At 44.1% G+C, this 72,089-nt stretch overlaps 1 protein-coding gene across 1 annotated transcript; it reads right to left on the bottom strand.

Moving 5' to 3' along the window:
* Positions 1-330: 330 nt before the first annotated feature.
* LOC126095426 (uncharacterized) lies at positions 331-975 on the bottom strand. The gene has a single exon (XM_049910222.1). The coding sequence runs from the start codon at positions 973-975 to the stop codon at positions 331-333; it is 645 nt and encodes a 214-aa protein (XP_049766179.1).
* Positions 976-72,089: the final 71,114 nt, after the last annotated feature.

Here is a 72,089-nt window from a genome sequence, read left to right as displayed (position 1 = left end):
TTACGCTCTGCAGATCAAGCTTGTTTTCTGCTGCCAGCATCACATGGTCAGCATAAAGTAGGGTCCATGTTAATGGCCGATGCAGGTCAGCTGTCACAGTGTCCACTACAAGAATGAACAGAAGTGGTGATAATGCACAATCTCGATGGACGCCGACTGTAACGGGGAAGTCCTTGGATAGTCCTGAGGTTATACGGACATAACTTCTTGGCTGTGCGTAAAGTAACTGCACCCATTTAATAACCTGCTACGGCACATCATGCTGTCGAAGTGCTAGCCAGATGAGACTGTGTGGCACCAAGTCAAAAGCCTTTTCGAGATCCAGGAATGCTAGATGCAGTGGCTTGGCTTTCTCAAGATGCAGAGTTTTGCAGCATGAATCGCATCAACTGTGCCGCAGTTCTTCACCAATCCAGCTTGGTTTCTGGAAATCTGTGTGATCTCATGGATCCTTTGGTCCAGAAAACGCTCAAAGATTTTCATGACGTGGCAGAGAATTTGAATTGGATGGTAGTTGGTGCACTCAGCGCGATTTTCCTTTTTCTTAAACGTAGGCACTGTGACGCTCTGCTGCCAATCAGTTGGTGTTTGTCCCTCGTCAGTGATCTTGTTGAAGAGTTCCGTTAACCATTCAGCTGCCTTCCAATGATGGGAACACCATAACTGTGCTGGAAGATCATCTGTGCCGGTGGCTTTCCCAGGCTTCGTTTTCCTCAAATCAGTCTTGACCTCTTCGACTGCAACTTCGGTTACGGGCCATTCAACAGCGTGGCCGATGAGTATTGGTGGATGGGATAACTCTTCTGTTGAGATCTTCTTGAAGTGGCTGCCCCATCTTTCTCTGATCTTCTTCCAGTCAACTAGCAGATTACCGGCCTCGTCATTGACTCTGTAGAACCAATGAACAATTCCGATGTCTTGCTTTGGCGAGTCGATATAAGTCCCGCTCTCCTTCACGTGTGTATACATCAGCATAACGTGAGGATTTGGTTGCTGCTATAGCGTATTTTGCATCTCTTCGAGCTGTTCTGTACGCATTCCATCGCTCCGGTGTTTTATCGACAAGAAACTCTTGATACAATCGTTTCTTTTTGTGTACCGCGTCTTTGACGGTGTCGTTCCAAAGCCACGCATCTCTATCGATCCTCCGTCGTCCTGGTTTTGTTGCCCCAAGAATTGCATGTGCAGCTTCGTGAACAGACTCTTTCAGTTTCTCCCAGCTTTCTTCAACTGTGGTAAACGGTGGCAAAGTAATTAGAGCTATGATGTCGGTTTCCTTATCCTTGAATTTCCATCATTTGACTCTCGCAGGTCCTCATAGTAATACCACGATATATCCGCTCTAGCCTTGATAATGTATTCAGTCCGGTATGGAAGAAAGTCCGCGAGCTACTTCATGTAAGCTCTAGGCACGCAATGACAGATCTCGTGGAGCTGCAAAATTATGGGACTGTTGATTGCCATATTTAACCCACTGCTACGCATTTCCTCAATTTTTTTAATATCTGGTAATTCAGCAGGCTAGTACACGTTCGATATGATCCGTCAGTGTTCGTCAAACCAGGAACGTAAACGTTTCGAACATAGCTATTCTTATTAACGGTCTTCCCGGATTTGTCCCAGGATAACTTGTGCAATTTCCACAAATTTCCTCGGAACAACTGTCCGATGCCTTCAGTTGGTTAAACCTTGCTGGTGACTAGGTACGGTTGCAGGTATCCGCAGGTCGACGTACCTGTATATAATAAACGTGCCTGAAGAATGTGCAGTTGCGGAAATCGCGCATGCGCAATGATTTGCAGACAGATAGCGCCGTACTCAAATGCTCTTTGCCGAAAATCGCAGAGTGGCACTCCTGCGGGTGCGCTGTACGCCATGTGCGGCAAGACGTTACTCACGAAAAAAAAGACATACTAGACCAGTTTTATGCCGGGTCGGTTATCGAAAATTCTTGATTTTTCTCGTCGTGATTGAACAGCAGCCAATGCAGGATTCCAAGCTCTGCTCAGTTGAAATCCCGCATCCCTGTTGATGAAATAATGAGCTGCACGAATATGTATTCCTTCCTTAGTGACGCAATCCCAGAAAGATGATACGGGGGATAAAACTTCCATTTCATAAATCGTGCGATGCCCTACATCCGTCAGTGTTCGGCAATTTCCGACTTCTCCGGTTGTCGGGAACGGTCGTCTTAGCATTTGGGTATCCATACACGACGCACCGCCAGATCCAAACTTCCATATATCATCAACCACGCTTCAACAACCTACACTCGTGCATCCATTATGTGTGCTCTCGTACAGAGTAGACACTTCACTTGAAAGTCGCTTGCCCGGTGTCCGCGGATATATAGGATATTGCAATGCGTGTGTTATTCAAAATTACTATGCAAAGTGCCTTTGGACAAGCATGCATTTGTAAAGGAACTTTACATCCTAATTCAGAATAGCACAGGCTCTAGAATATCGTAAGCTCCACTGACGCCATAGTGCCGTATAACTCTATATCATAATTCGTTAACTGTTACGGAAGGCGCACTTTGAGAAACCTATCAAGGAGAAGAGCTAAACCACTGAGGCCATTCCCTTGCTGGGATCCATCCGTATAAACACCGGTAAAAGTGTGCTATTTACGTTAACAAAAAAAAAAAAAAAAAAACTTGCGGAAACGTAGTCTGCAGTACCAGTTTTCTTATACTGTGTCAAGCTTAAAATTACTCTTGGCCTCTGAAGGTGCCAAGACGGTTTATTTCGATCCTGGCTGTTTGTTCAGAGTTCCTATATATCCAGATCCTGGAGATAGTCAGTAGCACATGAGGCCGATTCCTGAACAGCCGCTCAAAGTTGGGATGAACTGCCACACAAGATGCCAATGACTGAGGCAACGCTGAGATTTTCAGAGCGTTTCGAGCCAGATGGAGGTGCTGCCGAAACCAGTGGTGATGCGCCACTCTCTGTACACGATTCTGCACACGTTCTCTGCACTGGGCTGTTCCGAAAGGCTCCAGTCGACATCTGAATGCCGTCATGGTGGACAGCGTGATGGGCTCAAGGCGTAGTACGAAGAGTACCCACTAAGCATCAGGTAAACATCTTCGACCAGAACTCACCCCTCGCACGCTAAGATTAAACGCTGGATTGGACTGTCGATGCAATCGAAGCGTTACATTATTTGAAAACGAATAAAAACTTCCTGGATCACATTTCATGCTTCTAGTCAGCTAGCGTTCAGTTTATCAGTAGTGTTATGTGATGTTGCGAGCAACACTGTTTCACCTAGCGGAGTAGACGGAACTAACAGCTAGCCAATCGTAATTATTTCTCGAGCTCCATAAATTTGCTGTGTTGCCTATTTTGTTGATGACTGTGCTGTTGGATGCGCGCCAATCATAAAGATATTTTATTTGAGCTATAGGGAAATAGCCATATTATGGGTTTGTGTTTATCACAGTATAAAACTCACCACACTCCCTACGGGTACAGGATATCACTCAAATGATAAATTCGAGGCTGCGATGACACCAACACCCCATTTTATAAATTATTTCAGGAGTATCACACCATCGCAGTTAGATGGGTTTATCCGTTTCATTATTATGAAAGAGGAGTGGCAAGTTGAATAACTTTGTTGTTCTCAGGCAAATATCCCAGTACGCCAGGGTGGAGATAATTCCAATGTTGATCATTATCCAAGACAAAAATTGAATTGTATGTATAAAAATTCAGGAGAGTCTCTGCATATATTTCCAGGAAATTACGGAGGATGCAGTAGGTTAAAGCTGTGAATGGTTAGACTAGTCAGAAAGCTCAACAGAAGTAGAGCATCTTGCAGTAGATAGCAACCCGGAATACCACGAACGTCATGAAATGCATCGCTTGAAGCTTGAACAGTGAACCGGACCATTTGAGTCTTCTATTTAAATAATGGAGGTAGATGAATGTGTGACGTTCCTTACACCATTTGCGAAAGCGCGGTCTGGTGTTCACTATATTAGAATAAGCCTCACAACAGTCTGTTCAGGCCGAACTAAAGCAGTTCTGTAGGATCGTGGAAGAGTCATGCTGATGTTAAAGACGAAATACTAAGTACAGTATATTGCGACAGCAACAACAATTTTTTTAAAATCTTCTTCCTAAGACTGGCTGATTATGCTCTTCATAGTACCAGACAGGAAAATACTTTATTACAAATGTCTTGATGCATGTAACTCACGTTGTAATCACAAAAAAATGGTTCAAATGGCTCTGAGCACTATGCGACTTAACTTCTGAGGTCATCAGTCGCCTAGAACTTAGAACTAATCAAACCTAACTAACCTAAGGACATCACACACATCCATGCCCGAGGCAGGATTCGAACCTGCGACCGTAGCGGTCGCTCGGTTCCAGACTGTAACGCCTAGAACCGCACGGCCACTCCGGCCGGCGTTGTAATCTCAAGCACGAAAAAATAGCGCAGGGAATTAAGGTTGGAGATCACCAGTCGGCCAATTTAACACAAGAAAAATTTATTCCAGGTTCTCAAGAAGACAATGAACCACTCTCTTCTCCGTGTCGTCACCTGATCTATAATCTTGATTGTTCTTAGCCATTGTAGTACTTCTCAGCTCTATACTTTGGACAAAAGGGTTCCAGTTAAGCCGTGCCTTGTTATCGTGAGACCTTATCTAAAGACGTAGACGACTGACAGGTGTGGCTTACAGGTGCTATTCTCCGCTCTGAAAGAGGTGTCCTGTTTAACTGATCGCTGAGGGATGTTGCCAAGGTATCGAGGACCTGAGACACTTGATTGGGAAGTTCTAGGCGACTGATGACCTCAGAAGTTAAGTCGCATAGTGCTCAGAGCCATTTGAACCATTTTTTTGTGATTACAACGTGAGTTACATCCATCAAGACATTTGTAATAAAGTATTTTCCTGTCTGGTACTATGAAGAGTGCTCTTTGTGCAGCACTAATCCGATATTCCTCGCAGACACGTAACTACGCATTTCAACAAAATTTACTTAATCATAAAATATGAGAGTGACCCATTACACCTACACAGATCCTCTGTTAAGGTGCAGCCTTCTCGGCCACCTACAAAAACATAGAAACACCTGAATAAGGGCACTGCCAAGCGCCTAGACAGGAAACTGAGAGGGAACGCTGGATGTAATGCCGCGTGAATCACTTGCTGCACGCCGGACCTTATCCAGAGGTTTTTCACAGCAAAATCTAAAAGGTTGGAACCCTAAAACGAAAAGTGGCATAGTGGAGCCATCCGAAATCGATATTTAATTGCGTCACATTGCAAAACGATCCAGCCAGAGGCAAGACAGTTCGTTGGGAAATCAAGTGCCCTGAAAGATAAGGCTGGAGGAAGAAGAACAAAACTCTCAAGCAGGCGAATTCAGCGGATCACTCATTCAGAGAGCGTTCTATAGAGGTCTTCAGTGAGGCAGGTAATCCGGAGGATTTAGATCGTTGACTTCGAATGGGTTGTGAAAGCGAAGTGTTCTTCCTGTTACCGTCTTGCCTGCCATCAGATTAAAATGACCTCAACTGACCTCTCCTGCTTTCTGGACCGTGGTGACGTCAGGCTGGTTCATGTCTAACAGAGATTTCAACTGCCGTTTAAAATCAATTGATTAATGAAGGACACAGAGGGAGACTTTAGACCACAAGAATCCGACAGTTCAAGTAAAAGTGGATATGCTACTGAAAAGATATAGAAATGTGAGGCAGTGTTTTTACAGAAAAAACTGGGAACTTAACATTACGTAAATTTGGACCACACGCACGATCCGCAAGCTGGTTGTGGGCAAAGCCAAAAGAACATGAAAAAAAACACAAGGGAATTAACGTTATTTTGCTTATAGTAACTCTTCTTATTTTCGTGCTTGCTAAGCAGAAACTGGAGAGGAATTCAGCCTTTTGAAAGAAATCGTTTAATAGTTTTGTTGTACCCAGGCATGTTTCAGAACTTTATCTGCTATCTTCAGTAGGATTTTTCGTTACGTATCTTCTGAAAAATTATTGGTACATGTTAACCTCTTGAGTAGGTTATATGAATTTTGGCTGAAACGTATTTACATTCACAAAAAGTAGCGATCATCAGGTGCAAAACATTTTGCATAATCTTACATATAGTATACAGTTAAGACACAAGTCACTTCATGGAGGCACTGTATGAGTCGATATCTGTAGTAAGGAAAAATGTCAAAAATTGTCTTGTTGCGTCATTTAAGTCCAGATGGGTAGGCGCATCGTTTACTGCAGATACGGTACTCTCCCACAGTCAATAAATCGCTTCTGGCAACAGATATAACTCACCGCTTGCTGCAGGAAGGGAACATGTGTTCCATTTTTGCTCTGAACAATATTTCACGAAGGTAGCGCTAGTGTGTCAACACCCCTGGTCGGATGGCTCTGGAAATACGTGATTCGGCAGCATTTGATACAGCTGCAATGTTTGCAGACGATGTCAATGACAACGTAAACTAGTACATTAGAATAGCGTTTTTTTATTAATTTGCTCCGTGAATCATTCTTTTCAACAGTAAGTAATTACTGTTCGTAATGACTTCAACGGAGGAGGAAGGAACTGAGGTCAAAAAAGCGAAGAAGACAATCATTAGTGCTGACAAATACAAGAGATACACCATGCGGGCTCACTGCAAAATAAACGTCAGTGGCCTGCGAGCTGATAATTTTTACTTAAGGAATACTCAGACGAATCTAGAACTTCTCAAGGAACCTACCTACAAAGCCAAACTACCCATAAATATCCTAAAAATGGATAATATTAAAAGAAGTGTAATTTACATTCCATAAGAAAAGATGCAATTTTGCAATGAAATTTTCACGTATCTAACAACAAAGCGAGATTGAACTGAAGAGGATGTTTAACCCTTTGAACTTATTTTGATGTACGAGTAATAACGTTTAAAATGTATTTCTTTTGAGGAAAGTATGAAAAATGAACTTTTATCCACGAAATACACTCCTGGAAATGGAAATAAGAACACCGTGAATTCATTGTCCCAGGACAGGGAAACTTTATTGACACATTCCTGGGGTCAGATACATCACATGATCACACTGACAGAACCACAGGCACATAGACACAGGCAACAGAGCATGCACAATGTCGGCACTAGTACAGTGTATATCCACCTTTCGCAGCAATGCAGGCTGCTATTCTCCCATGGAGACGATCGTAGAGATGCTGGATGTAGTCCTGTGGAACGGCTTGCCATGCCATTTCCACCTGGCGCCTCAGTTGGACCAGCGTTCGTGCTGGACGTGCAGACCGCGTGAGACGACGCTTCATCCAGTCCCAAACATGCTCAATGGGGGACAGATCCGGAGATCTTGCTGGCCAGGGTAGTTGACTTACACCTTCTAGAGCACGTTGGGTGGCACGGGATACATGCGGACGTGCATTGTCCTGTTGGAACAGCAAGTTCCCTTGCCGGTCTAGGAATGGTAGAACGATGGGTTCGATGACGGTTTGGATGTACCGTGCACTATTCAGTGTCCCTCGACGATCACCAGTGGTGTACGGCCAGTGTAGGAGATCGCTCCCCACACCATGATGCCGGGTGTTGGCTCTGTGTGCCTCGGTCGTATGCAGTCCTGATTGTGGCGCTCACCTGCACGGCGCCAAACACGCATACGACCATCATTGGCACCAAGGCAGAAGCGACTCTCATCGCTGAAGACGACACGTCTCCATTCGTCCCTCCATTCACGCCTGTCGCGACACCACTGGAGGCGGGCTGCACGATGTTGGGGCGTGAGCGGAAGACGGCCTAACGGTGTGCGGGACCGTAGCCCAGCTTCATGGAGACGGTTGCGAATGGTCCTCGCCGATACCCCAGGAGCAACAGTGTCCCTAATTTGCTGGGAAGTAGCGGTGCGGTCCCCTACGGCACTGCGTAGGATCCTACGGTCTTGGCGTGCATCCGTGCGTCGCTGCGGTCCGGTGCCAGGTCGACGGGCACGTGCACCTTCCGCCGACCACTGGCGACAACATCGATGTACTGTGGAGACCTCACGCCCCACGTGTTGAGCAATTCGGCGGTACGTCCACCCGGCCTCCCGCATGCCCACTATACGCCCTCGCTCAAAGTCCGTCAACTGCACATACGGTTCACGTCCACGCTGTCGCGGCATGCTACCAGTGTTAAAGACTGCGATGGAGCTCCGTATGCCACGGCAAACTGGCTGACACTGACGGCGGCGGTGCACAAATGCTGCGCAGCTAGCGCCATTCGACGGCCAACACCGCGGTTCCTGGTGTGTCCGCTGTGCCGTGCGTGTGATAATTGCTTGTACAGCCCTCTCGCAGTGTCCGGAGCAAGTATGGTGGGTCTGACACACCGGTGTCAATGTGTTCTTTTTTCCATTTCCAGGAGTGTATATGGCTTTTAACTCATATTCCACATATCATTCTGCAAAAAGGAATGCGTCCATTTACAAAACACATAAATAAATAAATAATAGCTGTTTTTAGTCTCTCCTGTAAAATTTTTAAAAGTGCATGTATTCCCTGCAGTTAGCAGTTCATTTGTTGTTCTTAATATGTTTAAAGGTATTAGTTTTACATTAGATTTTGAAAATCTGTATAGATATGTATACTCTATAGTTAGTCATCTGCATACAACGAAACATTTTCTACTTTTTTTGCGTCGTTCACATCCGCTGTATATCTCACTATTTAGAGTGCTACTGTCGTTTTTTTGTGTTTGTGATAATGTTTCACTTGTTTGTAACAAAGCAGAGAAATAGTCGCTAGTCCAGTCCCTAGAGAACGTATTGCTGCAATAAATTAGGAATGTCTTCGTGAATCACACGACAAAGATTAACGCTCCAGCATTCTAATTAGCGTGAACCTAATTTCTCGTTGTGCAAAGCGCCGTAGTTGCAGAGATATTCTGAGACGTTTAGAGCACGTAGCGAAGTCTCTATGGCTGCACAGCCTAGTCTCGTTACAGAGAGAGAGAGAGAGAGAAAGAGAGAGAGAGTAAAATAAAATTAAAATGGCGTTTTACACCACAGGATTGTTTATCCATTTAAGAATTCAGTGGTAGGGGTCACGTGGCTGTACACCCTCTAATAAAAAATCATAATCCGCCAACGGTCTTACCGCAGTGGTAACACCAGTTCACGTCAGATCACCGAAGTTAAGCGCTGTTGGGCGTGCACTCAGCCCTTGTGAGGTAAACTGAGGAGCTACTTGAGAAGTAGCGGCTCCGGTCTCGTAAACTGACATACAGCCGGGAGAGTGGTATGCTTGCCACATGCCCCTACATATCCGCATCCAGTGACGCTTGTGGGCTGAGGATGACACGGCGGCCAGTAGTACCGTTTGGCTTTCCAAGACCTGTTCGGACGGAGTTTAGTTTAGTTTACTAACTTAAGCTGCTTCTTTTGTGCATTAAAAGTAGTTTATACAAGCTATCTGAAGCCACCGACAGCTTGCCTGAGTAGACGAGTATCAAATGGTGGAGGCGGAGCAATTTTCGTGCGCACCAAACACTCCCTTTCTCAGAAAAGATCCAAGATAGTTTAAAAAAAAAAAAAAACAGAAAGTTGCACTTACCGAATAAGCTCCTTGAGCCGTGTATCGACTCGTGCTACACCTTGTATTTAGATTGCATTGGTTTTCCTTTTCTTACCCTGATATGTTTGTTTGATGTGTTGTCTGTCATTAAGTGGCTACTTGGTTGTCTTTTCCCGCTGCTTCGATATCTGCGTTTTTGTTTCCGGGAAACTGCTATGGAGGAAGTGAGATCTTTGACCGATGGTAACTTCGTGTGGTGGCGCGGAAGTAGGGGCGTGTGCTCAGAGAGTGTGGTGGACACGGGAGGGCAGTGTGGCTCGCCAGGCGTGGTCGGTTGTTCCGAGTCGCCACGTGATGTATGTCGGTTGTGTGTAACGAGCGGGGCGAGTTGACGGAAGAGCTCCCCGCGGGTTGGTTGTATACGGAATCGCCCCACGAGTAGTTGCTGTTCATTTCACCTTGGTGGGACGTTAACAAGCTCCTTTAAGTCCTCCGTTTCAACACTGGAGTTTAAAAAGGAGACACCTAACATGAGTGGTCACTACCCGTCAACGTTGCAGAGAAGACGTGAACTCCGGTGACAGAGCGTGTTGCCACGTGACCGTGGCGTGTTGGGTACACTGGCGACGCGTGCGCGGTCGGATGTGTGGATCCTTGCCATCGGAGGTCGTGTACTGCCTGTTCGATCATAATTGCAAGTTAAGTTAGTGGAAGGTTTAATCATTAAGTAATAAGTTTGCGTCACCAGTGTCACTTCTGCCTTGTGGCCTCCGGCATTCGGGTTTCCTGTCCCCGGCACCGGTGTAATTGAAGACAGTGATCTTTCCTCTTCCTCTCTTGACTGCCCGATGGGAGGTGTAGTTTTGGTAGTTTAATTGTTTTGCTATTCTGTCGTGTGTTATGAGTAAATTCATGCTTCTTGTTGGTAGATCATGTGGTCGCTAATTCAGCACTGTGTGGTGTAATGTTTCCTTGCACGAGGTTAGCTCTAATTCTATCAGCAAGTTAAGCCATCTTATTACAAGTTTTCGCTGGCTAAAAGTCGGTGCAGTGACCAGCCTGAGAGTGGCAATTGTGTTTACGGGCGTATTTAAATTGGTCAGGATTCTGCCTAGCCTGAGCATCCCTGAGTGGGTGATTTGTGGCCGCCTTACACGGGTCCGTCATATCTGTTATGTTCTAATGATATTCCAGGACACTTTTGTTTAAAAACCTTTTTAAATTCCTCCTTTCCTTTATTGCCATTAATCGTGTGTATGCTGAGACCTTTGATTTTTTTAATGGCGGTTGTGTTGGTAGCTTCACTACTTGACCGTACTTTATTAACAAAGTTCTGTATTTACTTTAGTAGCCTGTTTACAAATGTTCTTTAAATTTTTTTAAAATTGTGTTATTGCTATAAATTACTTGATTGCCGTTAGCGGCTTAAAAGGCTATTTATTGCCGTACTGCTAGTTTCTGTAAGATATGAATAAAACATTTGTGTGTGTAAATCTCAACTCGACACTAAACTTCTACGAAATTTGGCCCCGTTTCCCAACTTGTGGTGTAGTAGTAACCGTAACCACTGTGTGTGTCACTCCTCTTTCCTATCGAAGCTCCTAGCTCCTATCGAAGTAGTCCCCTTGGCTATCTATACGCAGTTACCAACGTTTCTGAAGGTATTGGAAGCAAACACTGTAATTTTCGATAGAGATGCTTCCAAGCTCATTTGTCACAGCCCGTTGGATGTCTGCAATATTTCAATCATCTTTTCTCCCGCGAGAACAAGAAAAACTCACAAGCCGAGAGGTCGGACGAATATGGTGGATGTGGGACGGCGATGACAGTATGTCTGACCAGATACTCGGTAACGGATAAAGCAGTATGGGGTCTTGCATTGTCACGCAGTAAGAACCAGTCCTGAGAACGCAACAAATCAAGACGGCGTCGTCGAATTGCTTGTCGCGAACGTTTCAAGACTTCGATGTAAAAAGTTTGATTCAGTATTTGACTTGCAGGCATATACTCATTGTGAGCTAATCTTTTACTATCAGAGAATGAGATCGACATTGTATTTATTCTCGGAGGTTATCGTTTGACTTTTTTCGAGGCTGGTGATCCAGGACTCCGCCATTCAGCGCTTTGACGCTTCGTGTTGGAGTCATACTGGCAGCATCAACGTTCGTCCCCAGAAATAATATTTGACAGAAATGTGGAATCACGTCAGGTTCAGTCCAGTGGTTCATAAGAAGCTCCTCGTCTTTTCTCTTTCTGTTCGTCCGTAAGTGTGAGCGACGAGTTTGGCATGAAGTTTCCGTTTTCCTAAATCTTCGTGTAAAATCTTATGACAGTATTCAGATTAAGTTTCTGATATCGGACGCACAGTTATATGTTAGTCTTCTTGCAATAACTGCCTTACACGCTCCACGCTTGCATCAGTATGTGCTGTAGACGGGCGACCAGCTTTGAGATCGTTTTGCACTGAATCTCTGCGTTCACGAAACCCATTATTTGACCCCCCGAAAAAACACGACTTTTTGTAAATGCCTCACCTCCATATGCTTGCTTAATCACTGTACAGGTTTCCCTACGATTTTCCTCGAGCTTAATGCTGAACTTGTTCACTCTTTGCTCAGAATGAGCATCCATTGTGTCACCGTAGCTAATGCGCAAAGAACCCACTTGTTCTTTGAGTTTTTTTTCTTTATTTTTTTCTAGAACTGTAATTTTTATTTTAGGTATTTATTGTTTGATAATTGATTATAGAGTTTTTGTTGAATGAACAGTGTGTCGCTAAGCACAGCACTGTCACCTAGTAAGTTTGCGCGGAAACATGGTCAAGGTCATTTCAAGGACAAAAACATACCATGTAACATAAAAACATCAACTGTTCCTTTTTAGTATTGCAAACTCAGAAATAAAAAAAACACCAGTCCTGGAACTTTTCTGACAAAGCGAGTATTTAACTCATAAAACGCATAAGACGGCGTAAATCTACGGAAATTGGACGTACTATGAGCTTTCTGCCGCGCACATCTCGGCTAAAGCTAAACGTAAAAATGCATGGTTCCTTCCAAGAAGATTGAAACAGACACATGCATCGAGGATATGGCGGCAACTACAGCGTTACTGCTGGTGGCGAAGTGAAGCCTACCGAGAACTGTGACAATCTGAAGCCAAGTGGGCGTCTCTCAGCCATTTTGTTACCTCGGTCCTCGAACACTCTGTGCTTCGTCCCAGAGCTGAAGGTGTACTGCCGCCTACTTCACTAGGGGCCGTTTGCCTTGTTAGTCTTTCTGCCGAGGGTCGTTTCGGCCCGCTCGCGGACGGGTTGGCATTCCTGAGGCGGCGCCAACTATTTGACCCCGGGACGGGTTGATACCCCTATGCGGAACCGTTGCCACGGCTTGAATTTGAACCAACGGCCATTGGAATGTCTGTAGATTTACGCAGTCTTGTGCGTTTTATGAATAAATATTTGTTGAATACGAAAACTGCTCCGCCACGGCATTCGATACTCGTCTACTCAGGAAAGCTGTTGGTGGCAGATTGCTCGGGAAAGCTACTTTAAATATGTAAAAAGAACATTTTTTATTAAGGGGTTCAAATGGTTCAAATGGCTCTGAGCACTATGGTACTTAACATCTGAGGTCATCAGTCCCCTAGAACTTAGAACTACTTAAACCTAACTAACCTAAGGACATCACACACATCCATGCCCGCGGCAGGATTCGAACCTGCGGCCGTAGCAGTTGCACGGTCCCGGACTGAAGCGCCTAGAACCGCTCAGCCACCGCGGCCGGCTTATTAAGGGGTGTACAGCCACGTACCCCCTACCAGTGAACTCTTTAACTGTATAAACAGTCCGAAACTTTGGTGGAAAAAGCCGTTTTAATTTTGTTTTACGAAGTATTTGGATGTTCATTTTGAGCGTCATGCCGGAGATTCTTACAGAGATTTGCATGTGAGGTCACAGTAAATGATTTGTACTCTGTTTCAAATAGTGTATTCTTTGTTTCCATTCTGGTGGAACGTCATTCTGTTTTATACTCAGTTTCCAGATCATGAGTCTGGTTTCTGCATTATTCACGATGTCTATTGACATTTTGTAAAATCCTCAGTTTATATTCATTGATGGTTAGTCTTTCTTTCAGTGCTACGTCTGCTGAATACATAAACACCTGGATGTTCCCGCCACCTGGCATCCATCTCCAAATATAACTGGGACGCCGCCTCTGCACTCACTGGCGCAGACAACAGACGTCGCATACGCATCAGGAACAATCGAGGGACTGCTCCAGCCAGGATAAAAAACAGCGTCGACCTGAAGAGAGATTAGGCAGAAAGCAGTGGACAGGAAGTGGGTTATTATGTTCTGAGCGTCGTCCATAAAGTTGTGGGGCACGGAGACGCAGAGATAAGAGCTGCCAGGTGGCAATCAGGGAAGTGTAGCAGGACCGGTCCTGTTTATTACAAACATATATGATCTGATGGACACAGTGAGCAGCAATCGACTACTGTGTCGTGCATCTCCGTGATGCTATTGAGTTGATCGCACCGGATTCGATCCGAGGCTGGTGCGCCTACCTGAGTTCAGGAAGCAGCGCATTAGCGCTCTAGTCTAACCTGGAGGGTGAATTTCTAGTTATTAAAATAATCTTAGAAACTTATAACACATTTGATGACGCAAAATTAATAAGAAAATAGTTATTATGATATTGGGTTCATTAATTTTGGATTAAGCAACAAACTTTCAGTTGTAGTGGATTGGAAATAGAAGCTATGCTCATTAAAAGAACAGTCTTTATAAATAGTTAAACTACGTTCTTCGCAAATATTTTGTGTACATTTGCGGCATGGTTGACCGCTTTTCTGACTAATCGATGTGGGTTCATGAAACATCTCCTCTCTGATGATCTCCCTGTATGAGAAGATGTAGGACACATGGGGACTGATGGAAAACTGCCTAGCAAATTTTTAGACACATGTGTGAAAACTGATGACTTACGGAAGTGGAAGAGAATCACGAATAAACTGGGAGGAATTAAGAAATATGAAAGGTCAATAAGAGTCTCCAGCACTGGAGATACACTTAAGAAAATAAGTATTGCAGAACAGTCGGAAAAAGCAGTGGCAGAACACTGTAAAAGGGTCACACTCATAAGAAAAGAAATAATCGGTCTGTGGTCACTCATTGCTGACCTGCAGTCTTCTGTTACCTAGTCGACCAAGATGTCTGCGTTCATGGTCACCCACTGACGGTCCTTGCTAGCTCATCAGCCGGCCGCGGTGGTCTAGCGGTTCCGGCGCTGCAGTCCGGAACCGCGGGACTGCTACGGTCGCAGGTTCGAATCCTGCCTCGGGCATGGGTGTGTGTCATGTCCTTAGGTTAGTTAGGTTTAAGTAGTTCTAAGTTCTAGGGTACTTATGACCTAAGATGTTGAGTCCCATAGTGCTCAGAGCCACTTGAACCACTTGCTAGCTCAAGATGTCTATCAGCGGGCAGCCACTGACGGCAAGTTTACGAGCCAGTGAGACTTCGCCTACAGGCATCTGGTCGTCGACCCTGAAGAGGCAGACAGTGAATGCTACCTGCCTACACTACGACGGAGGAACAACACGACACGTCGCTCAGCAGATAGACGGCCGTTTGTGAAGTACAACGCAACTGCTCTCAAAGACCCACGTAGGATAAATAATATACACTCCAAGCAATCACTCTGAGATATACTGCACCTTACTTCATTAAAAATACACTGATGAGCCAAAATGTTATGAGCACCTGCTTAATAGCTTCTTCGTCCGTTTTTGGAATGAATACACCACTGATTTCAGATGTCAGGAATCCGACAGTTTGTTGGTAGCTTTGTGGAGGAATGTGGCAGGAGGTATCTACGCACAGGTCATGTAGTTCGCGTGAATAATGGACCGCTAATTTGCGGACGCGGTGATGGCACCCGATAGAGACACAGATGGGTTCCACAGGAATTACATGAGGCGAATGTGGTCACCAAGACATCAACGTGAGTTCCTTACAATGCTCCTCAAACCATTGTAGCACGGTTCTGCCTCATAGACACGAATAATTTAACTGCTGAAAGATGATACCGCCGTCGGGGAAGACATGAAGGGATGCAGATGGTTCGCAACTGTCAGCGTGTCTTCGATTACTACCACAGGTCCCATGCATAGCGCTGTGTCCACTGTAATTGTAACTGGCGATGTCGTCGTGCAAACATCTGAACACGTAGAGTTGGTCTGCTGCGGAGCTCCATATTCAACAGCGTACGATGAACTGTGTGCTCCAAAACACTTTTACATGCACCAGCATTGTGCTCTTTCGGCAGAGACGCTACAGATAACTGTCTATTCTACTGTACTGAGAAGACAAGCCTTCGAACCCCACGTTCTGCGTAGAGTCGCGAAAATCCAACCAACTGGCCGCCTAGTGGTTTATTTCACTGTCTTTCTACCCCTTTCTGTAAATGCTTACGACCGTAGCTGTTGTGTACATAATTCCATATAGTCAGTGCGTACACAACTTTCCCACTAGAGCGCGCCCCGCTAAGCACAACAGCGCAGGCGCAGTGCTCGTCTGTCTCCGCACTACGAGATGGCGCTGCCATAGAGACGGACCAAATTCTGCTTCGGCCGATCCGTGTATTAATATGTAACGCAGCCAATGAGATTGCTGCTAACGTAGAACCTTTTCTCCTCGCAGATCACACTCACGCGGTGATACATGAACGCGTGAGGTATTATAACGAGTGTACAGACCTCCGATTAATCAGTCTGCATTTGTCTGCACCTGTCTGTACCAGGCTGCATTAGTCTGTACCAGTCTGTACGAGTTCTACATTTGTCTGTACCAGTCTATAGTCAAGTTTCAGTCTGTGCCTAATAAGATTAACATATTCCTGTACATAGCCATGAAGATAAATGTATAGACACTTTTGTGAAGTATCAGAGATTATGTGAGAATAAGATTAACGTACCAATACCAAAGGAACTTCAGATTGTCAATTGTAAATAGCATTCAGAACCAAGTTAAGCAATTTTTATGCTTTTTATTATTTTAATAAATGTGTGTGAAAATTAATCAAGTCCTGTTTAAAGTTGGTCCCCGTCAATCTGCTACTCTAAGCGTGCAAGTGGCATTTCTATCGTCTGACCTAACGCCAGAAGATAAACACGCCACGATAAGACCACGAGACATATTGCTGACACTCGCCTACTTCGTTAGAGCGACAAGTCAAATAATCTGATGGGGTGTGTACTGAAGGTCTTACAGTGCGCACACCACAGTAGCACATGACATTCGACCAGCTTCACCGTATTCGAGATACTCGTTCACCGGCTCTGCGTAATACCAATCTGCCGTTTGTCAAAGTCGCTTATTTCACTGGATTTCCCTATTTGCAGCCTGTAACTTCACTAGGATGATCCCCCCCTCCATGTCTGTTCTCCTTAGATACTTTCGCTACCGCTTCATGCGTCGACAACGCCACCAGACGGCATCCAATCTCGTGGTTGGAAGTGGTCATAAAGTTTTGGCTGCTCAGTGTATAGATTAATAAAAAGTTTGAGCTTCACTCACGGGTTGGGCCTTGGGACTGTTCCGACTAGCCGGTTATTGCCTAGGAAGCAGTACGAGCTACGATCTGTAATGTGATCAGAATGTTGCCAGTACCTCCAGCCCTTATTGCTGGTAGACATATCCTGATGGCGCTGCTGCTTCTTTGTTCAAGCAGCTTCTCATCTGGTCACTCCAGGCTGAATGTCGTTCGTCCCATACCACTCTACTTCAGACAAAACCGAGGAAGTATCAGGAATCAAACTCGGGTCCTTCCTCGCCGGTCAGCAAACTTAACCATTCGGCTTTGGCGGTAATATGAGTATAGCTTTACAACTTATTTATTTTTTTAATTGATTGGTTTCCTATTAATCGCTTCATTCTTTCATACCCACAGTACAGGAAGCAAAGAGTATCCTTATATGGGTCAAGTGATTTAAATAAGTTTGCCATTTCATCTAACTGGGGTGAAATTACATTAGGTGTTCCACATGGTTTAATCATGGGTCCCCTTCTGTTCTTAATATATGTGAACGACCACCCTATCTGAAACAGGAAGCTGAACTGACACTGCTTGCTGATGATACAAGCATCATTATTAATCCAGTAAAAGAAACTCCAATTGAAAACGATACAAATAAGGTATTTAGAAAAATCATTAATTGGTCTTCTGCAAATGGGCTTGCTCCAAACTAAGAAAAAACACAGTACATCCAATTCTCTGCTGCAAAAAGTACAGTTTCTTCAATAAATATAACACATCAACAGAAGTCAGTAGACAGGGTAGAGCATACTAAGTTTTTGAGTGTACATATAGATGAGAATCGTAATTGGAAAATCCATATTTTGGATCTTCTAAAGCGACTAAGTTCAGTAACTTTTCAAATCAGAATAATTGCCAATTTTGAGGATATAGCAATTAGTAAGCTAACATACTTTGCATACTTTCACTCTCTGATGTCATACGGAATAATATTTTGGGGTAACTCAACATTCAGACAAAAAGTATTCACAGCTCAAAAGAAAGTGGTTAGAATAATGTGTGGGGTTCATAGTCGCACATCTTGTAGGCATCTTTTTAAAAGATTGGGAATTCTTACAACAGCATCACAGTACATTTACTCATTAATGAAATTTGTTCTCAACAACATTGACCCGTTTGGAAACAACAGTGACATTCATGATTATAATACCAGAAAAAAGAAAGACTTGCACTGTGTTTGGCACAGAAAGGGGTAAAATATGCTGCTATAAAAATTATACGACAAATTACGAGATGAAATAAAATGTCTGACAGACAGCAGTAATAGCTTCAAAAATAAATTGAAATCATATCTCCTTGACAATTCCTTCTGTACCATAGATAGGATGAATAGGAATAAATAAATCTATAAACATAGTATATGCATTTTGTGCCATTCAAGGGGGAATGGGGTGAATAATAGAAATATTAATCTTTAACTCGGTATTGTAATATATATATATTATTATTATTGTTGGCGGATTTTCCCTAATAGGAAATCGTTAAGCTTATGACTTTGAAGGCTTGTTCTTCTTGTCCTTCCAGTACTCCTTCATTCTCTTGGAGAGGGCCTCTTTTCTCTCCTCAGACCATTCTTGTTTGGTCCGCTGTTTTAGCGCTTCTGACTTTACTTCCCAATTGTCTATGTGTTTTCGGAAGGTGCTTCTGTCTGTGGTGTTTGTGGTGCCAATTGCTTGTAGGTCTTTTCGGACTCCTTCCATCCAGGGTGTCGAGACTTTAAGTGTCTTGATGTGTTCTATTTTCTTGGTGAGTCTTGTTTCAGGGAGTCTATCTAAATGTCCGTAGAATTTAAGGCGCCTTTTTCTCATATCGTTCTCGATGTTCGAATATGCTTCTACTGTTGAGTTTTTCTGTAGTCTGTAGCCATCTGGTGTGGGTCTTCCTCCTAAAATTTTATATATATATATATATATATATATATATATATATATATATATATATATATATATTAAAAAATCTTGTTTTCATATGTGCATTGCTTGTGCACTTGACACGTCCACATCAAAACGGCTACCGTACCGTGCGGTTGATCAATGAAACACGCAACCAACTAATTACAGCCTGTTCCCAACTCCATAAACATGGTAGCTGTTTAACTTCTACATCTACATCTGCGTACATACTCCGCAAGCCACCTACGGTACGAGGCGCCGTATCACTAGCTATCGTTTTCTTTCCCATTCCACTCGCACGTTGTCCGAGGGAAAAACTACTGTCTATACTCCTCCGTCTGAATCCCTAATTTCTCGTGTCCTATCTTCGTGGCCCTCATGCAACATGCATGTTGGTGGCAGTAGGATCGTTCGGCAGTCAGCTTCAAATACCGGTTCTCTAAAGTTTCTCAGTGACGTTCCTCGAAAAGTACGTCGCCTCCCTTCCAGGCGTTCTCATTTAAATTCCCGAAGCATCTCGATAACACTTGTGTGTTGTTCGAACCTACCGGTAACAAATCTAGCCGTTCGTCTCTGACTTTTCTCGATGTCTTTTTTTTAATCCAACCTGGTGCGTATCCCGAACACTCAAGTAGTACTCAAGAATAGGTAGCACCAGCGTCCTGTATGTGGTCTCCTTTAAGGGTGAGCCACACTTTCGTAAAATTCTCCTAATAAAACGAAGTCGACCATTAGCCTTCCCTATCTCAACCCACACATGTTCGTTCCATTTCATATCGCTATGCAACGTTACGCCCAGATGCTTGAACCACGTGCCTTTTTTCAAGCACGAAACTGCTAAACGTCCGAACGTTAAGGGTTCGTTTTTCCTGCACTTCCGCAGTAACGTTGGTTGTCTGCTGCACAGCGACCACAAGAAAAAAACAGTAAAAAATTATTTTTTAAAGCATATGATATTCTTTTAACGATGTTATAGACCATTTGTATTCTACCTTTAGAAAAAGAATTGGAAGTTATTAAGGGGGAAAAATGTTTTAAAAAACGTTACACTTATTGCGTTTGAAAAATAGTTGCAAAATCGGGGCTTTTTAAAAAAAATTAAAATAGCAGTAATCAAAAGTAGAAAAGACATTAAATCACAGAAAATATATTCTAATTTTAAAATAAGTGTAGTATAACATTTGCAGGTTATAGAGTTTGTTGTTATGGAGAACGTCGTGATAAATAAATTATTTTTCTTCTTTTGTTTAACAAACTGGCATGATTCACTAAATTGGCAGCTTCTGCGGTAACTTTCAAACATTCTCAGATATTTACACAGAAACCAAGCGAAACAAGCAGTGTAATATAACATTATCTTATCCTTCTGTAACATTTAAGTTTTTTTTTATTTTAGCTTACCTTTTTCTTGTTTATGGACCTGATGATGGAGTAAGATTGCAGCTGAACCCGATATTTGAGTAAGTAAAAGTAGCGACTGTCTTCCGGCTAAGTGACAGAAGTGCAAAGACTACTTTTCAAACCGTATCTGTCTTTGAGATCTGAAGCGTTTCTTTCATTGTTCCTGTACATAATTGTATTTGCTCTACGTGTTCACTTTTCTCGGTGGGTTCGAGGAATAGATCTATGGCACAATTTTTGACTTTCTGAAAGATATTTAAATTCCTCCATTGCCATCCTGTAGAACGAGTTACAGAAATGTATTGCGATTGTGGTTTTATTTATCTTCTGATCCCTCAAAACTGTTTCCTGCAGGACTTAGAAAATGCTTTTGACGAAGATTTTTCATGAACTTTCCAGCTTAGTGTCAGAGAAATTTACGCTTCCGCGGGAGCACCATTAACAAGTTTTATGTGACGTTAGGATGTGCCCCGCCCCCACCGTTAAAAATATATTCCCACTTCTCCCTCTTTGGGACGGTGTTTAACGATCCTCCGCAGCAAGGACATTACGTAACAGTTAAGCTAATGATAATTTATAGCTTTGACCAAGATATTAACCCAGTCTACTTGCGACTAGTATAATCTCTGTTTTTAAACTTTGCGAGAGCAGGAAAGGAAAGTGGGAAAATCTGCGGCCCAAATGGGAGCTGATTGCCTTTGACTAATTCCTTCTGATTGCTATAATGAATATAAGTTATCTGTAGCACGTGGCTTGATTGTTTATTCAGCTTAAGGAATTGTAGTCCTAGTGGCGTTGCATTGACGGAAAAATATGGTATCAATATTCCATCAAGCTTGTTAACACCATTCAAGTACTTATAGACAGAAATGACATGTTGTCCTTAGGTTCAATATGTGCTCCAGTGTGCGTTGGCGTATATGTGAAACCTCTTCTTGAAGCAACGGAGTTCGAAGGAATCACAGGAAATCTATTGTTATTAATTCAGAAAATTAACAGAAATGGATTGAAGATATGTAGGTGATCGGGGCTTAAGAAATTTATAGATTATCGAAATGTGTGTGAACTAAAACTCCGCTAAGGGATCACGTGAGAAATGGTGCAGGAATCTGGCCGTAATAAAATTCCATTTAGGCGCTGTAATGAAGTTAGGAATTTGGCGACATACAGACTTCGACGAGCGCTCGAGCTTCTCAGGACACGTCGAGGATGTGAGAGAGAAAACCGCAAATATAATTAGCAGATTTTTCAGTATAGGACAGAGAATTGTCTGTGTAACCTCCTGTAAACGAAAATTTACCGAAACCCCTTATTGGGTTTGCTAATGTACCGTAGATCCTTCGTTAGCAAAATCAAAAGGAGTTCGATTAGTTTCAGCCAAAAAAGAAGTAAAACAAGCTGAAGCTAAAGGAAAATAAATAATGATAAACTAACAATAAAGTTGATAGTTTGTAAAATCAAACACGTTAAATCTACCAATCAGAATAATTAAAGACAATAAAATCAAAGCTAATCTAACTTCATACTAAATTGTTTGAGCAACAAATTTATTGCATGTGGTCCGATTCACTAGGCACATGAAATTTGCCGGTGTATGTTATACGAGGTGTGTTTTTAAGTAACTACCTGTTTTTTTTTAAATGTAAACAAATAAACTTTTCTTAGCAGTTCTATTTATCCATGGAGGCCCGTACACAGTCTACTTTTCTACATAATACCCACCAGTAGTAAGGCACTCATCGTATTGTACAGCCAGCTTTGAGTACCATCCTCGTAGAAATCTGCCGCCTGAGCATAACTTTCGATAAGTTAAACGTTCTGTAATAATTGCGTAAAGCACACTTCTTGACACTTACGGGCGATGGGTGAGAGCTTTTACAGCACGCCGTACGAATGCGCACTGTACCACACAAGCGGATCGTAATGAAATTGCGTGCTTATGGAATATCGTCTCAGTTATGTGACTGGATTTGTGATTTCTATTCAAAGAGGTCACAGTTCGTAGTAATCGACGGAAAGTCATCGAGTAAAACAGAAGTCATTTCTGGCGTTCCCCAAGGTAGTGTTATAGGCCCTTTGCTGTTCCTTATCTATATAAACGATTTGGGAGACAATCTGAGTAGCCGTCTTCGGTTGTTTGCAGATGACGCTGTCGTTTATCGACTAATAAAGTCATCAGAAGATCAAAACAAACTGCAAAACGGTTTATAAAAGATATCTGAATGGTGCGAAAAGTGGGAGTTGACCTTAAGTAACGAAAAGTGTGAGGTCATACAATATGAGTGCTAAAAGGAACTCCTTAAACTTCGGTTAGACTTTAAATCAGTCTAATCTAAAAGCCGCAAATTCAACTAAATACCTACGTATTACAATTACGAACAACTTAAATTGGAAGGAACACATAGAAAATATTGTGGGGGGAAGGCTAACCAAAGACTGCGTTTTATTGTCAGGATACTTAGAAAATGTAACAGACCTACTAAGGAGACTGCCTACATTACGCTTGTCCGTCCTCTTTTGGAATACTGCTGCACGGTGTGGGATCCTTACCAGGTGGGACTGACGGAGTACATCGCAAAAGTTCAAAGAAAGGCAGCACGTTTTGTATTATCGCGAAATGTGGGAGAGAGTGCCAGAGAAATGATTCAGGATTTGGTCTGAACATCATTAAAAAAAAGGCGTTTTTCGTTGCGATGGAATCTTCTCTCGAAATTCAAATCACCAATTTTCTCCTCCGAATGCGAAAATATTTTGTTGACACCGACCTACATAGGGAGGAACGATCACCACGATAAAATAAGGGAAATCAGAGCTCGTACGGAAAGATATAGGTGTTCATTCTTTCCGCGGGCTATACGAGATTGGAATAATAGAGAATTGTGAAGGTGGTTCGATGAACCCTGTGCCAGACACTTAAATGTGATTTGCAGAGTATCCATGTAGATGTAGATGTAGAGGTAGATGAATGAAGTGGGCGACCTTCAGGCATTACTGATGATTTAGTGGAGGACGTTGATGGAAAAGTGAGAGACAACAGAGGCTTTATGATTTCGACATTGTATCATGAGTTTTCTCCATTTTCAAGAAGTGCTGTTTATGCAGAACGTTTAAATTATCGAAAATTATCTTGAGGCGGTAGATATCTACGAGGATGATAATCAAAGTTGACTGTACGGTACGGTGAGTGCCTTAGTACTGGTGGGAATTATGTAGAAAAGTGTCTCATGCACATGCTGTTATTAACATCACAAGACAAACGACTGCGTTGTGAGTGGTGTTGTGAACAGAAAGCATGGATTGCTGGTGGATGGTACTACATTGTGCTCGGCGATGATTCATGGTTGTCCAGCACCGTGGGTGGCGATCATCTGTGAGTTTGGCGGCGACCTGTGAAGTTACTTCTGGCGTAGGCCTGCGTGGGGCATGACTTCCAGTCATGGTTGATAGTGACTGAGGGAACACTGACGGTATAACGGTACATCAAACACCCTGCTTCCTGCTCTATTACCTCACAAGTGACGGTGTCGTAGTGCCATTTTTCTACGGGACAATGGTTGTTCACACATAGCATATTTTTCTAAGAACTGTCTGCGTTATATTGAAGTACTGACATTCCCAGACGTGGTCCCCACATAACGTGTCTGGCACCAGATCGGACGTCTTCTCCATCTCAGTGTATCAAAAGATATCAAGGACTTTTGATGAACTTGCCTCAGGAAAGGATTCTCCAGCTTTATGACACTTTTACGAACCGGATCAATGCGTGTATTCAGGCCAGACTGATTTAATAATTGTTGAAACAATATCACGTACCCTCTCATCCCGTGAAGTTTAATTGCGTTTCCTTAGAGTCACTTTTTTGCTGGACAGGATGTATGAAGGTGTTAATGACAGATTAGTATTTAATTAGTATTTAGTTAACATTGTAGACTGACAGTAGTTTGTGTATCTATGTGGCTGTGTTGACGTACACACACACACACACACACACACACATATATATATATATATATATATATATATATATATATATATATATATATATATATAGGGTGAGTCACCTAACATTATCGCTGGATATATTTCGTAAACCATATCAAATACTGACGAATCGATTCCACAGACCGAACGTGAGGAGAGGGGCTAGTGTAATTGGTTAATGCAAACCATAAAGAAATGCACGGAAGTATGTTTTTTAACACAAACCTACGTTTTTTTAAATGGAACCCCGTTAGTTTTGTTAGCACATCTGAACATATAAACAAATACGTAATCAGTGCCGTATGTTGCATTGTAAAATGTTAATTACATCCGGAGATATTGTAACCTAAAGTTGACGCTTGAGTACCACTCCTCCGCTGTTCGATCGTGTGTATCGGAGAGCACCGAATTACGTAGGGATCCAAAGGGAACGGTGATGGACACCTTTTTATTGGTCTTTTTCACTGACGCACATGTACATTACCATGAGGGGTGAGGCACACGTACACACGCGGTTTCCGTTTTCAATTGCGGAGTGGAATAGAGTGTGTCCCGACATGTCAGGCCAATAGATGTTCAATGTGGTGGCCATCATTTGCTGCACACAATTGTAATCTCTGGCATAATGAATGTCGTACACGCCGCAGTACATCTGGTGTAATGTCGCCGCAGGCTACCACAACACGTTGTTTCATATCCTCTGGGGTTTTAGGCACATCACGGTACACATTCTCCTTTAACGTACCCCACAGAAAGAAGTCCAGAGGTGTAAGATCAGGAGAACGGGCTGGCCAATTTATGCGTACACCACGTCCTATGAAACGCCCGTCGAACATCCTGTCAAGGGTCATCCTAGTGTTAATTGCGGAATGTGCAGGTGCACCATCATGATGACACCACATACGTCGACGCGTTTCCAGTGAGACATTTTCGAGCAACGTTGGCCGATCACTCTGTAGAAACGCGATGTATGTTGCAGCTGTTTGGGCCCTGCAATGAAGTGAGGACAATGTTTCAAGCGTCAACTTTAGGTTACAATATCTCCGGATGTAATTAACATTTTACAATGCAACAAACGGCACAGATTACGCATTTGTTTATACGTTCAGATGTGCTAACAAAACTAACGTGGTTCCATTAAAAAAAACGTAGGTTTGTGTTAAAAAACATACTTCCGTGCATTTTTGTATGGTTTGTATTAAACATTTACACTAGCCCCTCTCCTCACGTTCGGTCTGTGGAATCGGTTCGTCAGTATTTGATGTGGTTTTCGAAATATATCCAGCGGTAACGTTAGGTGACTCAACTTTATATATATATATATATATATAGCCACAGGGAAGTGTGATAGGACCGTTGCTGTTCACAATATATAAATGAACAGCAACAGTCCTATCATACTTCCCTGTGGTACTCCGGATATTACCTTTATCTCTGTCGATTTAGTTCTGCTAAGAGTGAGGTGTTGAGTTCAATCTGCGAGAAAGTCTTGAATCCAATCGAGAGAGAGAGAATCCAACGAAGAGCGGTGCGTTTCGTCACGGGATCGTTTAGTTGGTGAGAGTGCATTATGCAGATGCTAAACAAACTCCACTGGCAGATGTTACAAGAGAGACGTTTTGCATCACGGAGAGATTTACTTTTGAAATTTCGGGACAGCACTTTTCAGGAGGAGCCAGACAACATATAACATCCCCACACATACAGGGCTATTACAAATGATTGAAGCGATTTCATAAATTCACTGTAGCTCCATTCATTGATATATGGTCACGACACACTACAGATACGTAGAAAAACGCATAAAGTTTTGTTCGGCTGAAACCGCACTTCAGGTTTCTGCCGCCAGAGCGCTCAAGAGCGCAGTGAGACAAAATGGCGACAGGAGCCGAGAAAGCGTATGTCGTGCTTGAAATGCACTCACATCAGTCAGTCATAACAGTGCAACCACACTTCAGGACGAAGTTCAACAAAGATTCACCAACTGCTAACTCCATTCGGCGATGGTATGCGCAGTTTAAAGCTTCTGGATGCCTCTGTAAGGGGAAATCAACGGGTCGGCCTGCAGTGAGCGAAGAAACGGTTGAACGCGTGCGGGCAGGTTTCACGCGTAGCCCGCGGAAGTCGACGAGTAAAGCAAGCAGGGAGCTAAACGTACCACAGCCGACGGTTTGGAAAATCTTACGGAAAAGGCTAAAGGAGAAGCCTTACCGTTTACAATTGCTACAAGCCCTGACACCCGATGACAAAGTCAAACGCTTTGAATTTTCGGCGCGGTTGCAACAGCTCATGGAAGAGGACGCGTTCAGTGCGAAACGTGTTTCCAGTGGTGAAGCAACATTTTTTTCTTAATGGTGAAGTGAACAGACACAATGTGCGAATTTGGGTGGTAGCGAATCCTCACGCATTCGTGCAGCAATTTCGCAATTCACCAAAAGTTAATGTGTTTTGTGCAATCTCACGGTTTAAAGTTTACGACCCCTTTTTTCTTCTGCGAAAAAAAAAAGTTACAGGACACGTGTATCTGGACATGCTGGAAAATCGGCTCATGCCACAACTGGAGACCGACAGCGCCGACTTCATCTTTCAACAGGATGGTGCTCCACCGCACTTCCATCATGATGTTCGGCATTTCTTAAGCAGGAGATTGGAAAACCGATGGATCGGTCGTGGTGGAGATCATGATCAGCAATTCATGTCATGGCCTCCACGCTCTCCCACTTAACCCCATGCGATTTCTTTCTGTGGGGTTATGTGAAAGATTCAGTGTTTAAACCTCATCTACCAAGAAACGTGCCAGAACTGCGAGCTCGCATCAACGATGCTTTCGAACTCATTGATGGGGACATGCTGCGCCGAGTGTGGGAGGAACTTGATTATCGGCTTGATGTCTGCCGAATTACTAAAGGGGCACATACCGAACATTTGTGAATGCCTAAAATAACATTTTGAGTTTTTGTATGTGTGTGCAAAGCATTGTGAAAATATCTCAAATAATAAAGTTATTGTAGAGCTCTGAAATCGCTTGAATCATTTGTAATAACTCTGTACATACACCGCGAGGAGAAAATTCGAGAAGTTAGAGCCTATACAGAGGCCCACCGACAAACAGACAATCGCGCGTGGAACAGGGTTGGAGGGATAAGATACTGGTACAGAAAGTACCCTCCGCCACACACCATTAGGTGGCTTGTGGAGTCATATATATATGTACAGACCAACACTACTGACGATGGATGCTGTCGACGAGTTGCAATTTTGTAAGATTTTCTTTTCATCATATTTCTGATCCCACAATCAACTAAGACAACAGGATACCGCATGGTCCACATAAGGCATAAGGTAGCAGTTTTCCTTGATCGACCCGTTCTGTTTGGAACATCGGTGACTGGACATGAAAAGCTTTCTTCCTCCGGTTTTCGGCACAGATATGTGCACATATTTAACTGATGTAGTTGGCCAAACTGCACAATTACCTAGACGTCTCTTTATTCCCATACTGACCGAAACAAGAACAATCATGATACAGAGGGATGTATGTCCAGTCTTTGAAAGACGTGATGTAAGCATTCTTAACATCTGTAATTTATAGATTCAGTGCCCTTGAATGAAAGACGATGATCTGTTTCCTTCCAGGTCGATTGTAGTCTACAGTCCAAACACTGCGTTAATGCATTGCTCCATGCTAGAGTGTCTTGAACTATCTTCTTCATTTCTGCGAAACTACCGAACCTAGATCCTACTTGCTATTTTTACTGTTGCCTAGTCTTGATGTCCCCCATAAATTTTTACCCTTAAACTTCGTTCCTTACGAAACTGATTATTCCTTGACGCCTCATTTTGTGTCCTGTCGATCGAACCCTTCTACTAGTCAAGTTGTGCCGTAAATTTCTTTTATCCTCGATTCGATTCACTACCTTCTCAACAATTACTCGATACACCGAGATACTCTTCAACATTCTTTGTTGCAACACATTTGAAAAGGTTCTTTTCTCTTCCTGTTTGAACTGTTGATTGTCCACGATTTACTCTTGTTCCAGTTTCAAGGTTACACTCCACACAAATATCTTCAGAAAAGAATTCATAACACTTAAATACAGATTTGATGTTAACACAGTCATTTCTTTTTTTTTTTTAAAAAAAAAGCTCTTTCCATGCTACTACCAGTCTCCGTTTTATATCCTCCCTGCTTCAGTAGTAGCCAGCTGTTCTGCGGCCCGTATAGTACAGTTCATTTTCTACTCTTAGTATCTCATTTCCTAATCTAATTCCACAAATATCGACTGATTTAATTCCATTACATTTGGTTATCCTTGTTTTTCTTTATTCTTGATGTCTAAAGGTACGTTGGCTGCCTCATATATCTAGCATACCAAGTTAAATAGTTTAGTCATGGTTGGCTCCGCCAAGGACCTCATTAGCTCTGCGGGGACGTCGTATACTCGAGGGTGTCTCGTTCCCATTTATATCATTCAATGCCTGCCAAATGCTGCTCACGGTATCATACAAGGGTTGCCCAGAAAGTAATGCACCGCACTTCGTTTCTCATCCGAAAATAATGCAACGAATGCGAAACTTTACGTATGTATTATTTGAAGGCTCCTGAGTGAGCGCCGTCACTTCCGACAGGTCGCGTAGCTGCAGCACAGTTTCAAAATGGCGTCTGTAGGTGATGTACGTTAGAAGCAACGTGCCGTCATTGAATTTCTCACGGCAGACAAAGAAACTGTGGAGAATATTCACGAACGCTTGTGCAAATCTATGGAGCACCTGTTGTCGACAGAAGTACAGTTAGTCGCTAGGCAGGGAGGGTGAGGCCATCAGAAGGCTCAACGATTTGCAGAGCTCGGGGAGACCATCAACGGCTATGAGACCTGCCGCAACTGACCTAGCCCTCTCAGACTTCCACTTGTTTGAGACATTAAAGGCTGCCATCCGTGGAAGACATTCTGAGGACCATGAGGAGGTGACTCGCCAACGGCCTTGCCGAAGTGGCAACACAGGTTCCCGTCATATCACCGAAGGGCTGGGCTAGCTCTTGAATGGGTGAGCATCCGGTTTGCCGAGCGCTGTTGCCAAGCGGGGTGCACTCAGCTCTTGTGAGGCAAACTGAGGAGCTCCGGTTTCGTAAACAGTCATACGGCCGGGAGAGCGGTGTGCTGACCACATGCCCCTCATTATCCGCATCCAGTGACGCTTGTGGGCTAAGGATGACAGGGCGGCCGGTCGGTACCGTTGGGTCTTCCAAGACCTGTTCGAACGGACAGGAGGTGATTCACACAGTGAAGTACAGACTCCATCACCAGGATAAGAACTGGTGGCTCTAAGCACTATGGGACTTAACATCTGAGGTCATCAGTCCCCTAGAACTTAGAACTACTTAAACCTAACTAACCTAAGGACATCACACACATCCATGCCTGAGGCAGGATTCGAACCTGCGACCGTAGAGGTCGCGCAGTTCCAGACTGAAGCACCTAGAACTGCTCAGCCACACCGGCGATAAGAACTGGTATCAACAGGGCATGCACGCCCTAATTTCGCGCTGGAGGAAGACCATAGCACGGGATGAATATTACGTGGAAAAATATGGTGTGTAGGTAAAACATCATTCTTTCGTGTGTGCAATTCTCATTATGTTCAATAAACAACTGTTGAAGAGAAAAATAGGGCGCATTACTTTCTGTTCAACCCTCGTATTTTCCATCACATTTCTCGTTTTGTAATAGACTTTTCAAGCTTGTTGCCCAAACATAAACCCTTCATATATTCGCTCCGTCTTTCAGCTATCACCTCCTTGCTTAGTAATGACTTGCCATCTGAGTTCTTGATATTCGCACAGTTGCATCTCTTTACTCCAAAGGACTCTTTAATTTTCCTCAGGCGCCCATCTACTTTTCACAGACATGCACGCTTCGCCAGCCTTGCATTCGTCCGCCAGTTATTCCTGCTTTCCCATTCTGTACAGCCTGTCAGTCTCGTTTTCAGCCGCCCATATTCTCTGTCTCCTGCTTCATTTGCTGCAGTTTTGTGTGTTTTGCTTTCGTCAATTGAGATCAGTATCTCGTAAGTTATTTGATCCTCTGCTGCCTTCACTATTTCATCTTTCATAACTCTCTCTTCGGCTTATACTGTATTCCTTCCCCTTATATACATCAATAGTTGCCTAATGGCAACTTCGAAATGCTTAAGAACGTCTGATTCATTCAGTTTGCAGTTTGAAGTCTATTTCCTAAATCTCCGTCTTACCATTATGTCTCTATCTCAAACATTTTGGTGTCTGCAGCTCCCTCCAACGTATAACAGTATTTTTCATTGCTTTTATACCAATCATTAGCAATGATTTTTATTTTATTATTACACATTTTTGCTTCCAGAAAGTGGTTAACTTGAACGTTACATAATTATTCACTTCTCCTTGTTTCTTTTTTTTTCTTCCTAAAACCTCTTCATTTTTTGACAGTGTTCCTGTTTCGCTTTCTCTGTCCATATTTTGCCTATTGACTTCCTTTCTTTCAGTTCAAATTTCGGTTTTATAACTTCGCTTCTAAATTTGCTTCTTTCATTTATCATTTCGATCCCTGCTTGTTTCAGGTATTCTTCTATTTCTTGAGACCAATTGGTGTTTTTGATTAAACTGTTTACTACACCGAAAATCATCTTTGGGAGTCTGTTGTTGTTCATTCTACGTACGTGTCGATAGAATGTTAGTCGAAGTTTTCTCATCTTGTCTGTGAGCCTGTCTGGGCTTTCATATAATTCTTTGGTCGGTCTCATCACCCGTCTAACGTCTCTGTGTACTCTCCAAACAATTTTTTGAAGAGTTTACATTCTATTTTTTCTGTCTCTGTGATTCTTGATGTTCCGATTGTGGTCCTTTCTGATGCATAGAGTACTTCTGGCAGTACAACTGCACTGCACTGTCTGTGTTTGGCCTACCTTGCAATATTTCTTTTCTTGTAGCGCGTCCATGTCAGTTTGTATTCTTTCAAAAGTTTTTCTGTTCTGGCATGTTGATTCTCTTATTTGTATATATTCCCCAAGATATTAGAATTTTTGTGCCCCGTCAACCTTTCAGTATTTTGTGCACATGACATGGTTGTTGTTCTTTCTTCCCATGATTGCGCTTTCTCTGTTTTGGCAGAGAATTCATGTAAGTATCCCAGTGCTTTTTGTGCTCCTTGTCTATTGTTTCCAAGTATTGCCAGATCATCTGCACATGACAGGCAGTTCGTGATCGTCTTTTTTGTACGTGTTCAACCTAACTGAATTACTTTCATTTTTTCCTCCCACTGTTTGATAATTTTGTCTAAGACCATGCTAAGTAAAGGTGGTGACATACCATCTTCTTGTATGATTCCTGTATGTATCTCGAATGTGTCTGAGATATATCCCGTAATTTTATTTTGTAAGTTGTATCTGCAAGTGTATTTTGTATGAGTGTCATAGTTTTTCTGTATGTTCTTTATTATTCTAGTGTGTCAAAGAGAATATGTCTGCCCATGGAGTCTTACGACTTCTTAAAGTCCACGAATGTGACTACAGTGTTGTTCGTCTGTTTGACCCGCAGGAGCGTTCGCAGGTTCCAAATCAACTCAGTACAGGACCTTCCTTTTCTGAAACCTTCTTGATATTCATCTATTTTTGAATCAGCTTGTGGTTCTAGTCTGTTGCGTAAAGTTATGGAGAGAATTTTTTAGGTGACAGGTTATAATGAGATACCTCTGTAGTTATTAGCATCTGTCTTGTCGCTCTGTCACTAGAGCGGCTGAATCAACGCACATTTCCATTCCTGAGGAATTTTCTGTGCATTCCATATTTCTGTGAGAATTTTATGGATTTTATTCGTGATAGTTCGGCCTTTGAGTTTCCAGATCTCTGAGTTAATGCTGTCTTCTCCTGAGAATCTGTTGTTTTTTAATTTCTTATAATCCCCTTCACCTACGTTACTGGAAGCGATTTTGAATTTGGGTTTGCTACTGTTTTCATGAAGTATAATTTTTCTTTAGCTTCTCTCAGTCAGCAGTTTATCAAATTACTTTTTAAGAATTTTGCAGCTTTCTTTGCTATTTGTTTACAGTGATCTGTTCTTTGAAAACAAATATTTGCAGGCTGATAACCCTTTATATTTTCCCTAACTATTGTGTAAAAATTTCTCGTGTTATTTCTATTGAAATCTTCCTCGATTTCATTGAGTCTATTTTTGTCGTACGTCCTTTTCTCTCTTATAATGTCTTCCGAGGACTGTCTTCGGACTTTGTGGAAATCCTGTCATGTCACTTTTGTTCTGTTACTGCTGAACTCCTTCCAGGCCTGGATTCTCCATTCAATGGCCTGATGACAAGTTGCGTTCCACTATCTATGTTTTAGTTTCCTAGGCGGCTGACCCTAACGCATTGCGAGGCCTGTCCCACTTTCTGTTGAACTTTGATTAATTTCTTCAATAATTTTGTGTGGTCGTATAATTTTTTCGGTATTTTTTCTGTTTCTTGGTGCTGGCCCAATTTTTTGTTGCGGCAAGCGATGGCGAGACTCGCAAAATGCTTTACGTGTTCTCACATTCAGAATTTAGCTTCTTTTTGTTTGTTATGGCTACGTGTTCTATTTGAAATTCTCCTTTATGTTTTTGGGCGTTTTCCATGTTGCAAATTTTCATCTTGGCTTTTGAAATTGCATTGACATAATTTTTAATTTAAAATTTAGCAGTAAAGTATAAGATGTTCTCCATTCTTTTTGGTGCGCTTGTGCGTTGTGTATTGGCCTGTGACTTGCTTGTACTTTTTCTCTTTGCCTAGTTATTCATTAAATCCCCCACTAATACAATTTAACATATGTTTCTCATATTTTATTTGCTGTTTCTTCCATGTCTTCCCAAAAGTCTTCAATTTCTTGTGGTTTCTTTCTGCTGTGACCGTTTGTTGGTGCATGTGCATTGATGATTATGTATGTTTTGTTTCCTGATTACACTGTTATTGCAGAAATTCTTTTTGGTATTGGACTTATATCTAGGATGTTGTCTATGACTGATTTGTGAACCGCAAAACCTGTGCCAAACATAGTTGGTGTTCCCCTTTTGACTGCAGGTTTTCCTTTGTATAACCCTTAGTTTTCTGTGCTGAAGTGGTTTTTGTCTGTGAAACGTGCCTCTTGTTTTGCGATGTGAAATTTTCCCAGAACATCCGTAACCTGTTTCAGTTTGCCTATTTTGACCAGAACATTTGTGTTGAGTGTGGCAATACAGCGTTCACGAAGAGGTTTTGGGAATCTTCAACTTTTCTTCTTTTCATGATGCTCCTGGTCCCCCAGAAACCGATGACCAGGAAATTCCAGTATATTTATTGGGGCCTTGGGAAAGTAGATATCTTTCCAATTGTTCCATGATGGTTTTTTTTTCCAAGTTGAAGGTGGCTGCGGTGATCTCTATTGGAGAGCACAGTTGTTAAAGAACTGATTGTTGAGATCAAGATATTTATAGCAGCCGCACCAACTTGGTGAACAAACGTAATAACTAGCCGCCAGATGCCAGAACAGACACTAATGGGCTTAGGCCTAAGTTAGTATTTGATCCACCCTTGGTATTCCAATTCCCCATTACCACTTTCCCCTAACAGCCACTTGGGGAGGCTGCCGATGGGCATCTAACAACCCCACAAAGTCATTAGCAAAGATTAAATTTTGTTCTGCATTAAAGGCTGGTGCACAGTTAGAACCCAATATAAATACTTTTTATTTCATGAAATGTAGACTGAATATGAATGGTCTACAAGCATTTGGAAAGAAGAGGACTGAAGTTTTGGTTACTACCACTAGAAACCTGATAGTTATGTAAACGAGAGTTAGAGCACTCGAGCCAACAGACAGACATTTTGAAAGGATACACATTAAGTGAAATTGTAATAAATCACAGATTGTTTGGTATGTTATCACTTGATTCATCTTGTGGTAAGTTCTCTTACTATCTAACTTTTGAGATTTGTTTATTCTGTTACGTATTAGTCTGGTTTTAATGTTTGATATGTAATGGTCTGAATGAATATCAACGCTGTGGAGGACATTAGCATTATAGATATGTTTGTGAAATTTCCGATCCAAGCTCTATTTGAAACTCTACTAGCCGGCCGAAGTGTCCGAGCGGTTCTAGGCGCTGCAGTTTGGAACCGCGAGACCGCTACGGTCGCAGATTCGAATCCTGCCATGGATGTGTGTGATGTCCTTAGGTTAGTTAGGTTTAACTAGTTCTAAGTTCTAGGAGACTAATGACCTCAGAAGTTGAGTCCCATAGTGCTCAGAGCCATTTGAACCAACTCTACTAGCTTCACACTGGGGCTCTTGTGAGTCATTAACTTATGTCGTCGTCTCTTAAACCTCGATGTCTCCAAAACCAACCATGTGTAGTACAAAGTTCAGTTAACCTTTCTCCATTCCTGTTTGTAAGTTTATACGCTGACCATCGCCATACCACACTTCGCAATTTCTTCTCTCGTTCTATCTTCTTCATAAATTCTCCAACTAGAATTTTAATATTAGTATCCGGTATCGTCGTTACCGGTTCTTTTGGTTTATCCCGACATTTTTCTGTTCCATCCTTATCAGTTCTGTTTATAACATCAGTTGGAGAATTAACATCTATCAGTGCGTAGCCTTTGGTTTCCACCTTAATTGTTAACAATGACATTCGTGGGGAATTAGATGAAAAGTCGTCAATGGGATCCAATATTTTATTATATACTAAGAGACCTACTCCGAATTGACGAATATTTTCTGTTATCCTGTCTCCTGGTGGTCCTTCATATAGCCGGTATCTTTCTGATTCGATCAGGTCCTGACCAATATTACGTAACTCTTGAAGGCCGTGCTAAGGGCCTTGTGTAGGTCTAAGATATCTATTAGGTGTTCAACTTACCGAATTTCCTTAAGGAATTGATATTTACGGTTGCAATATGCGAAAACCTTCCTTGTTTGCTAAATTTTAGCCTATTCTTGGGTGAAGTATGTTCATGTTTGTTTGTTTATTCATTCCGACTCGCCTCAGTTCTCTATGTGACACCCCACCGTACCCGAACGATGTCTTCGTCTGGATAATCTGTTGTGACTGAAAAAACTGGCGGATTCTTTCGATAGAAGATTCCTCATACTTATTTCATTGTATGACCAGTTATCTTAAACTACTCTAATAGAATTATAGCATTTTAGTTTAGAGTAGACTATCACGGATGTGGCTCATGCTTTAATGCCGAAAGACGATGCGGAGAAAAGTTGTACATTCTTGAAATGTTTTACCTTTGTTTCCTATTTCACCTTTAGGCAAATGCGGAGAATCTATCCTCATAACACGTCTGCTAACTATTTACTGTCTATACATTTGACAAGCCCTTTTGCTAGGATATTAAGGACGTTGGATTCCACCGCTGATAGTAAAAGAAATTGATATACACTCTCATCTGGAACAGCTCCTACCAGAGTTCTTGTTGTGTCGCTACGAAATGAAAGTATACCATAAAACATCGTCAGCAGGAATGCATTATGATGGTAGCTGTCTAGTCGCCAGCCGATCTCAGTAATACTGTTAGTTCTAGAATTACGAGTATCAACCTATTTCAGAGGCGGTTTTTATGTGGTAGGAAGAGTACCGTAAATGCTCTCCTGTTCTTCTAACGATCGGGAAGAAACTACATTTTATATGAGTGCTATTCGGGAAGTAAGAGCAGATCGATTTCGAAACTGAAACGACAGTGCAAATAAAAAATGTTTTGTTTACAACAGTTTGCTACACCTTCAAGCTACTTCTCTGCATAGTCGCCGCCCCGACTTAGACATTTGTCGTAGCGTTATACCAACTTTCCAATACCACTGTCATAGAAGGCAGCCGCCTGTGCTTTCCGCCTCTTCTCTTTGTCTGTGCCAAATTTTGTCTTCAAGCCAGCGATTCGTGTGACCAGAGATGAACATCAGAGGGAGCCAAGTCTGGGCTGTGTGGAGGGTTACCAAACACTTCCCGTTAAAAACGCTGCAGGGACATACTCATTGCCCCTGAAGTGTGCAGTCGAGAATTATCGTAAAGAATAAACCGCATGACAGGTATGTTATGTGGGGTTGCATGAAATCAGGCGAAACCTCTCAGCGAGCATCCATAGTTGGCGGGAGACGCTGTTGTTCTAGACATCTTTAAGTGTTCAATGTGTGCTCAGGACTGCAAGGAGTGACATGGCGCTATCGATAGGACAACTAGGGCCAATGCTCAAGAGATCTGCGGAAAGCTTCATCGAATTTTTACTGTCGTTGCCATTTCACGAACTATCGGATCTCATTTCCCGAATAGCCCTCGTCGATAAGTAAGAAATGAGGTGAAATTGCAGCGAAATATTTCCAGGATTATAAAATAGTCATACAAACAGAGTAAAACTTGAAAAAAGGAAGAAAAACTTTAAATTTTGGAACCAGTGCTGAGAGCTGAGCTAGAGCATATGCCCGCACACCCACTGTTGTCGCGAATGCACAAATATCGCTTCGCCTTCCCCCCCTCCCCCCTCCCCCGGCATCGGAGCTGATCTGAAAAGTTTGTGTACATATTGTCCCGGTTAGTTAAGAACCATTCCCTGCCGTGTGGGTCGGGCATAAAACTTTTCTGAATCACCTTGTGAATCTAATTGTGTGAACTAGCAATTGAAAATTGATCTCGTTTTCTGTTTCCAGAGATATTTCACACACTTTCAACCACGACGGATCCAAAGACAGTGATTTTATTTATTACTCGGGAACAACATAGCAATCGGGTTCCAGTCTATTTTTTTTAAATATTTTTTTCCCGAATAATTTGATTTAGTTACCTTCGTAGTCAATATGCCTTCGTTAAATCCTATTTTCTGTTTGTAACAGTTTGATCAGCTTTTCTCATTAACTCTTGAATATTCACAGATATACTCTCCTGGAAATGGAAAAAAGAACACATTGACACCGCTGTGTCAGACCCACTATACTTGCTCCGGACACTGCGGGAGGGCTGTACAAGCAATGATCACACGCACGGCACAGCGGACACACCAGGAACCGCGGTGTTGGCCGTCGAATGGCGCTAGCTGCGCAGCATTTGTGCACCGCCGCCGTCAGTGTCAGCCAGTTTGCCGTGGCATACGGAGCTCCATCGCAGTCTTTAACACTGGTGGCATGCCGCGACAGCGTGGACGTGAACCGTATGTGCAGTTGACGGACTTTGAGCGAGGGCGTATAGTGGGCATGCGGGAAGCCGGGTGGACGTACCGCAGAATTGCTCAACACGTGGGGCGTGAGGTCTCCACAGTACATCGATGTTGTCGCCAGTGGTCGGCGGAAGGTGCACGTGCCCGTCGACCTGGGACCGGACCGCAGCGACGCACGGATGCACGCCAAGACCGTAGGATCCTACGCAGTGCCGTAGGGGACCGCACCGCCACTTCCCAGCAAATTAGGGACACTGTTGCTCCTGGGGTATCGGCGAGGACCATTCGCAACCGTCTCCATGAAGCTGGGCTACGGTTCCGCACACCGTTAGGCCGTCTTCCGCTCACGCCCCAACATCGTGCAGCCCGCCTCCAGTGGTGTCGCGACAGGCGTGAATGGAGGGACGAATGGAGACGTGTCGTCTTCAGCGATGAGAGTCGCTTCTGCCTTGGTGCCAATGATGGTCGTATGCGTGTTTGGCGCCGTGCAGGTGAGCGCCACAATCAGGACTGCATACGACCGAGGCACACAGGGCCAACACCCGGCATCATGGTGTGGGGAGCGATCTCCTACACTGGCCGTACACCACTGGTGATCGTCGAGGGGACACTGAATAGTGCACGGTACATCCAAACCGTCATCGAACCCATCGTTCTACCATTCCTAGACCGGCAAGGGAACTTGCTGTTCCAACAGGACAATGCACGTCCGCATGTATCCCGTGCCACCCAACGTGCTCTAGAAGGTGTAAGTCAACTACCCTGGCCAGGAAGATCTCCGGATCTGTCCCCCATTGAGCATGTTTGGGACTGGATGAAGCGTCGTCTCACGCGGTCTGCACGTCCAGCACGAACGCTGGTCCAACTGAGGCGCCAGGTGGAAATGGCATGGCAAGCCGTTCCACAGGACTACATCCAGCATCTCTACGATCGTCTCCATGGGAGAATAGCAGCCTGCATTGCTGCGAAAGGTGAATATACACTGTACTAGTGCCGACATTGTGCATGCTCTGTTGCCTGTGTCTATGTGCCTGTGGTTCTGTCAGTGTGATCATGTGATGTATCTGACCCCAGGAATGTGTCAATAAAGTTTCCCCTTCCTGGGACAATGAATTCACGGTGTTCTTATTTCAATTTCCAGGAGTGTATTTCGTATTACAGAATTTAATCTAATATTCGTTTCTGAATACTCACTCTCTAAAGAGCGGTTACAAACGTCACAGTGTAGGTGCCTGAACACTTCACCTTACGTGATGCTATATGAAGTGGTACTTTTAGTACTTATTTGTGGCACCAGCAGAGGAGTGCAGAGGAACTCCTCTTACCAGGTCAGACGTTAACAGAAAAAGGAAGGAAATTTCATGAAAACCAGATCATTGTAAGAAAATTTAACGGTTCTACAGCATAGCTGCCCCGATGTGAACAGCACTAAGTGATTCGATAAATTTTTGTTCAGAGAGAGGAACACAGGTGATACTTTTTGCGATGAATTCTTCGGTAACATACAACTGACGATTTACTCCCATAACAAATTTACAACGCTGACGAAGCTGGCCGGTCCTGGAAGGGCATGCCCTTGCCAACTTTAGCCTCTCAAACAGAAACACATGCAATTTTTGGATTACCTGTGTTTTTTGGTTCAATTTCGGATTTTCGTCTACTTGGACAATCGGGAGCTTACTGTATTAACAACTAATGTTACTCTCCTTAGTATGAACAGAGGTCTGATTGGAGCGTCATATGCTCTGAAGAGCAAGAGCAATTTGCGACGGGCAAGTTTTAACGGCGTTTAGCGGTGTCGGTAATCAGTGCGTGAGTTTGGCGTGACCTCCCAGGCAGCGTTAAGAGGCAAAGAGCGGTCGCGGGCCCGAGGCTTGCGCTCGGCAGCAAATTGCATTCCCGGAGCCGGAGAGGGCGGGGTATGAGGGGGTGTGGGGGTGGGGGACGCGGGGGTGGCCACGGAGAACCAGACAGCGGCCAGGGGCACCGTCAAGCACCGCGACGCTGCCGATTACATCTGGTTTACCTCGGCTCTAATCTAATTACCCGCCCTGCTCTCACCACAAAACAATTTCATTTCCTTTCTGCCTTTCCTTCTCGTTTTGCTCAGTTTTCAGTTTAAGGACTGTGTCGTTTCGTTACAGTGCTATTTCCGCTGTTAAAAATAGGTGTGACGCCATATGAAGAGCGTAACTCATTTCTTCAACAATTTCTCAACTACTCATGCTCTAAGTTACGCGACAAGACACCAGAAAAGAGGATGATCCACGAAGTTATCTGAATCACGTTATGCAACTGTGAGAGACACGTCTCGTTGCCCTCTTATTAATAAACGGTCGCAATGACTCGTTAAATCACTCATGATGCCACATAAAAATAGCTATTTGATAGATGTCATAGTAAGAATGCAATGGGAATTGTGAACATAATTTGAATTTTGAGCTTTGTTTCTGACCTTCACCACTGCATCCCCCCCTCTACCCTCCCCGCCCTTTCCCCACTAATAAGACACGCCCCTGCTCTTTTCTCTTTTCTTGGAAATACCTCTATCAGAGAGCCTGGAAGCTGATAGTGTTACATACGATGGGCGTCAATAAGAAATACAGACACACTTTATGTCTGTGAATTTCGACTGAAAAAAAAAATGTCAAATTTGTCGTGCAACATCGTGGAATATTTCAGCTCCAGCCACTATAGTTTCATGAAATTCCGATAGATGTCGGCACTATATGTAGCCCTCAAAATGGAGTACCGAGTGAGATGGCGCAGTGGCTAGCACAATGGACTCGCATTCGGGAAGACGACGGTTCAATTCCGCGTCCGGCCATCCTGATTTAGGTTTTCCGTGATTTCCCTAAACCCCTCCAGGATACTGGGATGGTTGCTTTGAAAGGGCACGGCCGACATCCTTCCCGTCCTTCCCTAATCCGATGAGACCGATGACCTCGCTGTCTGGTCTCCTCCCCCGAAACAACCCAACCCCAAAATGGAGTCTGTAGCAAAGGTGTGTTCCAACCAGAGAGCTGTCATTGACTTCCTTTTGGTAGAAAACAAGCGCATGGCAGATATTCATAGGCCCTTGAAGATTGTCCACACGACCTGGCAATGAACAAAAGCACGGTGAGTCGTTGAGTGACAACAAGGTCGTGCAAACATGTCCGATCCTTGAAAACTGACTTGTGACTTTTCAGATTTTCCCGACGGATCTGTTATAGATACACTTCTCGGGTCTGCCACCGGATCGTTTAATGTAAATCCCACAATACTTCATCGACTTTGAGTGGCGTGGCCCTACGGAATAGAACATTACCTGCATTTCTCCGGCATCTAAACTCGCTCCACCCAAATATACAGTTCACAACTGCAGTGGAGAAAGATGGCGCTTTAGCATTCCCGAATGTCATGGCGAGAAGAAAAGACGACGGTATACTGGGACTTAGTGTGTATCGCAAACCAACTAACACGGAGCTATATTTGCAAGCCACAAGTTGTCATCACTCTGCACAACACAGTAGTTTCCTACGCTCTTTGATGCGTAGAGAGCACGTGGTCTTACGTGCCGACTGTCTACGCGGTGAGCTAGAGCACCTAACAACGGTATTCCAATAGAATGGTTATTCTGATAGACAGATATGCTATGCATTCCATTCTCAGCCATTTCAAAGCAGGCAAGTAAATGGAGATGGGGAGGCACGCACTGCAGCGGCGTTCTTGTCCTGTTTTGACGACGTGTCTTCAAGAATAAAAGAAGGTCCTCAAAAGGCGCGACATCAAGTGTGTATTTCGGCCACCAGCTAATTTAAGGAAATCATTGTGCCCGGTCAAAGACGACCTTGGTTCAAATGGCTCTGAGCACTATGCGACTTAACATCTGAGGTCATCAGTCGCCTAGAACTTAGAACTAATTAAACCTAACTAACCTAAGGGCATCACACCCAGCCATGCCCGAGGCAGGATTCGAACTTGCGACCGTGGCGGTCGCTCGACTCCAGACTGCAGCGCCTAGAACCGCACGGCCACTCTGGCCGGCAAAGACGACCTTCTTGAACGTTGTATGTTAACGGGGGACCTAGAAGCGACGGAGAGGCTCTGTCCCCGCCGCAGCCGCAGTGGTCCGCAACCCCACGACGACTACCGCAGTCCACTTCATCCCTCTGCCGCCCTACACCGAACCCAGGGTTATTGTGCGGTTCGGGCCCCGCTGCCCCGCCCCCTCCCCCGGGGAACGTCTCACACCAGACGAGTGTAACCCCTATGTATGCGTGGTAGAGTAATGGTGGTGTACGCGTACGTGAAGAACTTGTTTGCGCAGCAATCTCCGACAGAGTGTAGCTGAGGCGGAATAAGGGGAACCAGCCTGCATTCGCCGAGGCAGACGGAATACCGCCTAAAAACTATCCACAGACTGGCCGGCTCACCGGACTTCGACACAAGTCCGCCGGGCGGATTCTTGCCGGGGACCAGGCGCTCCTTCCCGCTCCGGACCGGCAAAGACGACCTTACTCTTGGGGAAACGTGGCATGCATGGAATCTCATGCCAAAGTAATGTCGAAAATCTTATACTTGCCAGACGTGCCGATCCGTGCAAGAACGTTGCGTCGAACACGTCTGGGACAACCTGATAAATTAGCGGTAGCGGAGCATTGCTTAAACATAGGACATCGTACGTTCTACGAAAAGGCTGAAATTTTATCCACTGCGTCATCATTCTGGGACTGTGTTGTTAAGGAGGCCATACATATCTTTACGGCAGACAGTCTTTATCAACAGGGATACAGTATTTCGACTAAGCATCGTCCTGGAATCCACACTAGCTGCCACTAAATCAAACCAGGGAAAACAAGAACCTCCTACTTTGATTCGACGCAAAGCATTGCTTAGATTTAATTCAGCTTTTAACTACAGGAGCGTCCGTCAGCACAGTCATTGCCCACAGGGTATCCGCAGAAGGCCTTTCTGCGGCGCCCAGCAGGGTTCACTAGAAGCGCCGCTTTCCTCCAACTGCGAGCAGCCTCCCGCGCAAGTGTATTCCTGCTCCTGACCTCATAAATTCCGACGCCTCCAGCGGTTATCATCAGTCGCGTCTTGCAGCTGTGATAGCAGCAACTACCACCACCTGATGATATCGAGCAGTTGCGTGGATGAAATATTCTGGTATTTACACAATACGAACCCGTAGCAAACCCGGGAAGAGTATTTGAGTCATATTGTCTTATTCATTTAACTTACAGATATTGTTTTGGTGTCATTTTACAGCAAAACACACCAAGGCTACTACCAAATGCCAAAAGATGTTAAAAATGAGTTTCATTGATTATGTGGCACACATCCCATGTGGAGTCGATATCTTGCCAAACTCGCACCTCGACGCTTACACAAACCTGGAAAGCAGACTTTTAGGAAATACTGGATGTCTTATCAAAAACCCGAAACTTGATCTAGTTTCCTTCAAGAGGACATCAAGACTATGACTGTAAGACGTATAAATAAATTTCTATGAATTTTCAGAGCTGTAAAATCCGTTTTGATACACCCTACATTTAGCTCTCCCAATAACAGCTCAGCATTTTATTGTTATAAAAACGAATCAACCAATCACGTTTCTCAACTCCTTCTTAAGCCAAGCCTCTTTCGTATAGCCTATCAGACAGCTTCCTAATACAGGAAGGGGCTATGGGAAATAGCACAGCTCTCATCCAGTAGTGTTAATCATCTGATAGTCCACCTTGCAAGTCGGCACGGGCATTTAATTCACTTGTCTGTATGTCACGCAGATTCAAACAGGCACGATTGGTACAGGTCACAAGAAAAAAGCTGAGATATTTAGCTCGTAAAATATTACGAAAGTGTTTCGTTACATACGACAACAGACGTATCTTTTCTATATCTACGTTTGTAGATTAACTTATATTTTCATGATGCATCTACAACCGGTATGTTACATTTTCAGTATCATTATACGTTTCTAAAATATACGTCATAATTTCAGTGTGTTGTATTAACATCACGTGTGGGTTACAATTTTCGTTTACGTTTTTTCTCTTTGTCAAAGTCCACAATTTCCGTGCATAACAAAGTTATTCAGATTTACCCACAATGTAAATATACAAGTAGTATCTTAGCAACAGGAAGTCTGTTTAATTCGGTACCACAACCATATTTACCTCAGAAACGAAACTGCACTTCAAATTTGGCTTTGCACTCCGATGATCAGCTCCATGTTTACCTTCCCAACGTTTAACTAGATTCACATCACTAATTTTTAGAACATTTTGCATAGTTCTGCCAAACCACTGTTAATCATTAGTTTGAATTAATTTTTTTGGAAATTGTTTTCTACACACGTATGTTTCTCAGCATTGATATCAATACACAATTTCATTCAGAGAGGTTGATGGAATGATAATAACTTGTGACTTTTACTTAGAATAAGTTTATTGTTCAGATACTACTCTAAATTTCATTAGCCAATTATAATACCGGTCTTCCAATTTTCATCAACAAAATAAATTATTCCAACTGGCCACTAAAGATAAATACCTTACTTGCCTGTATATTCTTACTCCCAAAGTCAGGTGAGGTTAGAGAAATGTATATCAACAGCAAGAATGCGTCTGTATCATTGTCTGATGATATGAACTATTCAACCTATGTGACAATTCAGCATATCTTATTTCTTTTTTTTTAAATTCTGGTTGAAGATGGATACTTTGCGTTAATACAAAAGCACAGGAAATTATCAAATTTTATTGTAAACATACAGGTTGTGGTAAAAGTTAATTGAAGGAGCAATAATTATTGCTTCCAGTGATTAGTTGCAGCTGCATTGTAACCAGTAAATACAAATATAAACCTCATCCCTAATTGTCGTCCGTATTCAGGTGCATAGAACAGCAGAGACATTACATTTGCTAACGATCTGAAACAAACGGAAATGTTTGAGGAAAACCATGAAAATGTATCTATAAACGTGGACGGTGAGACGCATCGCTTAACCTGCAGGACAGGACAGGTAGTTTAAAATGTGGAAAGGGGACAGAATAAAGGGCTGACAGTTACACTCGAACATACAACTTCATTATTTGATCAAACATTATAAGAGCACAAAAAAATTTCTTTTCAACACACAGCTTTAATCTTTGGGACTTAATTACCGGCTGAAAGCCACTTTACTTTAAAAACGGCTGATGGCCAATAACTTAAAACTCAAGCACAATGAGAAACTCAAAGGGCAAGCCTTATATTGCAACAGTTCTTTATTTAGGCTGAAGACCCAAAGAATCAGACACTTCAAGAGCAAACAAGTTAAATTCAAATCGGTTGAAGGCCTAACACTTAAAACTACATAACATTAATTTTTTTGGATACCAAAGACCTTACGTGAAACAGTTCTTTGAACTAGGCTGAAGGCCTTAAGAGCAAAACAACTTAAACTCAAAATCGGCTGAAGGCCCATTATTTAAAATTCAACAAATTAAATCCTTTAAAATGCCAAAAGACCTAAGTGAAACAGTTCTTTGAATTAGGCTGAAGGCTTAAAGAATCGTACGCCTTAAGGGCAGAAGAACCTTAATTTAAGACAATCGGCTAGAAGCCATACTAGAACAAATAAAAAAAGGCAGTACACCCAACGGTGCTCAGATGTTCGAGGGTCGGCCTGGAATTCAAACGCTGACGCTCGCTTAGGTGAGACAAGCAGTCGGGCCAACCATTCATGATCCGACGACAATCCAACAGACCGACAGTCAATGGACCAAGCGACAGGATAACTTAACTTTCGTGTCCGGTGTTGGTGAGCCACGGACCTCGTAGCAATGGGAATAGTCCCTCAGATTCCAGCCGCGCGTGGACGCCGGCACCGGCCCCGGCCAAACTACGAGCAGCGGAGTCTTCCTCGCTGCTCCACGCCAACCGACCAACTGCCCAGGACCGGAAACGGTGAAAGGACCACGTATACATCGACCGATAAGACGACCAGCTGAATGACCAACCAACGGTCGTCCAGCTCCAATCTCCCTCCGTTAGACAGTGAATGTGTGCTGCCAGCGGTCGGCGAGCACTGGCTGTCGGCGCCTCACCGGTGCTCCGTCCCCGACTTCACTGCTTCTGCTTCCCGACTGCACTGCTTATCCGTCCCGAACTGACTGCCAGACACTTTTTTTTTTTACTTTATTGTGATTTTGATACCTGTACAATCAGGTAGGCTGTCAGCGGCATGCTACGCCGCTCTTCAGCCATAGAGTCTACAATGGTATAACACAGAATGGAGATCCAGAATAAACATAGTGACGGGCAAGAAATAGTGGTCACAGAAATACAAAAAACACCGAGCCGTTCACACTCGACGATAACGACACCGAAAACACGTTGACACGGCGCACATAACACTGATGAATCCGACGGCACACGTGAACGTATGAGCGTGACGGCAGACACTAAAAACACAAAACGACGGCACACACACGCGAAACTGATGGCTATGATCTCCGGCGCGCGAAAGTCCACAGAACGTGTACGAGTCCGGGGACCTGCTAAGAGGGGAAGAATGGGGAGTGGGAGGGAGAGGGGGGGGAGCAAGGATGCCAATGGCGGAGGAGACGGAGGGAAAAGATGGAGGAAGTGCTGGAGGGGAAGCCCGTGGAAGGAGCGGGGAGAAAGGGAGGAGGGTGGGAAGGGGGAGAGAAGGGAGGGAGGTTGCCCAAAGGAACAAACACAGGAAGAGGGAGGGAGGATCAAAGTTGGTAGGAGGGGAAGATGGAGGGGAGGAGGACATCATCAGGGAGGGGGAGCCGGAGGAAGCCACCTTGGGAGAGGGTAAGGAGGGTGGAGAGATGGAGACTGGGTGGGACGTGGGAATACAGGCGCGGCAGTGAGCGGGGGTGGGAGAGGATGGGTGAGACAAGTGGGTGAGGAGGATAGAGTTTACGGGAGGTGTACAGGATCCGTATCAAGGAAAAGGAGGAGGTGGGGGAATGGAATGAGGTCGTACAGGATCCACGTGGGTGAGGGGAGACGGATACGATAGGCGAGGGGGAGAGCATGGCGGTCAAGTATCTGAAGGGATTTGCAAAAGGTAGGGAGGGGGTGGAGATCCAGGCCGGATGGGCGAAACAAAGGATAGGGTGGATGAGGGATTTATAGGTGTGGAGAATGGTGGAGGGTTCCCCACGTACGGCCAGAAAGGAGCTTGAGGAGACAGAGTCGGGAGGGTGCCTTGGCTTGGATTGTCCAGAGGTGGGGGGTCCAGGAGAGGCGAAGGTCGAGGGTGACGCCAAGGTACCTAAGAGTGGGAGTGAGGGCGATAGGACGGCCATAGATGGTTACATAGAAATCAAGGAGGCGGAAGGAAGGGGTGGTTTTGCCTACAGTGATCGCCTGGGTTGTGGAAGGATTGACCTTTAGCAACCACTGGTTGCACCAAGCGGTGAACCGGTCAAGATGGGATTGGAGAAGGTGTTGGGAGGTGGGGACAAGGGCAAGGAAGGCGGTGTCATCGGCAAACTGGAGAAGATGGACGGGGGGTGACGGCGGCGGCATGTCCGCCGTATATAAAAGGTACAGAAGGGGGGAGAGGACGGAGCCTTGGGGCACACCGGCGGAGGGGAAGAAGGTGTAGGAATCCGTGTTATGGATGGTGACGTAGGAAGGACGGTGGGAGAGAAAGGAGCCGATCAGACGGACACAGTTAATGGGAAGGGCGAAGGTTTGGAGCTTGAAGAGGAGACCGGAATGCCATACACGGTCATAGGCACGTTCGAGGTCTAGGGAGAGGAAGATGGCGGAGCGACGGAAATTAAGCTGTTCGGAAAGGAGAAGGTCATCGGAAGAGAAAGACGGCCGAAAGCAACACTGGGTAACGGGAAGGAGGCGGTGCTGGCGGAGATGCCAAACACACGACGACCCGGAAATACTATCGGTCGCTCCAGAGATGGTAAGACTGTGCACTTATCGACACGCGCTGCTGCTGCCACTGACGGGCAAGTAAGGCAGGAAATTAGTGACGCCAGTAAATGGAATAAGAAAACGAGGCTGCAGCACCGTAATAGAAGATGACAAACAATAAATGGGATAAACCCGAGCAGTGCACGGCTCGGTATTCTGAGCATTAGTGGATGGCTGTAGGAGAGAGAAAGAGAGTGCAAAGGAAAAGCAGTTCCAGTGTCTCGAAACATCATAAACGCGAGAAACATGTCAATCAGTTGAAACCACAGAAATTTATCATTTTTGTTCATGGAAAAGCTTTCGAAGGTAGCACATGGTTGCATTACCGCTCATCATCAATCAGTTGAAGCATGTGAGCCCTTTGTGTACTATTTTTATTCTTAAAAGCAACTGGCGACATATTTAGTTGACTGTTCCCAGCTCAGGCCAGTCAAAGGTGTCATGCCCAATGCAGAGAAACAGTACATGAAATTCGACAAGTATAGCAAGAAACTGAAGATATTGTTTGTCACGTACACAGATATCATATCTTGCTATAACTGGATGTTAGTGACGATATTCATGTGCACAAAATATGCACTGTTGCTTTCTACATACAGAACAGTTACGGTGAGAAGTGTCCACAGTTTCAGTTGTATCCAGATGCTGCTTGTATGGAATGGGTTAGCAAACAGGTGTCTTATAGACGAGCATATGAGAAATTACGTGTTGTGAAACAAGCAGATAAATATTAGCCTCGAAGGGGAAGTAGCGTTCTCAGTAGCAGAAATTTACTACATCTCCAAGCAACGTTTCACGAAAAGTGATGTGAAACACAGTGATAACTATCAATTTATGGCCAGATTTCGAAGAGCTTGACATGAAAAACGTAATTTAAATTGTAGGCACAATTTTACACGCCGTTAGTGTCTCATAATATGACACTGTGACACTCATTTTACAGTTCTGAAGGTATGGAACACGATACAATATTGAAAATGAATCCAGGCTAAGTTTCTGTGATTTGAACAAAGGTGGAAAAACATGAAACATTTACTACATCTATCACAATACGACATCATTGTGATGTACATTTTTGGTTTTCAGATTCTTTTAATTTCCTCGACTGTTTTCGAGCCAGATATTTATCCTACTGAAAAATGATGAGTCGAAAATAACAAAGTATTTACACAAAACAGGAATTAATGAGAAACTTATATAATAAATATAGTCTTTTCATAGAACTGTAGTAAGTAGATGCCCAAGGATGATGAACATGTCGTAAAACAAGAATACATAATACATATTTAAATACATAATACATATTGATAAAGGAAAGAAACATATTCCTTCAACAGATCAGAGTGATCTTCGTGGGTGTGGAGTAAGTCAAAACATCTGAAACATATTTTCATTAAAATTGTATTAACAATCTTCTCACAAAGCATGTAAAGGTGCAAATAATAAATCTTAGGCTGTTGTAGCCACGCATCATCGAACTGAAAATCAGTTTATGACACTTATTCACATTGCTCACATTACTGCACTGACGATGTTGAAGGAGTTAGATTTCATGTAAAACTCACATTATTTGATGTTATCTATACTACTAACTGACTAACTTGATTCCTGATTCACGGTTTACGATTCATTGTTCCCGATTCATTTCCCAAGTTGCAGTTTCCCTATATAACGGCTTCCAGGTGGGACAAAACTCTGATTTTCAATATTTCCCGTAGTTTTTGGATCGAATTGAAAAATTTGCAATGCTGTCAAACTCTACTCATTAAAAGGTATAATGTTGATACATGCTTAAGACAGTAAGAAAGGTATCATTGTTAGAAACTGCGTATATATTTTGTGGTAGTTTAGCTCATTCTGCGCAAATTATCCCTCGTATATTCGTTCATTGTTAGATAATGAGAGTACTTAGCGACTTCCAACAATTTAAACATAATTTCAAACAAAATTTCTCGCTGAAACCCTCCACAAAATGATGAAAGGAAAGAAGTTTATTGCTTACTACATTTTCGCTGATCTTGCAGTAAAACTTCGGCATGAAGAATAACCTTTTACTTTCTTACTTTTTTTACTACTAGTTCAATTGCCGGCCGCGGTGGCCGTGCGGTTCTAGGCGCTGCAGTTCGGCACCGCTCTGCTGCTACGGTCGCAGGTTCGAATCCTGCCTCGGACATGAACGTGTGTGATGTCCTTAGGTTAGTTAGGTTTAAGTAGTTCTGAGTTCTAGGGGACTGATGAGCTCAGATGTTAAGTCCCATAGTGCTTGAACCAAGTAGTTCAATTCGCAACAAACTTTAAAGATGGCATGCACCAAAATCACTGAATGTACGTTCAAAATTACTTCCCTGTCACCAAAGCTGATTCTCCGAACGCTAAACTCAGTAGAAAAACTTGTGTCCACTGTCCGCATTCCGCAACACTTACACGACTCTTGCCCTTCCCTCATTCAGTTTTACTTTTCCCACGATTCCGTATAACATGTATATATAACTATTTAAAAGGTAAGTATTAGCTATATTCCGGTAAACAGAGACCCGTGATTCACCCTGGGCGTGTTACACAGACCACAAATTGCCCCAAATGGCGTCTTGAGAGGATAGCGCTTTGTGAATATTCCCACAGGTAAGCAGGCGATGGCAGAACGCACTGGGTCATCAATGTTTATTGCTCTGACGAGAAATGATATACATTTCTTTCTATTACCTGAAGGCTACCTTCAGTTCTTTAAGCTAAGAATTCTTATACTTTTTGAGAGTTTTGGCTGCGTCAGTGGTGTGCAAAATAATAATACCCATTTCCGATTGTTAAACTCAAGTAAATACCATGATTGAATTATTTGTCTACAAGAAACTGACAATTTGTATTTAGCTATTGGCTTGTGAATTCGCCATTCCCAAAAAGGCTGTTATCTCGCGTTCATTAGTAGGCATTGTTTAATGAGGTAATTCCAGGTGCCTGTAAGCCTTTGTAACTGGCTATGAAAGACGCTGTATAATTCCTGTAATTTTCTGAGAAGAACAACGTTTATCGCCTGGAAAATTCACTCAAGGAAACTAATTAGACAGTCTGCCACTTTGATAGTAAAGGCAGATAAATTTGGGCTGGAGGTGATTTAAATCGGGTAAATTCGAACTTGTGTTTTATTACGAAATTGAGCAGCAGCTGTAACGCGCAGCCATCCAGTAGCACCATTAAACTTTACGCTCGCCGGTGCAGTGCGCCAAGATTGAAAGACAGGGAGGTGGGCCCCAGCCCGGATCGGATACGTTCGGTGAGTTGAAGACTATTGATTTGGTACAGCGACCAGCCTAAGTGTAGTTTTAAGACGGTTGTATGGTCCAGTTTAGGCGAATACTGGGCTGGTTGGTCCCCAGTCCCACTCTCAGAAAATGTGATACACAAACAGTTACAATTCGTTAACACACTGAACAAAGATTAAACGATTCACAACGTCAATCACCTACTTAAATTTATTTGTTTCTTGTGTAAGACGGTTGAAAAAATTCGAAAAATAGGAGAGTGGCTCTTATGTTTAATGTCTCAATTAGGATGTATCACATATGTGCATATATTTACAATTCACTTCCCAAAAGAGGTGTTGTGGTGTCACCGCCAGACACCACACTTGCTAGGTGGTAGCCTTTAAATCGGCCGCGGTCCGTTAGTATACGTCGGACCCGCGTGTCGCCGCTATCAGTCATTGCAGACCGAGCGCCGCCACACGGCAGATCTAGAGAGACTTCCTAGCACTCGCCCCAGTTGGACAACCGACTTTGCTAGCGATGGTTCACTGACAAAATATGCTCTCAATTGCCGAGAGGATAGTTAGCATAGCCTTCAGCTACGTCATTTGCTACGACCTAGCAAGGCGCCATTACCAGTTACTATTGATACTGTAATCATGTACCGTCAAGAGCGACGCTCATCATTAATGGTTTAAAGTTAAGTATTCCACCAGCTACGTCCGTTTTTCTAAAGTCTAAATTCCTTGTCCTGTTCCAGACCTCACGCCAGCCTGCGTGAGCTAAAACGCGTGCCTTTCGGCTTCCTCTAGTAAACCGGTGTTGGCTCTCCTGCCAACCCACAACAGGTGTGATCTTAGAACGTGGTGCTTCGAAGTAGTGATTTGCACTATAAATGTTACGAGATGCTTATACACCTTCAGAATAAAGCTGTTGTGGAAATCTGATATATTGTAGATAAAAGAATACTCTGTCAAAGGTTGGCTAACAAAAGCGTGGATTAAGCGTCTCTTTTAGGACGCAAGGGTTTAAAAGTTACTGTTTTTGAGGCTAACTTCAGCGTCATCTATCTCAAAAATTATAAACGCATAAGTCATAATACACTCCTGGAAATGGAAAAAAGAACACATTGACACCGGTGTGTCAGACCCACCATACATGCTCCGGACACTGCGAGAGGGCTGTACAAGCAATGATCACACGCACGGCACAGCGGACACACCAGCAACCGCGGTGTTGGCCGTCGAATGGCGCTAGCTGCGCAGCATTTGTGCACCGCCGCCGTCAGTGTCAGCCAGTTTGCCGTGGCATACGGAGCTCCATCGCAGTCTTTAACACTGGTAGCATGCCGCGACAGCGTGGACGTGAACCGTATGTGCAGTTGACGGACTTTGAGCGAGGGCATATAGTGGGCATGCGGGAGGCCGGGTGGACGTACCGCCGAACTGCTCAACACGTGGGGCGTGAGGTCTCCACAGTACATCGATGTTGTCGCCAGTGGTCGGCGGAAGGTGCACGTGCCCGTCGACCTGGGACCGGACCGCAGCGACGCACGGATGCACGCCAAGACCGTAGGATCCTACGCAGTGCCGTAGGGGACCGCACCGCCACTTCCCAGCAAATTAGGGACACTGTTGCTCCTGGGGTATCGGCGAGGACCATTCGCAACCGTCTCCATGAAGCTGGGCTACGGTCCCGCACACCGTTAGGCCGTCTTCCGCTCACGCCCCAACATCATGCAGCCCGCCTCCAGTGGTGTCGCGACAGGCGTGAATGGAGGGACGAATGGAGACGTGTCGTCTTCAGCGATGAGAGTCGCTTCTGCCTTGGTGCCAATGATGGTCGTATGCGTGTTTGGCGCCGTGCAGGTGAGCGCCACAATCAGGACTGCATACGACCGAGGCACACAGGGCCAACACCCGGCATCATGGTGTGGGGAGCGATCTCCTACACTGGCCGTACACCACTGGTGATCGTCGAGGGGACACTGAATAGTGCACGGTACATCCAAACCGTCATCGAACCCATCGTTCTACCATTCCTAGACCGGCAAGGGAACTTGTTGTTCCAACAGGACAATGCACGTCCGCATGTATCCCGTGCCACCCAACGTGCTCTAGAAGGTGTAAGTCAACCACCCTGGCCAGCAAGATCTCCGGATCTGTCCCCCATTGAGCATGTTTGGGACTGCATGAAGCGTCATCTCACGCGGTCTGCACGTCCAGCACGAACGCTGGTCCAACTGAGGCGCCAGGTGGAAATGGCATGGCAAGCCGTTCCACAGGACTACATCCAGCATCTCTACGAACGTCTCCATGGGAGAATAGCAGCCTGCATTGCTGCGAAAGGTGGATATACACTGTACTAGTGCCGACATTGTGCCTGCTCTGTTGCCTGTGTCTATGTGCCTGTGGTTCTGTCAGTGTGATCATGTGATGTATCTGACCCCAGGAATGTGTCAATAAAGTTTCCCCTTCCTGGGACAATGAATTCACGGTGTTCTTATTTCAATTTCCAGGAGTGTACTATCAGGCTGTATAAAAATGCTAGAAGACAACAAAGTTATAGAAGGAGAATTTCGTATCGCAAGAACATGAAATGCTGAACGTCCCAGAAAACTTGTTGACTACTACACTGAAGAGCCAAAGAAACTGGTACTCCTGCCTAATATCGTGTAGGGTCCCTGCGAGCAAGCAGAAGTGCCGCAACACGATGTGTCATGGACTCGACTTATGTCTGAAGTAGTGCTAGAGGGAATTCACACCATGAATCCTGCAGAGCTCTCCATAAATCCGTAAGAGAAAGGGTGGAGATCTATTCTGAACAGTACATTGCAAGACATCACAGATATGCTGAATAATGTTCATGTCTGGGAAGTTTGGTGGCAGGGGAAGTGTTTAAACTAAGAAGAGTGTTCCTGGAGCCACTCTGTAGGAATCCTGGATGTGTAGGGTGTTGCCTTGTTCTGCTAGAATTGTCGAAGTCCGTCGGATTGCACAATGGATATGAATGGATGCAGTTGATCAGACAGGATGCTTATGTACGTGTCACCTATCAGAGTCGTATCTAGACATAGCAGAGGCCCCATACCACTCCAGCTGCACACGTCCCACACTATTACAGAGCCTCCACCAGCTTGAACAGTCCCCTGCTGAGATGTACGGTCCATGGATTCATGAGATTGTCTCCTTACCCGTACACGTCCATCCACTCGATACAATTTGAAACGAGGCTCGTCCGACCAGGCAATATGTTTCCAGTCGTCAACACTCCAATGTCGGTGTTGACGTCCTCAGGCGAGGAGTAAAGCTATGTGTTGCGCAGTCAACAGGGGTACACGAGTGGCCCTTTGGCTCCGAAAGCCCGTATCGATGACGTCTCGGTGAATGGTTCGCATACTGACACTTGTTAATGGCCCAGTATTCAAATCTGCAGCAATATGCGGAAGGGTTGCACTTCTGTCATGTCGAACGATTCTACTCAGTCGTCGTTGGTCCCGTTCTTGTATGATCTTTCTCCATTTGCTATGACATCGGAGATTTTATATTTTACCGAATTCCTAATATTAAGGGTACATTCGTGAAATTATCATACGGAAAAATCCCCGTTTCATCGCTACCTCGGAGATGCTGTGTCCCATCGCACGTGCGCCGACCGTAACACCACGTTAAAACTCACTTAAATATTGAGAAGCTGCCATCGTAGCAATAGTAACCGATCTAGCAACTGCGTTAGACACTTGTTGTTTTATATAGGCGTTTCCGACAGCAGCGCCGTATACTGCCTATTTAAATATCTATGTATTTGAATGCGCATGCCTATACCAGGTTCTTTGGCGCTTCAGAGTATGAATGCCGCTTGGAATAAAACTACTGAATCGAAAGACATAACTCTTGCAGCTTGTGCATAAATTAAACTGTTCTACTATTCTGTCGGGTTTTACAGCTGAACCAATATTATTCGATGAAGCAAATCACTTTAAACGATGCAACATGTTTGAAATGTTATTGGACATTTTGTCAGCCTGCATTTAAAGGCTGCTAATCACAAAGCAGGGGAGAGTGTTGTATCTGGAGTACAGTGAATGTAGGCACATACACCCCTGGAAATGGAAAAAAGAACACATTGACACCGGTGTGTCAGACCCACCATACTTGCTCCGGACACTGCGAGAGGGCTGTACAAGCAATGATCACACGCACGGCACAGCGGACACACCAGCAACCGCGGTGTTGGCCGTCGAATGGCGCTAGCTGCGCAGCATTTGTGCACCGTCGCCGTCAGTCTCAGCCAGTTTGCCGTGGCATACGGAGCTCCATCGCAGTCTTTAACACTGGTAGCATGCCGCGACAGCGTGGACGTGAACCGTATGTGCAGTTGACGGACTTTGAGCGAGGGCGTATAGTGGGCATGCGGGAGGCCGGGTGGACGTACCGCCGAATTGCTCAACACGTGGGGCGTGAGGTCTCCACAGTACATCGATGTTGTCGCCAGTGGTCGGCGGAAGGTGCACGTGCCCGTCGACCTGGGACCGGACCGCAGCGACGCACGGATGCACGCCAAGACCGTAGGATCCTACGCAGTGCCGTAGGGGACCGCACCGCCACTTCCCAGCAAATTAGGGACACTGTTGCTCCTGGGGTATCGGCGAGGACCATTCGCTACCCTCTCCATGAAGCTGGGCTACGGTCGCGCACACCGTTAGGCCGTCTTCCGCTCACGCCCCAACATCGTGCAGCCCGCCTCCAGTGGTGTCGCGACAGGCGTGAATGGAGGGACGAATGGAGACGTGTCGTCTTCAGCGATGAGAGTCGCTTCTGCCTTGGTGCCAATGATGGTCGTATGCGTGTTTGGCGCCGTGCAGGTGAGCGCCACAATCAGGACTGCATACGACCGAGGCACACAGGGCCAACACCCGGCATCATGGTGTGGGGAGCGATCTCCTACACTGGCCGTACACCACTGGTGATCGTCGAGGGGACACTGAATAGTGCACAGTACATCCAAACCGTCATCGAACCCATCGTTCTACCATTCCTAGACCGGCAAGGGAACTTGCTGTTCCAACAGGACAATGCACGTCCGCATGTATCCCGTGCCACCCAACGTGCTCTAGAAGGTGTAAGTCAACTACCCTGGCCAGCAAGATCTCTGGATCTGTCCCCCATCGAGCATGTTTGGGACTGGATGAAGCGTCGTCTCACGCGGTCTGCACGTCCAGCACGAACGCTGGTCCAACTGACGCGCCAGGTGGAAATGGCATGGCAAGCCGTTCCACAGGACTACATCCAGCATCTCTACGATCGTCTCCATGGGAGAATAGCAGCCTGCATTGCTGCGAAAGGTGGATATACACTGTACTAGTGCCGACATTGTGCCTGCTCTGTTGCCTGTGCCTATGTGCCTGTGGTTCTGTCAGTGTGATCATGTGATGTATCTGACCCCAGGAATGTGTCAATAAAGTTTCCCCTTCCTGGGACAATGAATTCACGGTGTTCTTATTTCAATTTCCAGGAGTGTATATGTTTCCTGGTCGGTGTTTTAATCTAGTGGCCGATTTTAGAATCGCATGAAGGAATGTACACTAGACACCACCATAAGCAATAGTACTTGGTATTTTATGTAGCGAATGTAAATACGAGGGCTATTCGGAAAATAAGTTCCGATCGTCGCGAAATGGAAACCACCGGGAAAATTTCGTGAATTTTGCACAGATGTGTTGGCTAGAGCTCCAGTATGCCCGCGGCACATCGCTGCTTTCAATTCTGAGGGCACAGTGAGTACCTGAAGATGGTTAGAAAATAGTGTCTCCCACCAAGTAGAGGGCCTGGTGAGAGATTTCGCCTGCGCTTCGTTCTTCACGACGATTCTCGGCAGCACTCTGCGGGGGTAGTGATGATGCTCCTGCAGCATTTTCGATGCGAGGTGTTTGATCACCCACAACAAAGCCTGTAATTGCCTTGTCCTGCATTTTATCTCCGCTCACATGAACCGCTGGCTATGAAGACAACATCTTGGCACGGAAATCGTGTAGCAGACGAGAGTAGAGAATTGGTGGGAAGCACGGGCGGCTGTCTTCTATGACGAGGGTATTGGAAAGTTGGTACAACGCTACGACAAATGCCTAAGTTGGAGGGGCGACTATGTAGAGAAGTGGCTGTAAGTTGTAGCTAACTATTGCAAATAAAACAGTTTTCATTTTCACACTGGTTTCCGTTTTGCGACCGAGCGGAAATTACTTTCCGAATTGCCCTCGGATTATGAATTCTACATATTTGAGTCCTGTATGATAGATTATAAGGAGAAGAAAAAATGATGCGCTGAAAAGGAATTAGTCGAATAGGACGGAAATCTTTAGATGTAATGAACAGCCGGCCGAAGTGGCCGTGCGGTTCTAGGCGCTGCAGTCTGGAGCCGCGAGACCGCTACGGTCGCAGGTTCGAATCCTGCCTCGGGCATGGATGTGTGTGATGTCCTTAGGTTAGTTGGGTTTAACTAGTTATAGGGGACTAATGACCTCAGAAGTTGAGTCCCATAGTGCTCTGAACCATTTGAACCATTTTTTTTGTAATGTACAGACAAACAAATCATTATAGTTTCAGAAAAATGGTATAATTTATTCGTGAGAAATAGCTTCACAAACTGAGCAAGTCAATAACGCGTTGATCCGCCTTTGGCCCTTATGCAAGCAGTTATTCGCCGTACAGTGAGCTTTTGGGTGTCGTCCTGAGGGATATCGTGTCGAATTATGTCAAAGTGGCAAACTAGATCGTGAAAATCCTGAGACGGCTGGAGAGCCATGCCCATAATGCTCCAAGTGCTTCCAATTGGAGAGAGATTCGTTGATCCTGCTGGCCAAGGTAGGGCTTGCAAGCACGATGACAAGCCGTAGAAACACTCGCTGTATGCGGGCGGGCATTATCTTGCTGAAATGTAAGTCCAGGTTCGCCGGCCATGAAGGGCAACAAAAAGGGGAGTAGAATATTCGAGGACGTACCGCTTTGCTGTAAGGATGCCGCAAATAAGGGTCTTATTATGAGAATAAAAGACACCCCAGACTGTTACTCCTGACCGTCGCGCCGTATAAAGTGCCAGTCACAGAAGATGGAAAGAAAAACATAGGTACAAAGAAAGTAATAGCGAGGAAGCCAAGGGTAACAGAAGAAATACTTCGGCTGACCGACGAAATAAGGAAGCCAAAAATGTTAAGGGAGATTCAGTAATACAGAATTACAAATCTCTTAAAAATGAAATACGTAGGACGTGCAGGAAGTTAAGGCGAAATGGCAGCATAAAAGTGTGAAGAAATCGGCAAAGAGATGATGGTCGGAAGGACTGATAGAACATACAGGGTATTCAAAACAACCTTCGTGAAATAAAAAGCAAAGGTGGTAACATTATGAGTGCAATGGGAATTCCACTGATAAATGCAAGGGAGAGAGAGGATAGTTGAACAAAGTACATTTGAGACCCCCATGAGGTGAAAGACTTGTCTGTTGACATGATGCAAGAAGAAACATGTGTCGATATACAAGAGATAGGGGATCCATTATTACAACCAGAATTTAAAAGAGCTGCGGAAGATTTAAGAGCAAATAAGGCAGAGAAGATAGATAACATTCCATCAGAATTTCTAAAATCATTGGGGAAGTGGTAACAAAACGACTGTTCAAGTTAGTGTGAAGAATGTATGAGTCTGGCGGCATACCATCTGACTTTAGAAAAAATATCACCCACACATTCACTAGGACTGAAAGAGCCGACAAGTACGAGAATTATCGCACATTCAGCTTAACAGGACGTTCATCTAAGTTGCTGTCAGGAATAATATACAGAAGAATGGAAAATAAAATTGAGGATGTGTAAGATAACGATCAGCATGGTTTTAGGAAAGATAAAGGCACCAGAGAGGCAATTATGACGTCGCAGTTGAGAATGGAAGCAATACTAAAGAAACATCAAGAAATGCTCATAGAATTTGTCTACATGGAAAATGTATTCGTCAGCGTCAAATGGTGCAGGATGCTCGAAATTCTGAGAATAATATGTGTAAGCTATAGGGGAAGGCGACTAGTATACAACGTGTGCAAGAGCCTAGAGGGAACAATAAGAGTGCAATACCAAGAAGGATGTGCTTGGATTAGCAATGGTGTAAGACAGGAATGTACTCTTTCGCTATACATCGAAGAAACAATGACGGAAGCAAAAGAAGGGTTGAAGAGTGGAACTAACATTCTAGGTAAAAGTAAATCAATAATTAGAATCGCTGATGACATTGCTATCCTCAGTGAAAGCGAAGAAGCACTACAGGATCTGTTGATTGTAATGCACAGGCTAACGAATATAGAATATGGACTAAGTGCAAGCAGAAAAGAGGCGAAAGTAATGAGAAGTAGCAGAACTGAGATAACCGAGAAACTTAAAATTTGGATAGGTGATCGCGAAGTAGATGAAGTTAAGGAATTCTGCTATCTAGCTAGCGGATCAAGAAGGACGTACAAGCCAGGCTACCACTGGCAAAAAGGGTAGTCGTAGCCAAGAAAATTCTTCTAGCGCGAGGTGCCGAGATTGAGAGGTTGGACATTTTACCCAAATTATTAAAGAAATCTGTGTTACTTTGGCTAATAAACGCAGCCCCGCACCGCCCCCACTTTAACTACCACAGTTCCTATCAAGCAACAAACAAATTCTAGAGGAAATTATGATATTGCCCAGTTTTTGGTTTATTTTAGAGATGCGCCTTCGACATAATTCTATCTACGGTTATTTAATAGCTGATCGCTCGTATCTGGGGAAGGGCTGTCATAATAACAGTGAAATTCAACCACTAAATACTACAAAGCTTTTGTTATCTCAAAGTGATTTCTGTCGAGATTTTCTGAAGTATTACAATACACAAATATTGAATGGAATGTAAATAAGAACAATGTTGGCCAAATTTGCGTACAAGTGTGGGATCAACTATCATATTATACAATTCTACAAATATCATGACTGAGAGTATGCTTTGACACGTTACCTGTGACTATAACGAACAATATCGGCAGGGAATGAGAGCTCTTGATACAGATCACAGATGCAAGCCATAGCTGTATATGGCGACAAGGCGATAGCGTAGGTTGGGAGCGGTAAAATTAATTAGACTACTGCGCCGGTGCTGCGAATACATTACCACCTGCAAGACTCTCCGCAATCCGATAGATCTGAGCACAGGGTAGATGCAGTTGCTCTCAGCGGCGGTCCACATCCGTGGATAAAGATCCGACTGAAATAGTGAGAGCGCGTAACGACAATGAAATACTGACTGTTGTAACCAAGTGGTAACAGACAGGTCCTGTACGGACTACCGTGAGAGTATTTCTTCTGAGTCTTGCGACCACCTTCACTCTCGTTGACCAGAAGTGATGAACTCTAACGCTTGCTCTGGCGATCCAGAAGAAAAACACGACCGGCCTGCCCGGCCGACCAGTAGCAAATTCCCACTGAAATCCACACTTCACCTTCACACTGAAAGACTAGCCCCTTACCCCATCACGCAGGGATATCTTCAATCGTGAGTGGACACAGTTGCCAACCATACTCTTAGATTCTGCCACACCTTCCCCTCCAAACCATTACAAAAAGTTTTTCTCCTATCTTGGGTCGTCCCGCTATATTCGGAGCGCGCTCTTTTGTGTCAGCACACGTCATACCGGTCCGCCAATCGCATAGCGTTTTTCGGTCTATGTGTGAGAAAGCATTGGCCTGAAAGAGCCTCTGGCCATTGTACGGCAGTGTTCTATATGGGTGCTGCACAGTCGACGACCCATGGAATCGGTCTATGTGTGAGAAAGACATCGCCTGAAACCGCCTCTGGCTGTTGGAAGGCAGTGTTCTATATAGGTGCTGTACAGTCGACCCCCCGTGGAATTGGTCTATGTGTGAGAAAGCATTGGCCTGAAACACCCTCTGTCCGTTGGAGGAAGTGTTCTATATGGGTGCAGTACAGTCGAACACCCATGGAATCGATCTATGCCTGAGAAAGCATTGGCCTGAAACCGCCTCTGGCCGCTGGAAGGCAGTGTTCTATACGGGTGCCATACAGTAGACCTCCCATGGAATTGGTTTATGTGTGAGAAAGCATTGGCCTGAAACCGCCTCTGGCCGTTGGACGGCGATGTTTTATACGGGTTCCGCACAGTCGATCACCCATGGAATCGATCTATGCGTGAGAAAACATTGGCCAGAAACCGCCACTGGCTGTGTTCTATATGGGTGCTGTACAGTCGACCACCCATGGAATCGGTCTATGTGTGAGAAAGCATTGGGCTGAAATCCTCTCTGGCCATTGGAAGGCAGTGTTGTATATGGGAACAAAAGAAGAGTTCAAATATGTGTGAAATCTTATGGGACTTCACTGCTAAGGACCAACACACACACCCATGCCCGGGGGAAGACATGAACCTCTGCCGGGACCAGCTGCACAGTCTATGACAACAGCGCCTTAGACCGCTCAGCTAATCCCACACGGCTGCAGTCGACCACCCATGGAATTGGCCTATGCGTGAGAAATCATTGGCCTGAAACTGCCATTGCCATTGGAAGGTAGTGTTCTATATGGGTGCCGTAGAGTCGACCAACCATGGAAACTCTCTATGCGTGAGAAAGCACTGGTCTGAAACCGCCTCTGGTCGTTTGAAGGCAGTGTTCCATATGGGTGCTGCACAGCCAACCACCCATGGAATCGGTCCATGCATGAGGCAACGTTGGCCTGAAACCACCTCTGGCTTTCCGAAGGCACTGTTATGTAAGGGTGCCATACAGTCAACCACCCATGGATCGGTCTATGAATGAGAAGCATTGGCCTGAAACTGCCTCTGGCTGTTGGACGGCAGTGTTCTATGTGGGTGCCATACAGTCGACCACACATGGAATCATTCTATGCATGAGAAAGCTTTGGCCTGAAATTGCCATGGCCATTGGAAGGCAGTGTTCTATATGGGTGCCATACAGCCGACCACCCATGGAATCAGTCTATGCATGAGACAGCGTTGGCCTGAAACCGCCTCTGGCTATTGGAAGGCAGTGTTCCATATGGGTGCCGTACATTTGACCACCCATGGAATTGGTATATGCATGAGACAGCGTTGGCCAGAAGCCACCTCTGGCCATTGGAACGTAGTGTTCCTTATGGGTGCCGTACAGTCGACCACCCATGTAATCAGCCTATGCATGAGAAAGCTTTGGCCTGAAACCCCCATGGCCGTTGGAAGGCAGCGTTTGATATGGGTGCCGTACAGTTGACCACCCATGGAATCAGTCTATGCGTGAGATAGCATTGGCCTGAAACTGGTTCTGGCCATTGGAAGGCAGTGTTCTATATGGGTGCTGTACAGTCGACCACCCATGGAATTGGTGTATGCATGAGACAGCATTGGCCTGATACCACCTCTGGGATTTGGACGGCAGTGTTCTATATGGGTGCCGTACAGTCGACCACTCATGGAATCGGTCCATGCGTGAGAAAACTTTGGCCTGAAAGCGCCTCTGGCTATTGGAAGGCAGTGTTCCATATGGGTGCCATACAGTCGACCACCCATGGAATCACTCTATGCATGCGACAGCGTTGGCCTGAAATCGCCTCTGGCCGTTAGAAGGCAGTGTTCGATGTGGGTGCCGTACAGTCGACCACCCATGGAATCTGTCTATTTGCGAGAAAGCATTGGCTTGAAACCCCCTCTGGCCGTTGGAAGGCAGTGTTCTATATGGGTGCCATACAGTCGACCACACATGGAAACATTCTATGCATGAGAAAGCTTTGGCCTGAAACCGCTATGGCCATTAGAAGGCAGTGTTCTGTATGGGTGCTGTACAGTCGACCACCCATGGAATTGGTCTATGTGTGAGAAAGCATTGGCCTGAAACTGCCATTGCCATTGAAAGGCAGTGTTCTGTATGGGTGCCGTAGAGTCGACCAACCATGGAATCGCTCTATGTGTGAGTAAGCACTGGTCTGAAACCGCTTCTGGCCGCTTGAAGGCAGTGTTCCATATGAGTGCCGTACAGTCGACCACCCATAGAATCGGTCTATGCATGAGACATCATTGGCATGAAACTGCGTTTGGCTGTTGGACAGCAGTATTCAACATGGGTGCCACACAGCCACCCACCCTAGGAATCAGTCCATGCGTGAGACAGCATTGGCCTGAAACCGCCTCTGGCTGTTAGAAGGCAGTGTTATATAAGGGCGCCATACAGTCAACCACCCATGGATCGGTCTATGAATGAGACAGCATTGGCCTGAAACTGCCACCGGCTGTTGGACGGCAGTGTTCTATACTGCACAGCCGACCACCCATGGAATCAGTGTATGCACAGGACAGCGTTGGCCTGAAACCGCCTCTGGCTATTGGAAGGCAGTGTTCCATATGGGAGCTGTACAGTCGACCACCCATGGAATCGGTATATGCATGAGACAGCGTTGTCCTGAAACCACGTCTGGCCTTTGGAACGTAGTGTTCCTAATGGGTGCCGTACAGTTGACCACCCATGTAATCGGCCTATGCATGAGAAAGCATTGGCCTGAAACTGCCATGGACGTTGGAAGGCAGCGTTCGATATGGGTGCTGTACAGTTGACCACCCATGGAATCAGTCTATGCGTGAGATATCATTGGCCGGAAACTGGCTCTTGCCATTGGAAGGCGGTGTTCTATATGGGTGCTGTACAGTCGACCACCCATGGAATTGGTCTATGCATGAGACAGCATTGGCCTGAAACCACGTCTGTGGTTTGGCATTGGCCTGAAACCAGTGTTCTATATGGGTGCCGTGCAGTCGACCACCCATGGAATCGGTCTATGCGTGAGAAAGCTTTGGCCTGAAACCACCGTGGCAGTTGGAAGGCTGTGTTCTATATGGGTTCTATATGGAATCAGCCTATGCATGAGACAGCGTAGGCCTAAAACCGCCTCTGGCTATTGGAAGGCAGTGGTCCATATGGGTGCCGTACAGTCAACCACCCATGGAATCGGTCTATGCATGAGACAGCATTAGCCTGAAACCGCCTCTGGCTGTTGGAAGTTAGTGTTCCTTATCGGTGCCGTACAGTCGACCACCCATAGAATCGATCTATGTGTGAGACATCATTGGCATGAAACAGCCTCTGGCCGTTGGACGGCAGTGTTCTATATGAGTGCCGTATAGTCGACCACCCATGGAATCGGTCTCTGCGTGAGAAAGCTTTGGCCTGAAACCGCCATTGCCGTTGGAAGGCAATGTTCTATATGGGTGCCGTACAGTCGGCCACCCATGGAAGCAGACGTTGAAATTCTTCGAACTGAAGCAGACAATGCAACCTTTCGGCGTCGTGCAGGAGTGGCAGGGCCCAGGCCATACAAACGTTTTGCGAGGCACCAGTCCCGACGCTGCCCCCCACGCTTAATAAAGTGCTCCGGCCCGTCCACCCAGTTACTATCCTAAGTAAACCAAAGCTCTCATTCGAGATTTCATTACTCCAACGACCTTAATCGACCGTCACTACTCTGGATATTAACGAGAAAAAGTTGAATGAAGGCTTAAAAAATCAAACATAGGTTTTCCTTTGAGGTAAAAACTCCTGAGATTATAAATTTGGATCACTGCATTGTATGGTAGAGAAATAAGGACTGTAGGAAAACCGGAAATGAAGATAATCTAAGCATTCGAGATGAGTTGTTACAGCAGAATGTTTTAAATTAGGTGGGCCGACTAGGTAAGGAACCAAATCCCTCCACAGAAACGGCAAGGAAAGGAATATAAGGAAAACCCCGGCAAGAATAAAGGACAGGGTGGTAGAAAACCCGTTAAGACGTCACAGTATAACTTCCTTGGTACTAGCGGGAGCTTGTAATCTAACCCTCCCACACATCACTATTAAAGTTCTCATTCTTTGCACTTTGCACTTCGAGAGCAGAAAGATTACAAATGAAGAATTTTTTTACGTATCTTGTTTATCTCGCTGTTGATGTTGCTGGCTCAAAATCTTGTTGTATCTTTTTATTGTACCCCATTCTTCTGTACCACACTGACTTCACAATCTCCATTTTTTTCACACCACAAATTGCATTATTACAGACGAGATTAGCAAAATACGTGCGTTTCCACCTGAGGCATGTCCACAACTACCTACCTACGTTCTGCGGTACTCACACACTTCCAAAGAGTTTATATATTTTCTTGACAACTGCAGAATCATCACAAGGATATTATTTTATAACTGAGTCCGGAAATATATTAAATAATTAGCGTTAGATTGTACAATTAATAATACGAATTTTAAATATGCCAGATATTTTCGTAATTCCAAATATTTAAAAAAAAAGGCTAATTTTAACCATTAGTACATCTCGATTGAACCACATTACTTTCTTTTTATACATTTTAGCCTGAAATATAATACATCGTATACAAAATCATACGAATTCTTTTAGTGAAACAGCTAATTTTAACCTATGCAAGAACCGATAGTATACATTGTATCGGTTAGCTCTCTCTCTCTCTCTCTCTCTCTCTCTATATATATATATATATATATATATATATATATATATATATATATATATATATATATATATATATATATATAATGTTAGAGGAGGGTGACTCGTTATAAGCTGTAGAGGGTAAAAACTGGAGAGAATAACAGAGATTGGTATACAACCAGCAAGTAATGAAGTTTGTGGGTTGCAAGTGCTACTCTGAGATGAAGAGGTAGGCACAGGAGAAGAATTCGTGGTGGGCCGCATGACTCAAAAAATTTAGGCATGGCAGTCTGTTACGTTTTAGGCGTTCCTATATTTTGGTCTGACCCATGCACGTCAGAGGTGGAGGGAGACTCGTCCGCCTGGTACAAACTGTACACCGTCTAGACGGTCTGCAACGGTTAGTGTGCTCTTTTAGGGGGACATTAATGCTCTTTTCCCTGTGAGCCTATTTCCTTCCTCATGTATTGCTACAGAATCTGATGTACTCTAATACGAAGATATGTGAATTTTAAAGACTATTCAGAAATTAGAAAACTAGATGCTGCTAGAAAAATGGATGCTGTTTGTAATGGATTCGCCACCTGCAACCTTGATAATCGAGTTCGCGATTTTGTACTAGAGGGAAATTGCATAGGAAGATCAGGAGCTGAATGCAATAAGTAGATTCAGAAGTATTTGGGTTTCAGCAGTTATTCGGAGATGAAGATTCTTGCACAGAATAGTGTAGCATGGAGTGTTGTATCAAACCAGACTTTTGACTGAAGACCACAACAACAAGTCAGACAGCTACGAAATCTGGGTCACATATTTACGAATGTCTCAAGTTTCAACCTACTAGATGACCGCTTGGACGTTCTGGTAAAAGATACAAATGATATCGACAATATTTTGAAGATTAAACGGAAAGTCTAGTACAGTGTGAATAATGGAAAGAATAAAATGACTGAATACCGGTCATTCTTTACCGAAGTGCCTGCATAGCTGAAGGTGCTTAAGGGGACCACACCATGGTTCAGGTCGAAAAAAATCGATTTTTGGTTTTCGTCATATTTCGATAGATTAAGGTTTTGTTTAAGTACTCTGAGAAGGATTTTGCTGAAAAATTTTTTTTCGAGCATTTAAGGAGCATTTTCCTACCACGTGTGTTTATGTGTGTTTATGTGCCACGCCCACTTTTCTGTTACCCACTTTTCTCCACGTTAGGGATTATTTTTTCTCCCGGGTGTGTTAGCTATCCTTGGAATGCAACGGTCGGTATTCTTTTGTTTCTGCTGTTTGTAAACAACAGTCTTTCAAACACGTGATTAGTTTTGTTCAAGTGTGATTGCGAGTAGTTGTTATAGAAAACTTGCATGTATACTATGGGCAGGCAATTAGGAGAAATAAAGAAAATCTGGTGGCAGTGAAGAGAGATGTTTGGCCCATTTTCTTCCACAAGTCCTCTACTGATAAGCCATGTCATGGATTGTGTCCACCAGGAGAAAATTCGTGGTGCAAATACAATAGGGCTCAGGCAACTAGAGAATCTTATTCTCACCAGCATTCTCTTCCTGCTACTGTTATTACATCAATTAAACCTATTTTCAGAGACTTGGCTCATCCTGACCTTCTAAGGAAATATCTGCTTGGGCAGACACAGAACCCAAATGAATGTTTCAACAGCATAATTTGAAACCGCCTTACTAAAACTGTATTTGTAGGCATGCGTACAGTGAAACTAGGAGTTCATGATGCTGTTATTACATTCAACTTTGGTAATATTGGAAAGTGTTGGGTACTGAAACAGCTGGGAATTAATCCTGGTGAAAATTTGATCACTAGTCTGCAACACTGCGATAAAATGATGATAGCCGATGCGGACAGGTCTGAATCTAATATGGCCAAGAAAGCAAGACAAACATCCAGGTAAGTTAAAAAGAAGCTGGAAGACCTGCTAGAGGCCAAAGAAGGGCCATCATATGCAGCAGGACAGTTTTAATTTACTGTCAGTAACAAATTTCTAAAGTTTTTTCTTTAAAGTCGATTTTCCGCAAACTAAAATTTTCAATACATATGCCCCATTATATCAGAAACAATCATAGATAGACGAATGAAATTTTCAAAGATTCTGCATAACATAAAATGTCAGCTCTGGTACTACATTTATTAGTATTACCCCGTTAGGAAGTTCACAAAAAATATTTTCTGCAGAAAAAAAAGTTAATACTGTTTGTTAATAAGTTTAAAAAGTATTTCTTAAAAACTATAAAATGGATAAAGTAGATTTTAGTACAGTTGACTCTATTAGCATCATGTAACATACAGTGAAAATATTAAGGTCCTGTATCAAATTGTTTTTTCAGAAATGGGTCAAATACTTGACTAAATTAACATGGGTTAGATAGGCAGGGTGTGGTCCCCTTAATAATATGTATGAAAGGTGGTAGTTGTTTCCATGCACAGTGAAGTTCCTGACTGGACTTAACTAAGCAAACTGACCCTTCGTAATTGATGACGAGGCAGACACCTGTCCCGGCGGCAGGCGACGAGATTTGCAGTGTGGGAGAGGCGCCGAACAGAGAGCTTCCCTTCAGCCCGGTTGAGGTTACGCGCCTGAATGGCAGAGGTGGTGCGAGCTCGCCCCCGGGGGGCAGTGAATAGCGCCGGCAATTAGTGGACACTGGCCGACGGGCGTTGACTGTCGGCGACCGCCCTACTGCGACCGAGTCACACAAGCTGTGGCCGCGAAGGGGAGGGGAGGGGTGGGGAACGCTGGGATCTGACGCCGAGGGGCGGCGTAGGCGCGGGGGCGAAAGGGGCGCCTGCGGAACACCCGCTCACCAGCGCTGCCATTAAATGCCAACTCACGGCCGGCCAATGTGCGAAGCCACAACCTGTTCAAACGCACATCCAGTCGATCCAGGTCATGAAGGTAGCTACGGCTGCCATCGAAAATACGTCTGCATATACAGGGTTCTCCGTAAGTACCTCTTGTAGAGTTTCATCCCAAATAAGCAATACTTTTGAAATACAGGGTGTTTCAAAAAGAATATACATATTTTTAACACTTATGTTTACTAAACTGTGAGACATAGGAACACGGAAGGCAACAGCTACCCTACAACTGCTCTTAGAAGCTAGGTTATGGAGAGGTAAACTTATATTTATAGCATTTGTAGACTTAGAGAAAGCTTTTTACAACGTTGATCGGGGTAATCTCTTTGAAATTCTAAAGGTACCAGGAGTTAAATACATCGAGCGTAAGGGTATTTACAATTTGTACAGAAAGCAGACGGCAGTTGTAAGAGTTGAGGGATATGAAAGGGAAGCAGTGGTTGAGAAGGAAGGGAGACAGGATCATAGCTGATCCCTAATGTTGGTCAATATGCACAGAGAGGAAACAGTAAAGGGAACCAAAGAAAAGTTTGGAGTGGGAATTAAAACTCTTCTGATGACATTGTAAGTCGGTCAGAGACACCGAAGGGCTTGGAAGAGCGGTTGAACGGTACGAACAGTGTCTTGAAAGAAGGATATAACGCCGGCCGCAGTGACTGAGAGGTTCTAGGCGCTTCAGTCCGGAACCGCGCTGCTGCTACGGTCGCAGGTTCGAATCCTGCCTCGGTCATGGATGTGTGTGATGTCCTTAGGTTAGTTAGTTTTAAGTAGTTCTAAGTCCAGGGGACTGATGACCTCAGATGTTAAGTCCCATAGTGCTTGGAGTTATTTTTTGAAGGATATAACATGATCATCAATTAACGCAAAACGAATTAAATCATGTGACGCTGAGTGAATTTGGTTAGGAAACGACATACATGAAGTAGTAGATGTTCTTATTTGGGCAACAAAGTAACTGATGACGGCCGCAACAGAGAGGGTACAAAATGTAAACTGACGATGGCAAGAAAAGCGTTTATGAAGAGTAAATATAGATTTAACTGTAAAGAAGTCTTTTCTGAAACTATTTGTGTGGAATGTACCTATGTATGGAAGTGAAACATGGACGATGAACAGTGTAGACGAGAAGAGAGTAGAAGCTTTTGAAATATGTGCTATAGAAGAATGCTAAAGATTGATAGATCACGTAACTAATGAGTAGATACTTCATAGAAATTTGCGGCATAACCTGACCAGTAGAGTGGATCGGTTGATGGGGCACATTCTAAGACATCGAGGGATCACAAATTTTGTACTATAGGAGTGTGGGGGGTAAAAAGCTGAATGCAAAAATCAGATTCAGAAGGATGTAGGTTACAGTAGTTGTTCGGGGATGAAGAGTCTTGCATAGGATGGAGTAGCATGCAGAGCTGCAACAAAACCACACTTCGTACTGGAGACCACAATAACAAGACAGACAACTATGAAGTCTGGGTCACACATTTACGAATCTCTCAAGTTTAGATTTCGGATGTTCCATTCGTCCACCACCAGCCACACGAACAACATCAATCAGTACTCCAGTTCCTTCCATATTCGGATAAGCATGTTCAACGTCACTGATGTTATGCCAGAACGGATCCGCTTCTTCAGTTCTTCTAGGTTCTGTGGTAGTGTTGGTGCATAAACATTGTTCTTAATGAATCAACACAGGAAGAAGACACAGGGCGTCAAATCCGGTGATCTTCAAGGCCAGCTGAGAAGTGTTAAGTCGTCGGCTATTTGACGACCAATCCAACGACTCGGCAGAGTTTCATCCAGATATTCACACCCATGGTGTCTCCAGCGAGGGGGTGCCCCTTATTCTTGAAATATGAAGTTGTCCTCGTTCAGGTTCGGAAATAACCAGTTTTGTAACTTAGCAAGATACTGCTGAACATTAACCATGGGCCGTAAACAAACGAGTGGTGTATCGCATGAACCGCATTGACTTTGGGTGAATGTCGTACATGTTCAACTTGTGCTTGTTGGTTCTGTAAGCCCCAAATTCGAAAACGGCGTTTTTTTTTTACTTTCCCAATAAACTGGAAAGCCCTTTCATCACTGAACACAATGCGTTTTGTGAAAGTGTTTTTGTCAATCGCATTTGGTTGCTCGACAGAAAATGCCCCAAATTCGAAAACTGCGTTTTTTACTTTCCCACTAAACTGGAAAGTTCTTTCTTCGATGAACACAATGCTTTGTGCGAAAATGTTATTGTCAATAGCATTTCGAAGCTCGACAGAAAATGCCTGTAAAAACTGTCTTACACGGCTTCATAGCCAACAGCCGTCTCAAGACACGCCAAATTGTTGTTGTAGGCAGTTGTAACACCCAGTGATTTTGTAGGACTACTTTGGAATGCAATTTGAATTCGTCTGACATTTTCGTCGGAAACACGAGGGCGGTCAGGACTCTTTCCTCTGCTTTCTGTCTACGAACTGTCGATACCGTTTGTGAATGTCCCACCAATTCGGATGATCAGCTTGGTAACTCATCATGAAACCATTTTGCAACATGTGACGGAAATGAACCAAAGAAATGTCAAGTGATATCCAGCGGCAATGAATATAAGGAAGACAATGTATTACTTCTTCCAATAACTGAGCTGGGGTGCAACGATCGATAGTTTTGACAACATAATACATTTTAACTCGTATATTCTTTCTGTGTATTTCTTCTCAAACATGCAACACTCTTGTAATGAACTCTGACGGCAGTAGCAAATTGCAATGTTCGTTTGATAAGTTGCATTAACATCAGTCACCGTAAGTGCACGTCTAGTAATCAAAATAATGATGCGGTACTCAGTTGGTAAGCAAGATTTACATATATTAAATGTATTTACTTAGCTTTTCATGAAGTTTACAATTAATCACTGGCGTTATCATCCAGTAGGGTGGTTCTGCTATTCTTCAGCTATTCTTTAGAATGAACCACGATTCCTTCGTTTCCTATTTATTTTCTTGAAAAAAAGAAGTTTAATCTGAAATAACTGCAGTTCTGAGAACATAGTATAACCTAACCCCTGAAATCCGGTTGGCATGTTTATCTTGTATACATAGCCTCCTTATACGCTCCACAACATTTAGAATATTATGATTTCCTAATGACAATAAACTTTTAATTTGTAAATTTTCCTGTAATAGTATGTTTTTCGCAGACTCAATTATGCTATTTCAATCAGACAATAAGTATTTAGTTTTTAATGATAATTTTCCTACCAAACTCTTCTTAATAAATGTTTAAAACTGTAAAATTTGCACGTTGTACATTCAACAAGTTGTATAATTCAATACCATAGTGAGAAACAGTTACATAATGCGTTCTCTTTGGTTTTATGAAGCACTTCTGGGTTAAACACGCGATGAGGTAACGAGCCTTTTGTGGATTATGATGTACTTACGTATTACACTTTACATTAAAAAATGGTTCAAATAGCTCGAAGAACTATGGGACTTAGTATCTGAGGTCGTCAGTCCCCTAGACTTAGAACTGCCTAAACCTAACTAATCTAAGGACATCACACACATCCATGCCCGAGGCAGGATTCGAACCTGCGACCGTAGCAACAACGCGGTTCCGGAGTGAAGCGCCTATAACCGCTCGGCCACAATGGTCAGCTTTACAAAATACCTAAATAAATCTTCCCATTAATTGTAACCTATAACGATATCAAATATTACGTTTATGTGATCAATAGCATCACGTAATACGAGAACATACATATATCAGGAAGTGAACGTAACATCTGGCAATGAATGCTCTATTAAAAAAATATTCGCTACCCCCTGGTAATTGCATTTTGGGATTTTCAGAAGATGATTGCATGAAAACTACAAGGCGTATAGAAAATAGTCAAACATCAGTGGACAGAGCACCTCTACAAGTTTTT

The sequence above is a fragment of the Schistocerca cancellata genome, chromosome 8 (assembly GCF_023864275.1).
Source record: "Schistocerca cancellata isolate TAMUIC-IGC-003103 chromosome 8, iqSchCanc2.1, whole genome shotgun sequence".
Lineage (NCBI taxonomy): Eukaryota > Metazoa > Arthropoda > Insecta > Orthoptera > Acrididae > Schistocerca > Schistocerca cancellata.
The sequence above is the reverse complement of the archived record's forward strand: the minus strand, read 5'-3'. Positions and strand labels throughout refer to the sequence as shown.

Bases quoted from the DNA above. Each gene is read 5' to 3' on its own strand.
- LOC126095426 (XM_049910222.1), bottom strand. From the start codon at position 975: ATGCTGATGTATACACACGTGAAGGAGAGCGGGACTTATATCGACTCG.